This window comes from Nuphar pumila, chromosome 3, assembly GCF_984573655.1.
Source record: "Nuphar pumila chromosome 3, dmNupPumi1.hap1.1, whole genome shotgun sequence".
Classification (NCBI taxonomy): domain Eukaryota; kingdom Viridiplantae; phylum Streptophyta; class Magnoliopsida; order Nymphaeales; family Nymphaeaceae; genus Nuphar; species Nuphar pumila.
This window is the reverse complement of record NC_143251.1, coordinates 93,075,065-93,147,153: the sequence shown is the minus strand read 5'-3', so window position 1 is coordinate 93,147,153 and position 72,089 is coordinate 93,075,065. Positions and strand designations below refer to the sequence as shown.

General features: G+C 38.1%; 2 protein-coding genes across 2 annotated transcripts; one reads left to right on the top strand and one right to left on the bottom strand.

Moving 5' to 3' along the window:
• Window positions 1–4,502: 4,502 nt before the first annotated feature.
• On the top strand, window positions 4,503–6,215 carry LOC149843140 (pentatricopeptide repeat-containing protein At2g20540-like; the record flags this gene model as incomplete). The annotated part of the gene is made up of 1 exon (XM_090000841.1): window positions 4,503–6,215. A coding segment is annotated over one exon (1,572 nt), but the record flags the coding sequence as incomplete, so codon positions are not given.
• Window positions 6,216–23,578: 17,363 nt separating this feature from the next.
• LOC149843139 (uncharacterized) lies at window positions 23,579–40,978 on the bottom strand. The gene is made up of 5 exons (XM_090001714.1): window positions 39,630–40,978; window positions 36,572–37,372; window positions 24,737–24,890; window positions 23,991–24,636; window positions 23,579–23,915 (listed from the first exon to the last, which is right to left on the bottom strand). The coding sequence occupies exons 1-2, from the start codon at window positions 40,763–40,765 to the stop codon at window positions 37,081–37,083; spliced, it is 1,428 nt and encodes a 475-aa protein (XP_089857840.1). The 5' UTR covers window positions 40,766–40,978; the 3' UTR covers window positions 23,579–23,915; window positions 23,991–24,636; window positions 24,737–24,890; window positions 36,572–37,080.
• Window positions 40,979–72,089: the final 31,111 nt, after the last annotated feature.

Sequence of the window (72,089 nt, the reverse complement as noted above, 5' to 3'; positions counted from 1 at the left end):
TTTTAGCTAACATGCTTAATGTTGTCAACTTGCCTTCTGAGTTAACAAAAGAATAGTCTTTTGCTGATTTTATGAACAAACTCTGGAAGAAAGAGATTTTTTCTAGTCTCTTGCCTATTTTTTGAAAGGTTCGTAAGTTTAAAATTTTGGGGCGTTACAGTAGATGTCAATGGGAGGTGGCTGTGGAACGGAGTCTGGAAAGTCAATGATGGGTATGAGAAGAACACTGGTGGTATCAAGGGAAGAAGCCAGATGGTCGTGAAAAGGGAAAACAATTTAATAGAATTTGACATCTCGGCTAACAAAGATCTTTTGAGATTCGAGGTCATAGACTTTATAACCAACTTGGCCGTATGGATAGCCAACGAAGATGCATTTGTGGGCCTGTGTCAAATTTATGGTTGTGATGGAGATTAGAAACATAACAGAGACAACCGAATATACGAAAATGGGCATAGTTGGATGGTTTTCTTGTATAAAACCTCATAAGGAATGTGGCCCATTAAAGGTTTGGAAGAGAGAAGATTAATGAGGTATGTTGCTGTAAAGACACATTCTCCCCCAAAACTTGGGAGGTAAATTAGATTGGAAACGGAGGGCTCAGGTGATATTCAAATGCTTGTGTTCGACAACCCCATTTTGCTTCGGGGTGGCGACACAACTGTGCTGATGTCGGATGCCGTGATCATTAAGAAAGGTTTGCATATCATTAGAAAAGAACTCGGTTCCATTATTGGATTGAATGCTTAAGCGGTTGGTTCAGAATTGATTGTAGATTAACGCAAAAAAACTTTTGATAATATTGAATGTTTCAGACTTATATCTCATGAGATACACCCATGTACATCTATTGAAATCATCTATGATTGTCAAAAAAAATGGGCCCCAAACATAAAGGGAGTTTGATAAGAACCTCATATATCACAATGAATTAACTTGAAGGGCTTAGAGGAATATATTGTCCCGTGGGGGGAAAGGTAACCGGGATTGTTTAGCTTTATGACAAACAGAACAAGGATCATGATAAAGCTTGTCATTAACTTTATTAGAATTAATAAGGACTTAAATATGTGAATTTGATAAATGTCCAAGACAAAGATGCCAGAGAGAAGGAGACGCAGTGCTTAAAGCATGGTTGTGACTGTCCTCAAGGATATAAAGGTTCACTTGCAGCCTACCTGCTCCAATAATCTTCTTTGAGTGCGGGTCCTAAAAAACACAATGATCAACGTTAAACATAACAATGCATTGCAAATCATGAATTATTTGCTAATGAAAATAAGATTAAATTTAAAGTTCGGGACATAAAGAACATTGTGTAAGGTGATGGTGGGTGTTAGGGAAACACTGCCTTTGTGGGTGGCATGGGTAGATGTCCCATCAGGGAGACCAATGGGTGGAAAGGAGATAGGTTTGGGGGAAGAGAGGGTCGATATGGAGTTGGTGATATGATCGGTGGCCCCAGAGTCTATAATCCAACTATGGAAAGCAAACAGACACAGGCAATGCAGAAATATTACCTGAAAGGTTGGTCATGGATAGATTTAGTTGGTTACCTAGATTGACAATGATCATGATTTTATCATATTGTTCTTGAGAGAGGTTAAGAGGAGTTGAAGTTGAAGCTGGTTTTTCAAGTTCTGTAGTAGAAACGCAGGTGTTGGCCTGGTTGTTGAATCGAATATTGGGAGGACCCCTTGGTCGGTTAGGAAAGCCATGAAGGTAGTAGCACTTTGATTTGAAGTGTCCAAGGTGACCACAATGATCGCACTTTGGTTGTGGGTGCGGCTGCCCCGTTCTTGGTGTATTGGCGTTGACAAAAGGGTTATTTTGATCAATTGTTGCAGCGTCTGGTTCATGTGAAGGCGCAAGGCGAAGATCATGTTGCCGCTTCTCTTGAATGATCAATGAGTATGTTTTGGATATACTCGGTAGAGGTGCCATGAATGAGCTGAGCTTGACTCGGTAAAGCTGGGTTCATCCCATAAATGAGCTAAGCTTGAACTAAACTATGAGTCTCGGTAGAGCAAACCAGCTGAGCTTGATCGACCTACCGAGCTTGATAAGTCTCAGCCAATTATATTTTATATAATATAATATATATATATATATATATATATATATATATATACCCCCTGCCCCCCCCCCCCCCTCGCACTGCCTCAAGCCCCCCACACCGCCTCAACTTCCTTCCCTCTCTCCTACATCTCTCCTATCTCTCGTCTCCCATCTCTCTCTCTGTCTCCCGTCTCTCTGAGCTTCTCTCTCTCTCTCTCTCTCTCTCTCTCTCTCTCTCTCTCTCTCTCTACCCCTTTCACCGATTCTTGTTTCAGAGCAAAATCGAAGATGGGTATCGATGGGGAGGAGCTGCAGACCTTCGGTGGAGCTCACGTGGGCGACGATCTTGTGGTGTTGATGGGCCATCTTTAGTATGCGTGCAAGAGAATCGTAGTGTTGGCTGCTTCCCCGTGAATGCGTCAAGGGAAGTAGAAGAAGCAAAGCAAGAATGAAGGAGAATGATGCTTATGGTGAAATGGAGGCGAATATACCCTAGACATCATCTCAGTACTCTACTCTCTACCAATTGAATTGGTTGAGGTACATTGTCGTTTTGGTTGTTACTGTCTCTTGATTTATTGGTTTTTATTTTATTTTTTATTGTTTTGGATTATGAATGTTATAATTCTGGTTTGGTGATTATTTGTCTATGAATGAATGATGGTTTCCTTTTGTTTGGTATCTTGTTTGTTGTAGTTGCTTCTCTCCTTGCAATGGTGGATGTTTTGCTTAATTGGCAATTGAATCTCTCTCTCTCTCTCTTGTGTACGGACTGAGCCTAGAGCGAGTCAGGGACAGCTCAGTCGATTGTGCTCAGATGTGCAAAACACTGAGTGACCCAGGCTCGACCCGGTTAAGGCTCAGCTTGGTTCAGGCTCGGGCCAAACTCGAGCCGAGTGTATGCCTGAGCAAGAAGAGCCTGGCTCAAACCGAGCTGAGCTTGGCCCGAGCTTGACACGAGTTGAGCCTGAACACCAGTGGTTCAGGCTCGGGCCAATCTCGAGCCAAGCCTGGGCACCATTTTACGTAAGTGAGCCGAGCTTAAACATGCCAAGCTCAGCTCGTGTGCATCCCTAGTGGTAGCCCATCTAAGTTATTGTTCAACTGTGGGGCCAGTAGGGTCCGGGGCCAGTGGAAGGTGGAGGCCACCCACCATCATCCTTCCACCAGTCACCCCACTCATCTTTAGCGTCTGTCTGCATTGGTCATGTGTAGATTTAACCAAATCTAAATCCATTTACAGCTATGAACAAGTACCGTATTCATTAGATCCTGATTCAAATCCCAATTTGGAACCACATGCAAGGCGTCATGTCTATGGGATCCACTCATCCATTGTGATTTTTTGTTTTATGACTTACTTTATATTTGATGATCCGATGCCTAGGAAAATGGAGTTGGACTGATCTTGAAATGGATCAGATCCAGAACTTTAAACCAACATAGAGAGTAGAGTAGGAACATTGGAGACCTCTGTTTTATTTTGTTGGCTAGGCCAAGGGAAACGCCTAAACCAAAAACAAAAAAGAGGAAAGATAGAAAGAAGCACAACATATACTAGGTTCTGCACACTTGACCTACATCCAAGATAATGGCATTCTCTTGCTTAGGTTGTAGTTGCCTTCTTTTTACGTTCTATAGAACCATCACCACTGTTACATATAGGGGTGTCAACGGGTTTGGTTTACTCAGATCCGATTCATACCCAAACCCTATAGCATCTGGGTATGGTGATAAATAAGAAGACCCAATTAAGACCCGAGTCTGGACTCAAAAGTCAGATTAATACATGGAGCCGAGTATAGTTTGCAAAATTTTATACAGACCTGGGCCCAACCTGAGTTTTGATTAAAACCAGCAAATTTTCAATGTAAAACTGACAAACATATTATTTTACCGGGTATGACCAGGGTCTGGTTCATGTAGTTTTTATCGGTCAGGGTATAGTTTCTCTTATGGTGAGTCTGATTAGTATGTCTGAGCCGATACCATACCTGAAAATCAGAGCCTAAGTCTTGTTTTCCATGGGTCTGAACCAAACCCAACCCGTTGACACCCCTAGTTGTAGATAAGATTTTATTTACTATCTTCCCTCCTTTTATCCCAAATTGTTTCCTTCTTCTGATAAAATTTTGTAGTGTGCAATGAGTTGGCGGAGAATCCCGAGATACCCATTCACGAAAGCAGTTCATGAGACTATATTTCTTTCAGGCATTCTATCAAACATTTGGTGTGCAACGTCTGTTCTCCCGCATTTCAATACGCATCCACTAGGGTGTTGTTCATAACAAGGTCAAACTCATTCCCCATCTTCAGCAATACCGTCTGTATTTGCATCCCCTGAGCTAGCAACCTCGACCTTGCACAAGACCTCAGAAGCATCACAGATCTCTTGTACTCTTCGGCCATCGCTGCTCATGAGAAACAGTTTCATCCCTTTGGTCAGAGAATTGGAAAATCAGATTGCACCCATATTACAGAACTGCAGAGACATTAAGCAACTGAAGCAGACTCATGCCCATATTGTCAAGTTGGGCCTTTCTCAAAGCAACTTCTTGATGACCAAAATGTTGGATTTCTGTGACATCAATGGCAACACAGACTATGCACTACTGATTTTCAAGCAAGTGCTAAGGCCAAACATCTTCTTGTATAATGCCATGATCAGAGTTTACAGCAACATCCAATTTTACAATCAAGCTGTTTCAGTCTACAAGCAAATGCTGGCAGATCCACAAAACGAAACACCAATTTTCCCAGATAGATTCAGCTTCCCTTTTGTACTCAAGGCCTCTGCTGGTCTTCTAGACCTTCATCTGGGCCATCAGATTCACACTCATATCTGCAAATTGGGTCTTGATACGCATTCTTATGCCAAAAACGCTCTCTTAGACATGCATGCAAAATGCGACAACCTAGCAGATGCACAGCATGTGTTTGTTGAAATGTCTGAGAGAGATACTGTCTCCTGGAACACCCTCTTATATGGGTATGCCAGAATTGGTGAGATGCGCAGGGCCAAAGAAGTGTTTGATATAATGCCCGAGAGAACAATTGTCTCTTGGACTGTGATGATATCTGGCTATGTTAGAAGCAACCGTTACCGCGATGCATTGCAGGAGTTTCAACATATGCAACTTGCTGAATTGAAACCTGACGAGACCAGCATTGTTTCTGTACTACCAGCTTGTGCACAGTTAGGTGCTCTAGATCTAGGAAAGTGGATCCATGTCTATGCCGATAGGCACAACCTTCTCCACAATATATGCATATGTAATGCGTTGATTGAGATGCATGTAAAATGTGGGAGCGTGGATGAAGCGTGCCAATTGTTTGGTAAAATGCCTGAAAGAGATGTCATCTCATGGAGCACCATGATTAGCGGCCTTGCACATCATAGCCGAAGTCAAGAAGCCATCAAACTTTTCCAAGAAATGAAGAAAGCTGGGGTGAAACCAAACAGTATCACCTTCCTTGGTGTTCTGTCTGCCTGCGTACATGGTGGACTTCTTTATGATGGACTCCAATACTTCGAGTCCATCATTAAAGATCACCACATTAATCCTAGTGTTGAACACTATGGATGTGTGGTTGACCTTCTTGGACGCAAGGGTCGGCTTGATTATGCTCTTGAATTCATAAAGGATATGCCAATAGAACCAGATGCAGCCATATGGGGCTCTTTGCTCAGTGCTTGCAGGATTCACTCAAATGTAAGAATTGCTATAACGGCAATGGAACACCTTATTCAACTTGAACCAGAAGACATGGGGAACCATGTATTGCTATCCAATATTTATGCAGCTGAGTGTCGATGGAATGATGTTTCGCCAATGAGAAAATTGATGAAGATCAAGCAGGTGAAGAAAACACCAGGTTGCAGCCTGATTGAGGTAAACAATTTGGTTCAGGAGTTTGTAGCAGCTGAAGGCTCATATCCACAGTCAGAAGAGATTTACACCATGCTAGATCTATTAGACGAGGAAATAAGGCTAGCAGAAAATATTGTTACATGAATATTTACATCAGACTTGTCATGATCATTCTCACAAAAGGAACACTTTCTCTTGACAGTTGGTGGTGACCATTTATCTGCTCAGGAATTTGTGCTGATAAAATTCTTCAAAGGACAAGCGCTTGGCTGCAAAGATAGAACATCAGAATCCAAAATTGTTTTCTCTTATTTTTTAAAAATAAAAACATATTATAGGTGTTACGGTAAAGTAGATCTAGATCCAATATCCAAGATCCAGATGCCACTTCTAGAGCCCTACTGTAGGTCCCAGGTTGATGACATGGCAGCTGACATGACTTCTCTAATGGGTAACAAGTCAAAGATCCAGAGTTCAGGAAAAGAGAAGGAGAAGCAAGACACATGTCAAGCGTAGGAAGCAAGCAAAGGCGTAGCTGGGGCCCAGTCCTGCCTCCCGAAACAGTTAATTTTTTTTTTTTAAAGCCCAGTCCTAGCCCAGCCCTGATTCCATATGAAATAGATTTTTATCCATTTTTTAAGCTCAGCCCAGACCTAGCCCAGCCCTGACTGCAACAAATAGTTTGATTCGTCCATATGAAATAGAATTTTATTAATAATTGTAGCCATTTTTTATTTTATCTCAAAAAAAAATTCAAGGGCAACCCCCGATTATCACACAAATTTTTCATTTTTGCTACACCCTTGTTCCCCCCCCTCCCCCCCTCACATGAATCCTAGCTACACCACTGGAAGCAAGCCAATTAAAAAGTGAAGTCCACCTAGAGGGGCGTGCTATGTTGGAGAGTCCTAAGGAATGTCTCTTAGTTTTAGATGCTGATTAGAGTTAATTAATTATGAAAGAAACCTTAATTAATTTATTTTGTGAGGAGTCCTATTAGAGAAGGAATCCTATCAGAGGAATGACTCTTGGGTCTTTGTTCAGTCTTTATTTTTCAGTAAGATTCTTTATGCCTTAGGATAGGATGATTGAATAGGGACTCTATCCTAGGTCTCCCATCTATAAATAGAGGTTTGAGGTTCTTCTTCATGGATTGATTAATGAATTACAATTCTCAGAACTCTCTCTCTGTCGTTCTTCTCTCTTTTCTCTTTGTACTCTCTCATGACCTCTCTGGTCATCCCTGGTTTTCAGCGTACCAGACCTCTTAGGGTTGGACATCCCGTCCCTCTCAGGATCCAGAGTTCCCTTAGTATCTCGGACCGTGCATTTTTGCTATCTCAGGAAGGCGATTGGCGTCTCCTCGTTATAGGTCATGTGTCTGAGTTTTAGAACATGGAAAACTCATCACATTTTGCTACTGACCTCCAAGGTACCTCTACAATCCTTCCTTAGCCTTATAATAACTTTCGTTGATTTTTTTGACTTTGAAACCCAAAATCGCATCTTGTTGGGTACCTGAAATACCTAAATTTCATAAACTGATAACCCCTGATTGTCAGCACTTCTTCTCGTGTTTAGAACATATCTCAGACCCCTACACACGACCTTAAGAGACTATAGAACCCTTGGAGCAGGTCCTTTCAGTCTTGAACTGAAACCGTACCTGAAATGCTTATCAAGTCCAAATCGCACTTACCCGATTTAGTCGTTTAACCATATTTTTACTATTTTACCCAATCTGCAACCATAAAAAACCTTAGACCTCTTTCCCACCGTGCCCAGTAGGATTCTTCATGCCTGACATGCGTATCACATGTTTCACGATTAAAGAATCTCAGGGTCGATCCTCTTGAGTCTCTTAGGCTCAAATTACAGTTATCATCTATTGAAAATCTGAGCCTACCTTCTTTCGAACCACCTACTTAAAAAATTCTGGAGGGTCTAACATAATGGTATCAAAGCGAACTTGTCCAAATGAATTTTCCTCCCTCCAACATTGATAAGATGAAAGAAATCTGTAAGCATGCAAAATAGGCTCGGGCGATTGCCGAACATACACAAGTCAATCTTTTTTTGATGTGGCAAGCAAGCATAGATCAAGGCAACTACTTGGAGCATATAGAGTGGTCAATTGCAGACCGCACAAATCACATCGAGACCCTCCCACTCAACACACCAAGGCAATAAGGCCACCAGGGCTTCGTCTTTGCCAGTGGGTGCATAGAAGGACCGAGCGACTCGATTCTCAGGGAGTTGCTTCATAACTTTGCGTGGGACATAGGTAATAAACCTCAATTCGAAGTACATTCTTTTGTTGGTGAGAACGTGCATGAGTGAGTTTTCAAACTCAATCACTTTTTGACATGTCACAATGTGCCCCCGAGGCACGCATTGCTGAAGTGGTTTCTCACCTTGAAGGTGGTGCACTTCGATGTTATAAATGGTTAAACCTCATACACAGGAAGCCCACTTGGGAGGAGTTTGTCGAGTGCATTATGGAGAGATTTGGGCCCATGGTATTGGTAAATCACCATGTAGAGATAAAAAATCTCAAGCAACAGGGCAACTTGAATGAGTATCAAGCCGAATTCGAGAATCTATGCACACTTTTGCCTCAAGTCGATGATGAGAGCTTACTCGGGTCTTATGTCAGTGGGATGCATGAGGATCTTCATATTGAGGTCCTAGTTGTAGTTGTGAGGAGTACAAATGAGGCCTATAGGTGGCCAAGCTTCATGACGTGAAGCAAAATAGACTATAAGTCATGCGAAGGCCGAACCAGCCTATTGATGACCATGACCATTTCTCGAGTGGCCAAACCAAGGGGGTGACATCAACCCCTAAAGTGGATTTCATCTCACGAGTACAATGAGTGATGCATGAAGAAGGGGTTGTGCTTCAATTGCAATGAGAAGTGGTTGAGCGTTCCTTGCTCGACCTTGGGGCAATTGTGAATATCTTGCCGGGTTTCTTTTATGACAAGTTCGGACTAAAGGAGATGAAGCCAACACCTATGACTCTACAGCTGGTAGACAGATCGATCAAGGTCCTGTGAGGGATTCTTGAATATGTTCTGGTCAAGAAATTTCTCATTCCAAAGCCTTTAAATCCCATACGTAGAGGAGAGGAAGGGCGTCTTCCCCCTTTTGCCTAAGCCCTCTCTTCTTTCCCTTCTCTTCCATTCGGAGTCCCCCTTCTTCCTCTTCCCTCCTTCTCTTTTTCTCCTCCTTTCTTCTTCTTTTCCCCTTCTTCTTCATCTCTGGTGGAGCACACGATCCGGCAATGGCACAAGGGTGGGAGATTGCCTTCTTCTTCTCAACCCCTCTCTATGGTAAGTGAATTCCTCCCTTTCTTCCTCTTCTTCTTCTTCTTCTTCTTCTTCTTCTCTTCATCTTCTCCTTTCTATGTGCATTTTAGATTAGTTTATTTTGTTTTCAGAAAAATGAAAAAAAATATAAATCGAATTTTGATTTCTGCATTTCTTCTTTATTCCCGAAACTGTGCAGCCTCAATTCATGTGCATCATTTTTAATTTCTTTGATTTCAATGTATAGATCTCTTATAAATTTCTTGCTTAGGATGTTTTGTTTTTAATTGCATTTTGATTTGTGCATTAGCCGAGTTTGTAGATGTTCTTCTGTGCATTTGATCATCAGCATCTCATCCTATGTATCGTGTGATTCATTTGTACCTGCATCTCCTCATTAGCATCCATCATTTAGCATCTCCTCCTCAGCATTTTGCATATTGTGTTTGATCCAGCATAAGCATTTTGCATATTGTTTTTGATCCAGCATAAGCATTCTCATATAAGATGCAGACATCGATTCGTGTATGATCTGCTACACAGTCATCTGTTCTACATTTGTATTGTCCTCATCATCAGCATCGTGTGCTTCGAGCATCTCAATTAATCCCAATTCACAGCATTCAAAACAGCATTTGTTCGGCACACACCTGCCAGATTCATCAGTATATTCATTCATTGTAAGTGTGTGTTGAGTGAAGAGTGTGTGTGTTGTGTGTTGTAAGAGCGTGAGTGTTGTGAATGTGTTGTTAGTATTGAGTTTGAGTGAGATTGTTGTGTGTGTGATGTGTAAAGTGTGAATAAAAGATAGTGTAAGTGTTGTTATAGTGTAGAGTATGCTATAAGTGAATGTGAGTGTGAATGTAGTTGTGAGTGATAGTGTAGAGTGTAAGGGAGTTTGAGTGAGAGTATTAAGTGGTACTATGAGTGGTTTGTTATTGTGAGTGTACTGTGAATGAATATAAGTGAGAGTGTTTACAACATATGTGTGCTGTCGTTGAGGGTGTATATTGTGTAATAGTGATAGTGTTATGCACTGTGTTGTGAGTGTGTGTTGTCATTAAAAGTGAATGTTGTTGTGAGTGTGAGTATTAGGAGTGAATGAATGTTGAGAGTGTGTTGTGGGTTGTGTGTGTGTTTGATTTTCTGTGTGTGTTTTAAATTGTTTAGCATTCAAATCATTTGTTGTACTTAGCATTAACATAGTATATTTCGCAATTGCATTGGTTGTTTTTCATATAGCATTAGCTGTATTTAGTTGGTTACATATAGTATAGTTGCTTTACATAGTTTTATCATATTTTAGATCTTAAGTCATTTTCAGATTTACATTGTTCTTAGCATATATGTTAGTTTTTCCTTTGTACTGCTTGTGCTTTTGAATTGTGCAGGAAAGCCGAAGTGGAGCGAAAGCAAGCAAGTGAATGGTACTTGTTGCACACGCATTCAACACGTAACATGGAGAAACAAGCATAGAAGATTTTTGTTTTTTTTAGATTAGGAGTTTAATTTCCAATTAATTCTTGGGTTGTAATAAAACCATTTTAAACCCTCTGCGTAGGGTATTCATTTTTTGTAATAGTTAAGTAGATTTATTTTCTCGTACTTTTTTATTTTGGCAATAAAGCATAGTTTAGTTGTGTGCTTTGAATACAAGTATCCCCCGTTCCTTGAGTTTGGTTCGGTCTCTACCACTAGTGGGAACCGGTTTATATTTTGTGTCTGGTTTTCACATTACTTTTCATTTAAAAATCTTTTCAAAAATATTTCATAAAATAAAAGGACATCATTCTATTACCAAGACCTAGGTCATCACTGAAATTGTGATAATTGCGTTGTTATTCTGATAAAGGAAGTAAACAACTAAAATGTGCCTTGTTACTCAGGCGAGGTCGTCAACCATGATGAAGATGCCAAAAGTAATATCATAGGGATTCACATGAAGAAAATAATTTCATTGATGAAAAATCTCCCACCACTCTAGGTAATCAGAGGACATGTTGGGTCCTGGAAAGATGAAAAGAGTAACAAAAGAGCCCCAACTGTATTTGTTGAATGATATGCTTTGGACCACTGAGTGGACTTCAGGTTGAATTCTGGCATGATGCCTGGTAGAAGACGAGTATCAACATGTCTCTGCCGCTGCGAGAGAACTGTCTGACACACCTCTCTGGCTGGTAGTTGACACAAAAGAATGGTCCAAGGAACTTGTAATGCTTGCCACGTGCATAGGTGTAACGAGAAGGTGACTCCTTCCGATTGAAATAGTCCCAAACAATTTTCTCTTTATGCAAACTTTCAATCAAGGCTCGATACTCAGGAGTGGGTTATGGTTTTATGTCATTGTATCTGAAAGAGCTGGCTTTCATTGGCATATGCTGGAGAAACCAGGATTGCAAGGCATGCATGCACCCTTCCACCAAGATTGTGTCTTCGAGAGTGAAGCGGGTCAGACCACGATAAAGGAAGGCTAGGGGCGGCCATGGCGATATAGAGGTGGCTGGTCTACTGACTTCCCCACCTTCGTAGAAGCTAAACAGTTTTGACATCGACATAATTGTGTTCATTCTGAAAGAAAACTAACCCCATTGTGCATAGAAACATAGCATGTTGGATTCTTTCTCTAGCTGCTCTAGGCAAAGTGTTGACTTCCTCGTATGCTCCATACTAGCGGTAGAGTTCGAACAAATTGACAAACTAACTCTCATACACTTCGATGAGTGGCCAAGATCTACGCCCTATCAATCGAGCTAGAGCATCTCGGGGATCAAGTCTCTTTGTGTTGATTAGAAATTGTTGCTATATAGGATCGTCTGACTGACCAGCTAGCTCAGGTAATCTCATGATGTCTGAAAACTCATCCAGAAGTAGTGTCATTTCTCCCCATGAAAACCAGAAGGTACAGGTGCACGAATTTCATCACTCTGTCAGGGCTTGGATGATATTGTCATTGATAACCTGTTTGTCCACTGCTGATGTCAGTTCTAATCTACAGTCCTCCAGATGGTCCGAAAACATACAAGAGAAGGTGGTGAACCAAGAATAGTACCACTGAGAAAGGAAAGGACTGGTATTCAGGATCCGATGCTCTGAAAGACCTTTCCTTATCTCATATGAGATATGGCCTTCGGGAAAGACAATATCGCTTTGGTTGGATGCCATTGAGATACACTGAGGAAGAGGAAAAAACAAAGAGAATTAGAATGTTGACAGAACACAAGAATTATTGAAGAAAAATAGTAGGCAGGACCAGGTTGATTGAAGAATCGAGATCCAAAATGACAAGGAAGAAAAAAAAAGGTATACTCCTGGAGTTTTGTAAAATAGAGGAATTTTGAAAAGATCACTAGGGTTTGAGAAAAATTATTCTTAAAATATAAGAAAATATAAGTAAAAATCACAACTTTACATTCATATCACAACAAAGCTATACAAATAAAGATGTGCATACAACACTCCCTAAAGGCTAACTCTATCATGCAAATTTTGAAAAGGCTTGTAGGACTCTACCCTAATTCTAAGGGTTCAGATCATCTGTGTCTAATCAAGATATGCCGATATACTCGAGTCGAAGCTCGATGTACGTGGCATAAAATATCTCCAGGGTTCTAAGGGTATGGTTTTCTAACATCCTTGAGTGCCTCCCGATATACTTTGGACTATGGCCCTCAGTACGTGGCAGGGGGGTTATTTGCTCAAATAAGTGGCCCAGTTGTGAGGCTTTGTCCTGAACTATAGTTCAAGGAGAAATCCCAGCAACATGGTGGCCGGAACAACATAGGTAAGGATGTTTTTAAAAATATGGTTCAAGCATGCAAGAAATTAGAGGGCTCTAATGCAATGTTGCCTAAGATAGAGATTTAAAATAAGAGAGCATACACTTGCATTCAAGCCTAGATTGAGGAGGGTTGTATTTGACCTAAGTCTAAGTGAGCATGAATAGACCTCCTCAATCAGTCCTACCAAACCATGTCTAAGCCTATATACATCAAATGTCAGCTGGGTCAGAGTCTAAGCTCCTAGGTTTACAAACAAATGTTGACATTTTGGAATAATAACTTAGACAATTAAGCAAGACAAGGCATAAGTTCAATCGATTTAGAGACAGGTCCCATCACGGTCGCCAAAACTGTGATCATTGCAAAATTTTTAAAACTCTTGCAAGTCAATTGACCTTTTGAAAAAAGATTTTTTAAAAACTCACCTCTGTTTTAAAAAATGAAAAAAAAAATAGAAAATGGGATCCGTTGTCAGTACAAGGTTCAACTATTCCTGACACCTTTCTTAGGGGTAATCAAACCAAGGATTGAACTATATGCCTTGCTTTGCTTAAATGTCTAAGTAATTATTTTAAGTCCTAGAATGCATAAAGAAAATCAATCATGTGACTTCAAGAAAAAATTCAAGGAAAATCATGATACATGCTTAGAATGGCCTTGAAATTGCTCTGAAAATATTTTGAGATTTATTTTGAAATTGCTTTGAAATGGTTTTGGAAATTGTTTTGAAATTATTTGAAAAGAGATATTTTGGAAAATCATGATGCCTGCTTGGAATCACTTTGAAAAATGTTTTGAAAAAGCGATATTTTGAGAAAATTGATTTTGAAGAGGGAAAATCTAGATGATTTTGAGAAAATCGATTCTGAAGAAGGAAAATCCAGATGATTATTTTGAAAATGAAATTGTTTTGAAATTGAAATTGCTTTGAAATTGTCTTGAAATTGAAATAGCTTTGAAATTGAAATCAAAATTGAAATTGAAATTGAAATTGAAATTGCTTTGAAATTGTTTTGAAAATGCTTTGAAATTGTCTTGAAATTGAAATTGCTTTGAAATTGTTTTGAAAGAGATATTTTGGAAAAATTAAAATTTTGAAAATGCTTTGGAATTGTTTTGAAAATGCTTTAAAAAAAAGAATACTTTGAGAAAATCAATTTTAAAGGGGGGAAATCCATATGATTTTGAGAAAATCAATTTTTGAAGAATATCTTTTTGTTTTTGAAAAGTTTGAGAAAAGAGACCTTTATAAATTTCCTTTGTTTTTTTTTAAATTGATTTTGAAATTGAGAAAGAAAAAACCTTTGTAAATTTTCTTTGTTTTGAAATTTGTTTTTGTGCTTTTATAAAATTTAATAAAGATAAATTTGCCACATATCCGTGACTATGGCCACAAATATATTTTAAATACATTTTATTAAATTTTAAATATCTTGAAAACCTTTTCGAAATATGCAATGATTTTGAAAATGGCCTAAGAGTGTAGGCCTTTTTTTTAATTTAAAAGAAATTAATAGATTTGAATTCCATTCATGTTCTAACTATGGTCATAAATATGAACTCCACTAAGTTTATCAACTTCTTAGAAGAAGGTGCATGGGTCATTCGTGTTTCACCATAATTGAGATTTGAAAAATACATATAACAAACCATAGCAGTTAATATTGAGAAAATAAACTATATGCAAATGCAATCTATCTAATGCAGAAAGAAAAATTTTCACTATTTCTGATATTTGATTACAATTTACATTGAATAATGAAATAAAAAAATAAAAGCGAAAATAAATAAAAATAGCATCTTGAGCTTTTCTGCAAAATTAGCAAACATGTTAGTAAAAAAATGTAGGCTTTTCGGGATCTATCCAACAATATCCAAAAATTGAAGGATATTTTCCAAAATAAGTTTTTTCCATGCTTTTCATAAAAACAAAACCTTAAATAAAATGAAGAATGAAAGCATGATTTGATAAACTATCAAAATAAATCTGTTTTGATAATAAATTTCAGAATTAGGGGCAAAATGACCAAAATACTACCAAAATTAAGACTATGGCCTTAAAATTAGGGTTTTTCTAAAAGAAATTTTCAAATATACCTCACATGGAGGTTCAAAAATTTATAAAATTGATTAGAGAGCATGTTGATATGATCAAAATATAATCAAGGTTTTTAGATCATGAAAATAATGCTCAAAATTGAGAAATTAAATAAGAAAATAACTAATTTGCCCCTACTTTAGCAAAATTATGACTTTTAGAAAACTGGTTTTGAAAAATCCAATGAATGAGGTGCCAAATGATCATGGAAATTTCTAAAAAATGGTATGGAGACTCCTAACAACCTTAGGGACAATCTAGAATTGAAAAGTTTGAGAAATATTTGAAGAAAAACCTGAATTAGGGTCTTCTATCGGACTTTAAAAAATTGAAACAGGAATTTGCGAAATTGAAATTTATGGGAAAACCTGTCAAAGTTTTTTGGGTGAAAGAAGGTCTAAAAGAACTCAATTTAAACCCAAATTGAGTATGTAGACACAAAACAAATAAGACAAACATCTTTCTTTTAAAGAATGTGAAAATCATTTCTAAATCTTGAGATATTAATGAAACATTAGGAAATTAAATTTTAGAAATAGGAGTCTGAGATAAATAGACAGGCTTCTGTAATTTGGTTTTTTCAGAGGCTAAAAGAACTCAAAAATTCTCAAATTTGTGAGAAACGTTGATTGAAAAGATCAGGAAACCACTTCAATTTATATAAATTGAAAATCGATTTTGGTTTGGACACAGTGACTTTGCAAAGTCGTGGTTTTGTCTCAAAAAATGAGCCTGTTATAGAACATGGTGTTCTGTAACTAGGCATGATTTTCAAAAGAAAATAAAATAGAAAATTATCATGGAAATTTCTAAAAATTGGCAAGGATAAACTAGACATGCAAATGAAGGAAACCTATTTGACAAATCATAAAAATGATCTCCGGTCAGGGAGATATGATTCTGGTAAGATGCCCTAAGCCTGAGCATCATCTTAACGGTGCAGGATACAAGGTTTTGATATCTAGCTAAAATAAAATATTAAATGATCATGAAAATTTTTAAAAATAGGCAATAATAAACTAGACATGCAAATGAAAAAAACCCTTTTTACATATTTTAAAAATGATATGCGATTAGGGAGATATGATTTCCGCAAAATGAACTAAGGTCTGAGCAGCATCATAACGGTACAGGAGACATGGTTTTGACATTTGACTAAAATAAAATATGAAATGACCATGAAAAATTCTAAAAATTGGTAGAAATAAACTAGATTCGATCACAAAGATAACATTTTTTATGGATCGGAAAGATCATCTTTGGTTAGGGAGATATCACTCTAGCAAGTTGCTCCTGATTCTGCACTTCATTATAACGATGCAGAAAATAGGTTCTGATCCTTGATTTTTAAAATGGGTCATCAGATGCTTAAAAATCATGAAAATTTCATAGATTCATGGAGACATATGTATGAATCTCTCATAAAAATTAGATTAAAAAGATGAATATAAACCTCCAAAATGATAATACTAATATGAGGCCATAATCAAAATTCATTCAGAATTGTAAAAGAGAATGAAAGAACTCAATCTAATTATGCATAAGATCAAAAAGGAAATGCAGATGCAATGCTTTTTTATTTTTGCATGGATGAAAAGAGTAACCTAAATCTAAAATGCATATACTAAAGAAACAACAAAATGAAAACAAAATAATGAAAGGCATGGAAGCAACTTTGCTATAGCCAATTGAAGAGGAAGTTTGGTTTATAAGAAACCAAGTTCCTCTTTCATATGGCTAAGATGAAAATGAAAATACAGCAATATAATAAATTAAAGCAGCAAAAGAAAGTGAAATGAAAGAGAGGAGAAGAGGTTACCTGTGTAGAGATAGCCTTCACTTCCCTCTTGCTGCAACAAAGAAGAAGAAGGAGAACTATAGGGGCGCGACAACTACAGTGGAAAGAAGAAGGAAGGGAGAGAGAGAGAGAGAGAGAGAGAGAGAGAGAGAGAGATGGAGGCTAGATGGGAATAGGCATCACCCCCTAGGCCTATTTATAGGCTAGAGTAAGGAATTAGGGTTGGGATTTTTTAGAAAATCCCAACTCTAACCCTTTCAGGAAAAAGACAAAAAAAGGGGGGGGGGGGCAATTTTCTTTTTTGATTTTTTTTCTTTTTAACCTAATTGAAGTTTTTTTGCTTTTTTCTAATTTGAAACTAATTAAAAGCTCTAATTAAAACCCCTAATGTGGCGCCGCCTAGGTGGGCCCCACATTGGTTTTTAAAAGCAATTAAAAGGTTTAAAATGAGGTTTTTAAAAACAAAGTTAAAAACAAAAAAATAAAAGGTGAAAAACAAAATTCTAAAACAAGAATAACATGAAAGGGATGATTCAAAAGTGACGCCATCTAGATGGGTCTTTTGGATTCGGATTGGATCTAAGATCCATTTTGAAATTTGAGTTTGATAAAAATCCAAATAAAAAATCCAATCCGAATCTAGATCTGACACATTGAAAAAGATATTTTTCTGAAAAAGTATTTCAAAACATCCAATGTAAAGCACTGAGTTTTGGATTTAAAAGATCTGTTTTGAACCCAAGTTTAGGAAGAACTAGAAATAACTGACATTCTAACTCCTCTGAACCTAAAATGAGCTTGGCTGGGTCTAACTGACAAGGGTTTAGGGTGACTTAGGGGTAAAATGGTAATTTTACTAACAAAAATGGAAGGAAATGATACCTAAACTGGGATAGACCTAGGGGTAAGACTCTTGCACTGCACTATAGGGTTGGCATCTGTGAAAAAAAAGTGCCTAGAATGGACCTAAAAAATTTAAGGTGTTTACATTCGATTAATTTAATCTTAAATAATCTGACTAAATTTAATTAATCTAACCTAAATTCTAATGAAATTAAATGATATTACTGAAAATCTAATAAACTTACAAACAAAATTTAACGTGAACTATAACAGAAATTAAGGATTATCTAAATTCGGCTTAGAATTAAATTCCTAATTAAGCAACAATAATTAACAAATAAAATGATTGTTTTCTAACTAAATGCTGAAATTAACTTTCTGAAATTAAAATAACAAATAACTAATGAATAAAGAAAATAAAATCAGTCTATTCTAATGGTCAGAAATAAAAAAATTTAATTATTCTAATCTATCGATTAATCTAATCTATTAACTAGATAAAAACTAACTAACAACAATTAAAAATTAATCAAACTAACTACTATGCTGAGCAAGAAATAAAAACAAGATTAATCAGTAAATAATTAACCTACTAAACGCAATAAAAATAAAAGATTTAATCTAAATACTCGACATTAAGAGAATAAAACAAAAGAATTCAAGAACAATAATCGGCTAGAATAAAAATTTCTAATTGATTAAATATAACTGATTACTAAAATAAAACTCTAATTCAGATTACACTAAACTAAATTAAATCTAAATTAAACTAAGTCTAATGCAATAATAATGAAAAGAAAACTAACTACAACTAGATTAATCAGAAAGTTAATACTATGCGTGAAACAAAAAAATAAAATCGATAAAACCTAATTACATCTAATTCTATTTAACAAAATACGTGAATCTAAAACTCCAAAACAAAATCTAATCAGATCTGAGACTAATTAAATTAAACTAAGTAATGAAAATAAAAATAAATGACTGACCAAGATACAGACACGACTCACTCAAACAAGCTCTAGCCGGTTGGCCTATTCGGCTAGGGTTTTGGTCAAAAATGACTCAAGACTCGAACAAAACACCGTCAAGAAAATGACCAGATCCTAGAATATGATTCTACATGACAAATAACATAAAATATCTTAAACTCAAACCTAAATTCAAAGAAAAAAGGACCAAGACTCGATTTCTTTTAAAAAATATATAAAAATAAAAACCAAAAAGTAGAGAGGGGGAGGAAGGCGAACCTCATGGGCTACCAGACGATTTTGGGGATAGAAAAGAGTGAACTTTTACTGAATCGTCGAAGAGGGAGAATTGGTGGAGAAGAAAAGAGATCGGTCGGTTGTTGGGAGAGAGTTTCTCAATCACCGGTCATGAAGGTAGATAGTGGTTCACACCAAATCTGAGTTGAAGCTTCCAACCATGGGTATTTGCAGCAAATACGAAATCTAAAACAATAAAAAGAAAACAAAAACCACGATGGAAAGGAAGAAGAAAAGAAATCATAGAAGGGGGAAAAGAGAGAAAAAGAAGAAGAGGAAAAAGGGAAGAAAGTGGCTGGAGAGGGTGGCATGAAACCCTAGGCAAAGATGTGTTCTCAGGTCTGGACGTTTCTTTTTAAAGAAAATTTTATTACTAATTCAAAAACAAGTCTAAATATATAACTATTTCTAAAAACTACCTTGAATTTTCTAAAATTGCTATAAACACCCTATGTGCCATTTTAAAGAGGGATTTTTCAAAAAAATTCTTTTTGGATCTATGGACCTTGGTTTAGATGGAGCGTGGATCAGATCTAAGGTCCATTAGGTATGGTTTTGGATCGGGTTTGGATCTAATTTGCATCGGTACAGATCTGGTTTTCTCAAAAAGGCTCTAATTTTCTCGTTTTAACTCATATTCTAATGAAATTTAAACTGAAACTCCTTCGTACCTACAATATCATAAACACAAGCATTTAAGCTATAAAAGTACATATAATTACACCAATTTATGATAAAATGATATGCATTTCATGCATTATCAAATGGCTTGATTAGATTATATATTTTATATATATTAGATAAATAAGATGTGCATGTCAATGTTAATTTTCTTTTGATACATGTGGATAGTGAGAGTTTTTTGTTCACCAGTAAAAATGATGTGTATTTGTCATAGATCTATACAAGTGATGAATGTTTTTCACTAATATGATATAACTGTTATTTATAAGTCAATGTATGCTATATTGATTTAGTACATACTATGTGCAATATTGGTACAAAATGTTCAAAGGTCATAAAAGAGTCATAAGAGACCCAGTTGAACAATTTATACATATAAGTTTATATGAGATAAGACAACATTGTTAATCGGTAATGTATGAGCAGAAACATATTGAAAAATCACCATGATGGTAATCTAGATAAGAGTATATGTTTGTTTTGCTTTATTAAGATTTTTAATGCATAAGTTTGATGCATTATTTACATCAAGAGTTGTGATAAAAGGATGATTGAAAAGTTTTATATATCTATGTGAAATAGACATGATTACGGTAAAATGCTAGCAAAATACCTCATGATCGCACGAAAAAATGATAGCATATGTGAATAAGTCTTAATCCTTAATATGCATGTTAACATGAACACTCATATATCTTGAAGATAGTTATTCTCAAGATATTATGATCACACCTCATCCAACGCTTATAGATACAGGCCCCAAGTGAAAAAAACAGTAAAAATCATACAATCAAAGAAAGATTATGTGATTTAAAGCCAGTGCTCTTGATGATTTTTTTGTGTAACTGCGCACACCCTTAGATTCTGGTTCACCCTCCTTTTGTAGATCTAAAATTAGCAAAATCACAAGTCTACTATGTCATTTATAAATCCACGTCTATGCATCTATAGCTTGGCTTTCAATTCAGTGGGTCAATTGGATATATATATGCAACAATGACATGAAATTTAGAGTGTTTCTGTGTGACGTGAGCCAGACACGTTATGATGACATGTATAGACATTATTTTATTATTTTAGCAAAATTTATAATATTTCTTTACAATACATTTTATATATTAAAATACTAAAAAAATAGTTTTTATTGCTTAAAAAATTAAAAAATCCATGTCACCGTATCTTAACTTTCAAAAAATTCTTGAATTCTCATGCCCAACTTGAGTTGCATGCCAAAGTTGTAGCGACATAGGCTCTAACAATGGTTGGCATGAGTAGTCTTGTAAGATCAATTCGGTGCGTCAACCTGTGTGATCGGAAATAGACTTATCTTTAAAAAAAAGGAAAATTCTTTTGACCCAAGTTATATTTTTAATTATGTTACTGTCGTGCAAGTAGGTTTCTCAAGAGCTTCATGAACTTGGTCAAATGGTTCTCTCTCTCTCTCTCTCTCTCTCTCTCTCTCTCTATATATATATATATATATATATATATATATATATATTAACCCGTAACATCGCGTTACTCATCGATCACGTCATCGGATGTGCCTGGCTAGTCCATTTTGCACAAAAGATGCACATTACGGTGGTCGCGGCCACCGCTAAATGTGTTTTTTTTTTTTTGCAAAACAATGGCGCTCCGCTGCTGATCTTTGTGTGATCAGTGGTGGCCAGTAACAGACGATTTACTCGTCCACTGTTACGGGTTTTCATATATATATATATATAATGAGACCAGTGATTCTTGTACCCAAAAAAGTTAGGTCGCTCATTAGGACCTCTCTAGAATCTTGGTTTCAAGTGTTTTCCTTTATTTGAAGTGGTAGATGTGTTCCACGTTAAAATTTGATGATAAAATATTTTTGTTTTTTTAATAAAATCAATTCAATATAAAGCATGTTTTTTAATAAATAAGCAATGATAAACACATTTACTAGTTATGATCAAGGGAAAAGCACCTGATCGAAAGTATGATTTTCAAGAAGTCTTAATAAATGACCTAACTTTTTGAGTTTAAGATGAGTCTCTCTCTCTCTCTCTCTCTCTCTCTCTCTCTCTCTCTCTCTGAGAGGGAAGCTTATTTTTTGTCACAATCAACAGTATCATACCATCTAGTCAGAAGGTAAACTCGTAGAACCCTATAAACATATTTACAATGATTTCTTTACTAAGAATCATCATTTGAATCTAATTTTGATTCAATATAAATTTTGATCTCTTTAGTATGAAATTTGGTGCATTGCAGGACATTTTTCTTTTAAAAAACTTGTACAAGCATCAAAAGCTCTTAACTTGATATATGCACTGCACTTAAAATGAAAATCATTCTCAGGAAAAGAATGGCCCGGTTAAGTGACCCGGTTCTCAGTGAGGGTTTTCCTTCTTATAATGAACAACATATTATCTATATTGTCAAATCCAAAACGTATTATGCAAATATGTAACAAATAAACCATTAGGGCTACTTGATAATAGAGTGCTCTGGATAGTCACAGACACGAGTACATCACATTCATGATGCACTCGTGTGTAAAAATGCTTTCATGCACGCATGTGAATACAGCCCACAGGAAAAGAATAGGCCGTTTAATTTGGTTCGGATCAACATGTTGGATTCTGACTTTAATGTTGTTGCCTCGAAATTTGATCCAAGTCAACTCCTTTGTTTTCTTTTACAGATGATTTCAGCCTTAAAAGTCAAATCAAAGATCCTGCTCATTATTGTGTTCCAAAAACACTAATCTAATGTCCTTTCAACCATAAAGTTTTTTTTTTTTCATAAGGATTGGGAAACCACCCGTGAAGGAATGTAAACCCGGGCACACCCCTCGACCCCAGGGAGCCACCAGCTTCGGCTTACTGCAAGGGAGATAAGTCCTGCGGGAATCGAACCCCCATTGGCCGTCTGACAGCTGAGACTCATTCCAACTGTGCTAACACCTCAAGTCTTTTCAACCACAGTTGATACCCCTATCTGACCAAGCAGAAAGATAGCCTTCCTGAGTCCGTCCATGAGAACTCTTTTCTTTCTGAAAGGCAAACCAGGGTTAGGCAGACCCCTGCCAGTTAGACAACTATACCATTCGTTTTTGAACCTGCAACGTCCCAACACAAGGTGACGTGCACTAGCTGCTCCTACCAGACAAGCGGAGCTCCCGTTGGTGAGTCCGTGAGAACTTGCACAAGCCATTTTGGTTTCATTGCATGGACCACATGGAACCAAAAACAAACACCTCTGTGTATAATGCTAATCACCATTGTTCACCAACTTGAGGAACACCTTACTCTTGGGAGTACAGCTACATTTAGCAGATTAGAGAAGAACCACACATCCAAGTCACTAACGAACTCGTTTGTGTGGACATTGGTCTGGCTCAGCTATTGGCCCGACCCAGGCCTGAGCCACTCTTGTCGGGTTCAGGTTAAAGTTTTATAAAGATCTCTTCTGTACATATATTTATGATTAATGGAAGAGGGCCTGACCCCCCAAAACACAAAAAAAAAATGAACGGCTGAAAAAAAAGCAAAAATGATGGTACTTGGGTTGCCATTCATCTCATGGATGATGGCATCCAAGGAATACCGTCAGGAGTGAGGCTTCTAAGTTCTAACCCGACCTGGCCTCTTTTAAGTACCTCGATATGAAGTGGTAGCGTGAACGATAGATAACTTGTTAAAAGAACAATATTCTAGAAACGTAATCACCTTGGAACTTGGACCAGCTTAGCGAAAAACCCCAAGTGAACTCGAGCACTAGGCTATAATTTTTTTTTAAGAATAAAATAGAAAAAAGAGGAACATAATAATAGCTCGAGAATCACAATCCGAAAATGTCAGCCGATGAATCAGCATGTTATGGCTAATAATAAACAAAAGATGAACACATATTTTTTCCCAAAGCATCCAACAAACAAAGATCTAATGAAAATAATCCATCAACTGAAGTAATATTCTTTGCAGAACAGTACAACTGATATTGATGAGCATGTTATTCCAAAAAAGGATTTTGGCAAGCTGCTCTCTAAGCAGTTTTCGAATCAACAGCTGAAATGGCATCTACGGATGCAACTTATTGTGACTGGCATGAACCAACATGCTGGCAGAGCCTCTCCAACTTGGGTGTCAAACCAGCCAAACTTGATGCTGATCCCATTTTACGCACACCATGGTTGCAAGCCTATCAACACACCAGATCATCTGGTTTCACTGCAGAAAAAAAAAAGATGATGGAAAAGTAGAAGCCAAAGTTCCAAACAAGTTGTAAGCTGATTCCAACCATACCAGTGAACTCAGTTTGAGTTCCCAACATCCTCCTCCACAGTTAGGCAACAAGTTGTGCAGGGGAAGGCTTAGAGATAATCATAGCACAAACAAGTCACTGAAATCTAACCTGTAAGTTGGCCAATTTTGAATGGTAAACAAACACAGAATGAGACCCAATGTCATTCATGGATCTCTTAACCTCGTCGCTTGAATCGATAGAAATGCAACCCCACCAATTGAGCTGAAAACCCATGGATGACTAGATGAATTACAGAACCAAAATGATCGCTCAAGTTCAACTTTTCAGAAGGGCCGGGCTTCCCAGGTACAATCTACAGCAATATAGAGGACCTATATTCACCTTGACTCTCACTAATTGTGCTTGGATCTGATGTTGCCTAAATGTGCAGCACCATCCACCCTCCAAGACCACTGACAATTTGTTTCCAGCAAACTGCCATGCTCGAACAAAATTGAACATAGAGCATATGGAGAGATGAACCAACTCGGGCAAAGAGAATTCAGTGAATGACCATATGATCATGCAAGCAGTCGGCTGTCAGTTGCCCTCTATTAATTTGGGATCAACCCAACTCAAGATGACCAAGCAACTTCACTTCTGGTACAGAAAATGAGTTGCACATAAGTTCAGAATCAACATGACCTGCATTATTGAATGTATCAACAAAAGGGTTGGCAAACAAAAATATCCAGTCCCAACGAAGGCTCGAAAATCTACAAACAAGAATGAAATGATCTTCCACCTTGTGAAAACCTTTTGAGTTCAATTTCTCTCTCCAGATTGCAATAGGACATTGAGTTGGCAATCTTAAATTCAACAAAGTCCTCTTCACGGTCATATCTTAAATTCAACAAAGTCCTCTTCACGGTCATTCATTCACTTCCGATGTCTCTCAACTACAGTTGACAAGCAAACAAGTAGTTACAAATTCTGTACAACAGTGAAAACTGTGCCGTCTACAAATGATAAGAAACCAAACCAATCTAGTGAAAGAAACTGAAAGTACTATTACATGACACAGAAGCATAGTTCACCATGGCACCTAGGTGGGCCTTTTAAAAGCAGTGTGATGTCCTCTTCCAATCCTGGATGTCTAACTTTAGACTCTGACGTTTCTATACATGACAACTATTAATAATCAGGAAGGTTCGGAAGCACCACGTCACTCCCATGCAGTATATACTATATAGCATATCTACATACAGTAGACAAGACATCAAAAACAAAACAATAAAAAAACAGAAAGTGTTATATCAACACAGAAAATGGTATGTTTGAGTTGCTGGTGTTGGTATTGGTCATACCGCACTTTAGGAATTATATCAGGCTGTCCAACATCATGCAGAGAGGTGCAACTGAAGAATTGGATCAGTCTTCAGACTCGGGTCCAAAACAAATTGCTTGAGTCGGATGAACCCATGCCCATTGAAGAAGTTACTAAATGCATGACATCAAAGCAAACATACAAAGGTACATGTATGCGCCATGCACAAGAATGAAGATTACATAAATTACACCAATTGAGGCCAGGGGGAGGGGCCGCTAAGAGCCACAAGATATTATAACCTAAGGTCTACAGCATCTTAAACTTGGGTGGATTGAAGATGAAGAGCAGCTAAATCCAAAGTTTTCAAAAAAAATATTCTAGCCAGGTTATGTTACATGGATACCCCATTTTATACCTGTATTATGTAGCATTTGTTATGACTTAGTGGAAACTCCATCAAAGATCAAGGTTTTAAAACCCAGTGACTCGGGACTCGACTCGTTCTTTATTGACTCGTGACTCGGCGGGTCAACTTGGTGACTCGAACCGGGTTTTGTTAACTTTTGATTTTAAAAGAAAGACGATATATAAATTGTCATTTAAACATATAAAAGTTTGTAGAATGAATTAATTACTAGTTTAATTGATTAATAAGTAAAATAACATCAAGTAAAACCGCTCTTAATTCGAATCTCACATTTACTAAAGAAACTACACAAGCAGGAACAAGTCTTTCAAATTCTCTTACAAATAATCTTTAGCCGTTGGTGGCAATATCTGCAAATTGAATACTTATTCCCAGATAAATGAAAAGCCAAAATGAATATTTATTTATGACAATTAAGAATCATAATCACATTACTTAGCAAAAAGCTTGTCAATAAAATCTGCAAAGTGGATTGTTTGTATTATAAGTGGTACCATCGTGAGATCGACGACTTAGAGAAGAAAACTATGACAGGAAACATAGAGTGAGGGAACTTAGATAGTTTTGGCATTTATTACAGATGATTTGAAAATCAGAGATGGTGACAAAAGATGAATGCTTCCAAAACGTCACTTGCATTGTGACTGAATTTGTCAGCAACTTACTGTTAAAGATCAATCAGAAGCCAATTTGTTGAGGACTACCTCATTTTTGAGAAATCATTTTTTGGTGTGGAATCATGATGTATCCTTACCTAGTGGAGCTAAACAAGGAATGTTTGTAGAGCAGGTAGTTAAGGAAGCTGATTGGTGTCTCGAGGATTCAGAATCAATGTGGAATAAGATAGCGGGTGGCATGAGAAAAGTGGCTAAGGAGGTATTGGGTGAGTCTAAAGGCGGTGCACCACTAGGTAAGGATACATCATGGTGGAACGAGGATGTCAAATTAGTTATTAAGGTTAAAAGAGAGTGTTATAGAAATCTAAGTAAGAGTCGTGATAATGAGAATTTGGAGAAGTATATGATAGCAAAGAAGGAAGCTAAAAAAGTAATTCGAAACGCGAGGGCTAAGGTATATAAGGAGGTTTATGACAAGTTGGATACCAAAGAAGGCGAGAAGGATATTTATAGGCTTGCAAAGATGAGAGATAGGAAATCGAGGGATTTGGGTATGGTTAGATGTATCAAAGATGAAACGCAAAGGGTTTTAGTCAAAGATGAGGAGATTAAGGAGAGATAGAAAGATTATTTTGATAAGCTATTTAATGATAGTCATGCTCAAGATCTTGGAGACTTCTCCATTCCTTTTAATGAGATAAATCGTGACTTCATGCGCAAGATTCAAAAGAAATAAATTGCAGAGGCTTTGAAGAAAATGAAATCAAGAAGGGCAGTTGGCCCAGATGGTATACCTATCGAGGCTTGGAAATGCTTGGGAGAGAAAGGTTTAGAATGGTTGACAAATCTTTTTAACTTGATTTGGCGAACAAATAAGATGCCTAATGAGTGGAGGAAGAGTACTTTGGTGCCTTTATATAAGAATAAGGGTGATATACAAGATTGCACAAACTATCGTGGTATAAAACTCATGAGTCATACTATGAAACTTTGGGAGAGGGTGATTGAGTCTAGGTTGAGGAAGGTTGTCACGATATCGGAGAATCAATTTGGTTTTATGCCTGGAAGATCAACTCTGGAAGCTATACATCTTCTTAGACAACTTATTGAAAGATATAGAGAGAGAAACAAAGATTTGCATATGGTTTTTATTGATTTAGAGAAGGCGTACGATAGAGTACCTAGGGACGTTCTCTGGTGGACAATGATGAAGAAAGGTGTTTCTCTCAAGTACATTAGTATAATTAAAGATATGTATGAAGGAGTAATAACCAATGTCCGCACTTGTGGAGGGGTGACAACCAATTTTTCGATAACGGTTGGGTTACATCAAGGATCTGCTTTAAGCCCTTTCCTATTTGCGATAGTGATGGATGAGCTTACGAGATCAATTCAAGAAAATGTACCGTGGTGTATGTTGTTTGCTGATGATATTGTTTTGATTGATGAGTCTAGAGCTGGGGTTAATGCTAAGTTAGAATTATGGAGACAGACATTGGAAGCTAGAGGTTTTAAGTTGAGTAAGAGTAAGACTGAATATATGGAATGTCGGTTTAGTAAGCAACGAAGTAGTGATGGGAGTGTAGTGAAGCTTGGTGAGCAAGAAATACCGGTGAATGATTATTTCAAATATTTGGGATCCATCATTCAAAAGTATGGAGAAATTGATGGAGATGTAAATCATAGGATAAAGGTTGGGTGGATGAAATGGAAAAGTGCAACTGGAGTGTTGTGCGATCGTAGAATGCCATTGCGGTTGAAGGGAAAGTTTTATAGGACGACTATTAGACCCGCTTTACTATATGGTACGGAATGTTGGGCTGCCAAGAGACATCATATTCAAAAAATGAGTGTAGCTGAGATGCGGATGCTTAGATGGATGTGTGGAAATACAATAAAAGATAAGATTCGGAACGAGGAGATACGTAAGAAGGTAGGTGTTGTACCCATTGAAAATAAGATGCGCGAGAATCGTTTACGGTGGTTTGGACATATTCGGCGAAGGCCTAATGATGCTCCCGTTAGAAGGTTGGAGAAATGGGATAATATATTAGTTAAAAGCTATGTCACATGGGTGCGGGTGCGGGTGCGTGTGCGACACGGGTGCGGCGCAATTCCAAAAAATTTGGACACGGGGACTCGGCTATATATATATATATATATATATATATATATATATATATATATATATATATATATATATATATATATATATATAACAATAAATTAACACATAAAGATTGTAAATTTTAAAGCAAAAAAAAAGCAATTCTTAACAACACAAACTTACCAAAATATAACACATAAAGAAGCTTGTGAGTGTGATAAACAACAAAACTTATCATAAATCTGCATCATCGTCTGAATTAGAAGGAAGAACAGGATCGAGGTAGTCCATGTTGAGAGTATGTAAATTATGTTCTCCCTCCAAGTCAAAATCTTCTGGATTTACATCCCAATTCTTGGATGGTCCACAACTGCATCAAAAAATCACTATATTAGTATCTAACTTAAAACTTTGAATACAAATATGAAATATTTAAATACAAACTTTGAATACAAAGAAAAAAAAGTACCTATACTCTTCTTTGGTGCGGGGAGAAATTAATCGTAGATTTGAGTGAACATATACCAAATCCTCTGCTCTTTTACTAGTGAGTTTGTTTCTTTTAATGTTGTGAATTTGAGCATATGTACTCCAATTTCTTTCACAACAAGATGATGTAGCAGGTTGGGATAACAACTTCATTGCAAGACGTTGCAGATTTGGTGTCTCTGATCCATATGTTGCCCACCAATTAAGGGGATCTTCCTCGTCCCTTGCCACAAGTGCTGCTAAAGAATCAAATCTTCCAGTAGAAAACTTGCCAAACTCACTATTTACAACCTTAAACATGTGAGGATCATTAAAAACTCTTCCCAAATATATCATTCTATTTCTTGATATCTCAGGATCTTCATTTGGAGAAACACGACCAACACCTGCTGTCAACCATTTTTTTGCATAGTATTTTGGATTGAGAGAGTGTGCCATGCAATGCAAAGGTGTATTGCTTTTATCCCATCTTCTCACTAAAACTGAATGTACATGATTGTAAAATTCTGAATCATCAAGTGCAATATCTTTCTTCTCATGTTTAAAAATGATACTTTGAACTTTTTCAATCATATTGTCCCACATTTCATAAATTCTATGAAGCATGGGTACATCTCTGTCAACTTCTCTCAGCATTTCCCAAATAGGCTCTGTAAATTCAACAAAATATGTAATTTTATCCCACCAAAAATCATCACAGATGCATTTTTTGATAGCTTGAGCCTTGACATCATCTTCAGTACGATAAAAATCCCAATCTTGATCAGCCACCATCATCATCAGTGCATTCTTGAGTTGCTTAATTCTTTTTATCATAACAATTAGAGAAGCAAAACGAGTTTCAGCAACTTTCAGTAACTTGAGATCAGAATGCCTATTAAATATAGAAAGGGCATGATGATGGTTTACAACAAAATTTCTAATATTTCGAACATCATGCTCTATTTCCTCAATCCATAAGCACATTTCATGTGCATGTGCATCATCTTTTGATGGATTGCATATACTCTTAAGTGCCAAATTTAAACTGTGTGCTGCACAAGGAGTCCAAAAAATATGTGAATATGTATCTTCACTTGCCAAATTCATTCCTGCACGACTGCAAACTGGAGCATTGTCAGTAATGATTTGCACCACACTTTCTTCACCCACTTCTTTTATCACTTCAACAAATAATCTCTTTAAATATTCAGCATCTTTATACTCTCCAGATGCATCAACAGTCTTCAAAAAGATTGGCCCATTTAGTGAGTAAGCAATGAAGTTTATCAGTGGTCGCCTTTGTATATCAGTCCACCCATAAGAAACAATCGACACTCCATGTCGTTTCCATGCAAATTTTTTGGTCTCTAGCAAGTCTTCAATTCTATTTTTTTCCTCTGCAAGAATGACTGTTCTTAGTTTTTCTGAACTAGGAGGCACATAACCACTCAAATTGCAATTAGCCAAAGATGTAATCATATCTTTCCAGTATGGACTTCTAGCTACATTAAAAGGAATTGAGCTTGAGTAAAAGAATCGACCAATATTTTTATCAATTTCTGCTCTTGCCATGTTTTTGAATGACGCTTGTATTGTTTTATTGCTTTCCATCTTTCTTTTCTTTAAAAGCTCTTCTTGTGTATCACTAGCAGTAGGAAAAGACAAATTAATCGAATAGTTTTTCATCTCTGCAATTTTCTTCTTTTCAGCTTCCTCTTGTTCTTTTTTTAATTGCTTTAACATGTCTTTGTCAACCCCAGAACATGCCCTAATTCCTTGACCGCGAATATGCAAAAGATGTGCTTTCACACGCGTATAAGAACCTGTGAAAACAGTCTTACATAGATTACAATGAAACTGCACATTCCCACCACCACCACTACTAGCTTTTATCCCTTTTGTCACAAGCCTCCAAAGTGGTTGAGAAACATCTAATTCAGGGTTAGAACTTGAACCAAATGTATTGACACTACCGCTAGAACTCGCCATTATATCTGAAAAGTGAAAACTGAAAAGAAAATAATTAAATAAGTAAATAAAATAAAGTTAATAAAACAGGGAATATTGGAGGGGCCGAGCCCCTCTTCTGCGAGCAGAGGGTGCAGGGAGGGGGGCCAAGCCCCTCCCCTGCGAGCAGAGGGTGCAGGGAGGGGAGCCGAGCCCCTCTTCTGCGAGCAGAGGGTGCAGGGAGGGGGGCCGAGCCCCTCCTCTGCGAGCAGAGGGTGCAGGGAGGGGGGCCGAGCCCCTCCCCTGCGAGCAGAGGGTGCAGGGAGGGGGGCCGAGCCCCTCCCTTGCGAGCAGAGGGTGCAGGGAGGGGGGCCGAGCCCCTCCTCTGCGAGCAGAGGGTGCAGGGAGGGGGGCCGAGCCCCTCTTCTGCGAGCAGAGGGTGCAGGGAGGGGCCGAGCCCCTCCCCTGCGAGCCGAGGGTGCAGGGAGGGGGGCCGAGCCCCTCCCCTACGAGCAGAGGGTGCAGGGAGGGGGGCCGAGCCCCTCTTCTGCGTGCAAAGGGTGCAGGGAGGGGGGCCGAGCCCCTCCCCTACGAGCAGAGGGTGCAGGGAGGGGGGTCGAGCCCCTCTTCTGCGTGCAAAGGGTGCAAGGAGGGAGGCTACGAGCAGAGGGTGCAGGAGGGTCGACATACCTGACGGAGGGGGAGACGGTGGCTGCCTGTCGCCGGAGTTCGGATCGCCGGCGTGGTTGCAGGAGAAAGCTGCAGGGGCTGAGGGGGGAGAGGCAAAATCGAGAGGGTAAGCCCCTCTCCCTGTCGATAAACCCCTTTTAGGGTTCGGCTGCCAAAAAAATTGGATCTAGGTCGGGTTTGGACCCGACCCGGATCCAAAACAAAATTTAAAACTCGAACTGGACAATTTTGGACTCGGTCAAAGTTGAACGAGTCCAAAATGTGGACGGACTCGGCCCGGACTCGTTGACCGAGTCCGACTCGGCGTTGACCGAGTCCGGGCCGAGTCCAAAGCCGCACCCGAGTCCGCACCCGAGTCCGTGCGTGTCGACGCGGGTGCGGCAACCCTTTAGCCGAGTCCGTGTGACATAGGTTAAAAGAGGTCGGGGTAGGCCTAGGAAGACTTGGATGGAGATGATAGGAAAGGATATGAATGCTTTGAACCTCACCGAGGATATGGCATTGGATAGAAATGATTGGAGGAAAAGGATTCATGTGGAAGACCCAAAATGAATTTCTTTTTTGGTTCATATCGCTGACCCCAATTGTTTTGGGATGAAGGCGTAGTTGTTGTTGTTGTTGTTGTTGTATTTTTTGGTGTGGAATCACATATAAAACACATTTTCCCTGCAATCAGGTGTTCTATCTTTTATGGTGAATGTAACCGAACATGACCTTTTTTTTTACATGCTTTATTAGAACAAAGGTATTGCACTCTAATCATTGTGTAGCAGCATGGCAGTTGGAAAAAAATTGCCCATAGACTGTTACTAATTTTGTGATTTTATATTAAGTTGGTAAGCCTATTGTTATTATGCTATTTGTTCTTTGAAAAATGAACACAGGTTGTTAAATGTTATCAATGTACAGTAAGGTGGCTGACATTTACTAAACAAACTACACAAGCAGGAACAAGTCTTTCAAATTTTCTTAAAGATGAAAGTACCCAGAACTCGCCCGAGTCAGGCCGATTCAAGCCGAGTCAAGCTGAGTCAGCAGCCGAGTCTTCGCAAACCGAGTTTGCCTTGCCGGGTTGACTCGCTGGAGGGCCGAGCCGAGTCACCGAGTTGACTCGGCGAGTTTTAAAACCTTGTCAAAGATAACTAAATCCATGTTATATAGCACTCAGGACCTCGAAAACAAATAAACTTACAAGCATACATCAATATTGTTTTAAACAGGTGGACATTTGGCAGATCTCTGTTACGGACCGTTTCCTACTCCGAAGAGGCAGGACCCACCCAGCTGAGACTGCCCGAGGGAGTTTCCCTTTCTCCCAGGACTCCCAGAGAAACCCACCCAACATGGAATCTTGCCCATGCTGGGATGCCCCCCCCCCCTTAGACTCTTATCTACGATGGGATTGTGTCTATGTATTTTACTGTTTTGTCCTCCTATAAATCTATATATAGATGTATCCTGCTTAGTTTATTTTCAATGAAGTTTGTTTAGAGATTTCTCTAAGCTTCGTTCTTGGTTCTTATTATCTGAGGAAACAAATTTATCCCTCGCCTCTCTCTTTCACACCCGTCATTGACCGAGAGGGAATGCCTTTTTTCCCTCCCTTGCCATCGACCCCCATCCACCTCATGCTTCCCTATATAGCCGACCAAGAGAGACGTCTCTCTCTCTCTCCACCAACGTTGCACGCCCCTCCTACTCGTGGTTCACGCCTCTCTTCAAAGTCGTGCCTCACGTCCAGCGCGCCGAAATTTGTAGGATCATTCTCTGCGAGAATTTAGATCATAACAGTGGCATCAACATCGTTTCCAAGAGTCGTGTCGTCCAACCGTTGCTGTGGGACGACACAACAAGGGCCCAAGCCCTTCACGGCTCTGCACAACAGATCCAACCGCAACCAACGGTGATTTGCCCCACCGGATCTCTCTTCTGATCATTCCAAGGAGAATGGCATCAGATTCTTTGATTCACGTACTTCTAAATTATTTTTTGAATCGATAGAATCTAACCTCTAATGACCCAGATCCGACTTTCGAAAGTCAAGCCAAATTTGTGCATGTTCTTGGGAAGGATCGGTACATGCCTTCATCCAAGTCCGGTTTTCAAAAATCCGTTTTGTGGTTTGATAGCCCTAAAAATCCCTAAAAAATCACTCCAGTTAGCCCTATTTGTTCTAAACCAAACCCAATTCACTGATCAGAAAAATCAAATCCTGGCCTATAGATATCGTCATTTTACAGAAACCTGTCAGATCTAATGACTGGATCTTGATGACCTAGCATTTTTAAATTACAAAAAATTTTCTAGGCTTGATTCTAGATCCATAAATCCTTAAACTTTTACCCTAGGAATGTACATCTGTTGGCTTTCAAACCCAATTTACAGATCCCAAAAATTCATTTGGATCGCTGAAATCTGGTTCGATCTTTGAAACATGTCAGAACCCAGAAAACCGAACTGAACCTATAACACCCTAGCTTATCCGAGAAATAAATTAGTTTCGACCTTTTAAAGACCCTGAAAAAATCCCAAAAAAAATATTTTTACATACCTAATACCCTAAACTAGATGACCAAACCTAGATTCAACCTTAAACCCTAGACTACGCCTCTGCACTATCTGAACCTCCCACAGTAATGTAACATAGCACTGTAGTAAAGTACCCAATTCAGCACAATAGAATCGTGATTCCCACCAATCTGTGAGGAAATTTGCGGCACAGTTTATTGCATTGGATTCAAAACTAAATTTCCTAGCCAATCGTGTGGGCCGCAGCCTCAAATTTGGCATGTATTGACTGCAAAACACAAAATACTTAAAATCGAACTTTCGAGCATGGAGGTTAAAAGCCTCCAACTAATTAATTACATAAAGGAGTGTCATGAACAGAGTTACCGGAAGCGCCTAGGCAAAAGGGGAAGCGCGCTTCGGAAGCTCGAAACGTCGCGCTTCCGAAGCGTGAGGGGAAGCGTCCCCCATTTTTGGGAAGCGTGCTTGCCTTTTATGGGAAGCGCTTCCCCAACGTTTCCCCCACGCTTCCCCCTCGCTTCCCCATTTTTTCCATTTTTTCGCTTCCCCCTCGCTTCCGGTTCGCTTCCTAGGTCGCTTTCGGTTCGCTTCCTAAGTCGCTTCCGAGACGGTTCGAAATTTTCTTCTAAGTGGTCCCACGCTTCCCCGCTTCCTAAATTTTTGAAAGTGCCTCGCTTCCCGCTCCCGCTTCCTGTATCGCTTCTTGCTCTCGCTTCCTCGTTTGGTAACTCTGGTCATGAATACTTCAAGGAGCATGAAAGGTGCAAGATAACAATGTTGTGTGACAGCGCGAATTTGCTGAGCGAATGAAAAGAATGGATCAGGACTGGATCATTTATTTTGCAGATCTCATGTCATTCTTTGAGGGACCATGTAAAGATTGTTAGAAAATGAATCTAGTTCTCCATGATGTGAATCTTGCATCTTTCTTCGAAGAATAAATGGTTGAAGCACAATCCCCCAAAGCCTATTGTGGGTGCACCAAAATGCAGCAAGAGCTCGATTCAATTGTGGGCAGAATAAGTGTTGATCTGACCTTGCCGATTGTTGCCTCTATCGAGCATCCAGACCAGTTAGTGAAGAAAATCACCCAAACATTCGACTCAGAAAGCCCATCTCTTATATTGTTCATGCATACCACCGCTCGTAAGCAGGTTGTGACAGCCGCATCTCAGTGTTTTTATAAAGCAACCACACAGCCAACACGCCCTCGTGTTGGGGTAGCATCTTGCGCTCACGCACTCCTACATTGCCGCTATGCCATGTGCTCATGCATCTCTTGTCACCCTACTGTAGTGTTGGGTTAACACTGCAGCACATCGCTGGTGAGGCCACCACAACAACCCGATGCACGCGATGTGTTCAAGCCGACATTTCTTACAATTGACATGCAATTACTTGTGGACCATATGAGTGTGCAGCTAATGGAAACCATTTGAACAAATTCAAATTAAAAATTAAGACCCTGCTTTAAAAATCTAAGATCAAATGCCTCTGATAAAACCTGCAAAAACTAAAATAATAAAACACAATAAGGAGACATGAAAGTTATCTTGAAATCCTTAACCAAAAAAAGAAAAATATATTCAAGTGCTTGAAATAAACTGGCTTTGTACACAACTATTTATTAAAATACCAAAAGAAGACTAATGTAAAGGATTTCACTAAATACCCATCACAAAAATATCAAATTAGGCAGTTAAAACTGAGGCCTACAAAATTGTCCTCATTCAGCTCTAATGGCACACAGAAAAGAACAATGGTATATATACCATAGCTCAAATAACAATGACTACATCATAGAGCTTAATGATCAAGTAAAAAGCAGAGTTACAGAAGCTTCTTAGATAGGTGGGAAGCCCACTTCCCGGAAACTCGCTTTGGAAACACTATACTCCTCGCTTCCGAAACTTGATGGGAATCTCGATTCTCACACGCTTCTACTATGCTTTCCACACACTTCATCTATTCTTCTTATAAGTTTTCTCACTCTATTTTTCATGTTTTCATGGGTTTCCTCTCACGCTTCTCACTCACTTCCATGAGTTTTCTCTAAATTGACAGTCATCATTTTTAGATTTTGTTAAAAATTTAAATCTTACACTAAAAAATCATGAAATTTAATAATAGTCACTTTTATTTTAGTTTTTATTTGTGTTCCATTTCTATTCTCATTCAATTCTTACATTATTATTTTTTATTTCTTGCTTCCCGCTTCCTATACATTTTAAAATGCATTGCTTATTGCTTCCGCTTCCCGTATCGTTTCCCGCTTCAGCTTCCTAGTCTGACAACCTTGGTAAAGAAACAATAAAAGCAAACAGCAGGGAGAAGAAAATAAATTTTGCAACAGAAACTAATATACAAAGTCTAATCAGATCTCAGATAAAAGACTTCTGATTTTAAAGAGCCTACAAGTTAGCAAGGTCAAGAGAATGATAATTCATAGAAGAGGAAAACAAGGTGAAATGTGATTTTTTCCACTGTGATACTTGAGGAACTTAATAACAATGAAAGCTAACCTTTTAAGGCAACATAATAAGAAAGGATACCGCATTTGAACTTGGGCAGTTCATTTGATTAAGGAACTCACTGCCTGGCTCGAGGGTGCCATGTCCATCAAATGCTCCAACATGAATCATATAGCACCCATACACTTGTCGGTTTTAAGAGCCAAGTCTCAGACTGTAATATCATGCATAACTGTGTCAGCACCATAAACCAATATCTTTATTCCATCACAGAGAATGGACAGCTCAAAGAATAAGAGAACTGTACTCAGGTTGCAGGCACATTTTCCACCAAATTGATCAGGTAAGAACCATATGGTAGCAAAAGACTTCACTATCAGTGTTTTCCTTAAATGTGACCAGAATCTTAAGCCTGATATCCTTATTCTGAATGCAACTTCCATATTACAGCCTGCTTAGTTATTTTGAGTCTGCACCACAGTCCAAGCTTACGCACATTTTCCAACCAGTTCTTCCATACGAATCATAATTCACAACTTAAGGTTCATCAGGTAAAAGTCTCACTCCATGATTTCATCCTTAATAGAGTTCAGCGCTTTAAGAGCTGAATCTCTATTCTGGATGCGATTTCCAGTATCTGTGCCTCTTCTTCTGGCCTGAATGTAGCGCACATACTCAGCAACTATAACATGAAACTTTGGAGCAGGTTTGTTTGAAGAGAATGTATTGAGACCCGCCTTCCTCAGTGACCGAGCAACATGCTTTTGAGCTTTTAGGAAGTGGATAACACAGAGAGAAGGCACAGTTGCTCTCAGAACTGGTTTCCCACAAGTTATAGGACCAGTCTGCCCACTGAAAAAATCAAACAGAAAAGAAATCAAGAACAAACAAATACTAAATTCTATTTCCAGTTCTCAACAGAGTAAAAACAAACAGTGATACACACATCCACCTGAGCATTTCAAAAAGCCAGAGAAGGTAATTCTTTTAATTTACCCTGATCATTTCAAAAAGCAAATGACCTGCAAATCAATGACATTTCTCCCATTCATCTGTGGGCAATCTACCTACAAATACCAGCAAAACCTTGCACAATTGGGAAAAGAGGTAAGCCTCTCAAGGATCCTTTAGGTTTACAGCCAGCAGACCTGCAAGCCAGTGTCATTCAGGGATGTGTCCATGCAGGTTTTGAGACTGGAACTATAAGTCAGTCAGCCCTGGAAACCAAAATCCAGACAAGGCCCTTTTTCTCTTATGTTTCATTCCTCTGAAACAAACAGTTCCAGGGAGGCCTGGCAGCAGGTTTCATTGACACAAATTGACAAACATATATAAAGCTATTACCATTCCAGACACCACCTATGTCCAGGTTGTTGACCAATAACAAGTCAATACAGGATTTCAACATTGCCATTCTCTCCAGTGCTTGATGGACAGTTCAACCATTAATCCATGTCTTCCTCACTAACAGAAAATGAAGAAACGAGAAACCCCTAAAAAACAGGTTACAGACAATCTTTAGTGCCATTCCTTTCAGATCAACTCACACTAACAAGACCTGATTTGTGTACAAACCTAAGGTTGTACCACACACAATCTAAAGATATCATTCAAATAAGATAACTGAATCAGTAACAAGCCAGAAAAGGATTTCACTGTTTCTTTTCCCAGGGTCATCTTTCAGGTAACATTTTAGTGCAATGGACATCTAAGGCTCAATCTTTGGTCCAAGCTACCTCACTAACAATAAAGATAGAAACACATTCCCACTAGTTCACAAACACATGGGTTTGTATCAAGTTGGGAATAGTAACTAATCCAAGCATTGTGAAAAAAAATCATATAAGCAAAAAATCTCAATCAATCAAATCTTGATGTGGGATGTTTTTATTTGATGAATCTCTTTGTCTATATCCATGTGTGAAAAATGCTAAAAACAAGAAAGAGTTCACAGTACACTTCCCTTGTGACGCATGAAGGGCAATGAGAAGAATTATAAAATAGGTTGCAAAATAAACCTAGATCTTGGACGGATGAGGATACATAAAGAAAGGGATTTGGACCCTTGGTAAACAAAAGCCTACATAGCATTTCCAATGCTACGTCTTGAACCACTCAGCCATCTACCTTACATAACCTTGCTAATTATGATGCAAGAACCAAGTGAATAGCAAGTCACTCCTATTATTGAGTACAGATTCGATCGATTAGTTTCTAGGTTTTGTGGCAGATTTAATTGTTCACATTACAACATGGGAAAATCCTCAAGTACAGTTTCCAGACTATTCTTTGGGGCTTTTCCTTTCAGACCAGATCACTAGCAACTGATTCTAACATGGACCCAAGGTTGTATGACGACCAATTTAAAGGCACTTTCATCATTGAAAGAATGCATCAGGCACAAAAATTCATGGACATTTTTATTCATTTTGGGCAGGATCCAAGAAGTATCCAAAGTATTTCCATATAGAACCTCTGATAAGGCACGCCCTTGGTTTAACCTAAATCCTTTTAATCAATTATTCATGCGATGACATTAGTTTATCCCAACAAACACACCAACACCAAAGATAAAATTTAACTGCTAAGCATTTGAACAGAAAGTGGGACTCCCTTTTATGGAATCATACTTTAAAATTGTGCACATTCTATAAGAGTTATGCTCCATAAGAATTACAAATGCCTGACCATCCTAACACGCCCTCTGTACTCATTTTGTTGTGCCGTGCAGATTGTTGAAATCGTGCAATTTTACCAAATACAAATCAGTTAACCGTTCCATAAATTTGAAGAATCTTATCTCATTCCTTGGGGGTGAAACATCATCATTATGGCTGTGTACATCTTTTATGCAAGACTATTCTCCTACCAATATGGTGTTACACAAATTATTTGCATAACTAGCCTGCACAAACTAATACAAATTAATGCAACTGAATAGATAATCCCCAACTATGTATGCAAGATATCCCATATAAGAACCTAAATGAATACATCAGTAACAACATCTCTTATCATGTCAAAATAGCAAAATGCCATAACAGAGAAAGAAACCAAATCTAAATCACAGAAAGAAGAACGGAAAAGAAGAAGCAAAATAGGGGATAACCTCTTGATGACATAGGTGCAAGCTTTGTACAGTTGCTGCTTGCTATCAGAAAGAATATGATAATGACAGAAACTGCTAAGCGCCATTGGCTTCATCTTACACCCTGCAAATCCACACCGGTTATCGGCTGTTTTGCCACTAGTCTTGGCTGGACAAGATTCCCCATTTTCACCAGCTTTCGCTGGAACAGCAGAATCCTCCTGACCTGTTTTCACGGGAAAACTCCCCTCCCGAACTGCAAGTCCATTTTCACCATACTTCGTCGATAACCCACATCCATCTTGAGCGACTTTTCCAGGAAAACCACTCCCAACAAATCCATATCCATTTTCTGAGGATTTCTCCCCAAGCCCACATCCATCCTTCCCCCTTCTCATAGGAAAACCGCTCTCCGCAAAACCAAAGTCGTTCTCTTCGGCCTTCACCACAAGCCCACGTCCACCCTGACTCCCCTTCACCGGAAAACCGCTCTCCGGGTACCCGACCCCATTTTCCCCACTCCCCCCAAGAAACTCACACCCATCCTGCCCCATCTTCGCCCGAAAGCCGCATTCTGGGTATCCAAACTGGTTCTCCTCGCTCTTCACCGAAAATCCACATCCATCCTGACTCATTTTTGCAGGAAACACGCTCTCCGGGAATCCAAAGCCATTCTCTCCTGTCTCCCCCAGAAACCCACCGTCCATACTCGACGGAATACCGCTCCCGGGGAAACAGAAACCGTTCTCTCCACTCCTATCCTGAAACCCACTGCCATCTTGCCCCAATCTATCAACAAACCCCAACCCACCTTCCCCTTCCCCTTCCCCTCCCCCATCCAAAAACCCGCACCCATATTCCTCCATCCTCGCTGGGAAACCACTTGCTGGAGCCCCATAGTCACCGTTCTCGTGCCCTGCATGAAACCCGCTTCCGCCGCCGTCCGGCCGCTCTTCTTCTTCCTTCAACCCACTCATTCCAAACTTCCAATAGTACTCTCTGTACCTGAACCTCACATCCTCCATTAAGGCCCAATACTGTTTCCTGTAAATCCTGGACAGGCATTTCATTCTGTTAGACCTCCTCCTAATGACTTCCTCCAACGAGAGAGCGCAAGAATCCCTGAGACGCGCCTCCTCCTCCCCTACTTCCCCCATTATGGCAAGTGGGTGGCCCTCAAATTGGGGAGAAACGTCCTCCAGAAGGCGTTCTGGTTCGATTTGAATGGTGGGGTTTGCGGATTCTGAGCTAGGGTTTATGGGTTCCCTCTTGGGGGGGTTTTGCTTGCTCCCCGAACCCATCATCCTGTAGCAAATCTGAGAGAGAGAGAGAGAGAGTTCTAAATCAGTCACCCGCCCCTCCTGTAGCAATAGAGAGAGAGAGAGAGAGAGAGCAAATCTTGAGAGAGAGGCTCTAATTTATTTAGAAGAGAGAGAGAGAGTTTCCCTCTCTCTTCCCTTCCAGAGAAGGAAAGGAAAAACAAAGAGTGGGAAGGGCTGCCTGAGTTTCCGAATCTGTGTCACTCTCTCTCCTTTTGAAACATTGAATGTTGAATAATAAAATATTAAAAACAAAAAAAAAATTATTTTGGAAAACTGGGGCGGTTTATAAAAGAATCCTGAACTTATGTGGGAAATTAGGAGCTTGACATTTGGCTTGAAATTTTCAACGCCACTATCCACGATCACGCATATGCCCCTCGTTTTCTTTTTAAACGGCCAAGATATTCCATATACCGATACCAGTCGGTTAATTTTTTTTATGACGAAGTTTCCCGTCGAAGACGAAGCAGGTAATTTTCCGGTGATGTCATGGGGCCCACCAATAAAAGGCACCCGAGCACATTCGTTGACAGTCGACGAAAGGGTCAGCACCTTCCCTCCATGCCCAGTGACTTGAGTGAGTGTAATTTAAGTTTATTAAAATGTAATTTTTTTATGTGCTTAGATGATAAAATATATATATATATATATATATATATTAAATGACAGCTGCTTGTCACTTTTCTAATCTATTGCCAGCTTATTCAGCTTTGGAAGGGTTTTTCCTTCTTTTTTTTTCTAATTTCACCTTAGATATGCTATCTACATGTTGGATAATATAGGAATCAACTCTTGGATTGTTCTATTCAGACATGCAGGTAGGTTTTTATAAAATTTTAAATTTGATGGTATATAATTTTTAAAATTATTTAATATTTAAAATTTATATTTTTTATCAAAAAAACATGATCCAAGTATCCTTTCCTAGCAAATTGTCTGAATACATATGTGCTTTGTTAAAAACAACCTGACTATTTACTGGTGGTAGGCAACCTATTCAATATATATATACCCTTGTTTAAGTCCATATAAGAGACATAAGCACCATCGGCCAGGAAAGTGCATTATTCTCGTGGGATATGCTTTACAACATCATGGGTATCTTTGCCTCAACATGAATTTAGGAAAATTTTACACTTCACAACATGCCATTTTTGGCAAAAATTCTTTTCCTTTTCAAACACCAAACCAAAGTTCCCAATCTGCCGTGAAACCTAGTTCCCCAATTGTTGCTATAACCCACCTAGATCTGAAGTGATCAATGAACTTGATCAAGTTTCTAGCAGCGAGCCTTCCTCCACCAACCTTGAGCTATCAAATGAAAGAAATGGCCTGAGACTAGTCCTACTCAAGATCGATGTCATACCCTAACCTAGCCAACCAATTGTTTGGACCCATCATATGGTTACACGGTTCAAAGATGGAACCTTAAAACACAAAATTTTGCAAACCACTACATATCCCATACCTATAGCCTTGTTGACTTATCTTCTCCAAGACCAATAACCTATAAACTTCAAGAAAGCCTACCATGATCCCAATTGGCTTAAAGTTATGCAAATGGATTACAATGTTCTTGTAAAGAATCAAACCTGGACCCCGGTTTCTGCTCAGGAAGCTCCACACATTGTGGGTTGCAAGTGTATCTAGAAAATAAAAAGGCTAGGCATGCAGCTGGATACTTGGAACGGTACAAGACCCATCTCGTGTCTAAGGGCTACAACTAGTTAGAGGGTTTGGATTATTTTGAAACCTTTAGCTCGGTTATTAAATCTACAATTATAAGGTTGATTTTATCTATTGTTCTTATTAATGGATGGCCTATTAAGCTGTTAGATGTCCAGAATGTTTTTTTACAGGGTTTTTTTATCTAAAAATGTCTATATGGAGCAACTGTCGGGATTTCAAAATCTAAAGTTTCCCAACCATGTATGCAAATTTCAACAGGCCTTGTACAGATTGAAACAAGCTCCGGAATCCTAGTTTGCTCGATTGAGTACTTTCCTCCAATCTTCTGGTTTTGTGGGTGCTAGAACCGACACATCCTTGTTTATATACAAAAATAAAAGTCATGTTATGTATGTGCTTACCTATGTTGACGATATAATTGTCACAGGGAGTTCACTAGTTCTTCAAAATCTCATAAGTCAGCTTGGTTCAGAATTTGCTATTAAAATCTTAGGAGATTTATATTTCTTTTTGGCTTGTCATGAACTCGTTCGCAATCGGTTCGTATAGTTGGAAAGCAGAGCCACATTGAATAAGGAAACTCCCTTAAATCTTATCTTATTTTATTTTCATGTGAATTAGATATAAATTTTATGAATCTTAGCTAATTTGGATTCTTAATGCAATAGGAAAATAATTAAACAATTTAATTGGTTTGATTAAACTAAAAAAATATGAAAATTAGGAAAATAGGTGGGGACAACCCCCATTGGATTGACTTGAATTTGATAGAGTCCTTTCCATATTGGACTCCTAGATCCAAGAGGGGCCCACCTAAGGGGCGTCCCACCCTATGGGTCCAATTACTAAATTCAGACTCAAATAGAAATTAAATTCAATCTCAATTTGAAATCCAAATCTAAATTGAAATAAAATCTCAAATTGAAATTCAAACCCATATTAAAATTCAAACCAAATTTGAGAGATGAATTTCATCTTTATTTCTCAAAAAATTATGAAAAAATCTCAGGTGTTACAAGAAAATGGGTTATATCAGGCAAAGTAGTGCCAATGCTTGTTCATCTCCTATTTTTAGGAGTGCTTCTGTGGCTGTATCTCAACACTCGTTTGTCTGTTTCTAGCATGCCATATACCGTCAAAAAATTATTTTAATTTTTTATCTTTTCTTTTTTTGTGTTTTCCCAAATTCATGCATTTCCTATGTTAAAAAGCATTAGCAAAGTCTGCTACTGATTCTTCAACTTAGAACATAATTCGGTAAAACTCCTTTTCATATCAAATCTTGTTTTCTTTTGGGTCCCACAGCCCTGGTTCCTAAGACCCGTGCTTGCATCCTGATTTTGAGTGTTGTTTGTAGTGTTTGGACCCAGGCAGATCTTTTAGATAAAGTTTATATCCAAATCCAATATTCGATCTATTTTCATTTTCTTGCGAGAAAAGAATTTCTTATAAAATCATAGTATTTTCTTTTCTATTTTCCTAGGTAGATTGCTTGTTTGCTTTCTTAATCTAGTTTTAGAAAAATTAACCGAGAAATCCTTGTTGAAAAATTGCATGTCACTTAGAATTTCTTAGAAAAATATGAACATCCAACAAGTTAGAAAAATACTTTGGTTTCAGCCAATATTTGTTTTGTGTATGCTCTTCGATTTTTATCCTCATTTCTTAGGACTTTGATTGTATAACCTCTATTTTATTGTGCAGATATTCAAAAACCCCTTACCTATCCTATATTTTGGATCTATGAATCCCCCACTAATAAGAGAAGTCGTCAACTTGGATATATTGGTGGTGGACCAAGGAGATTAGTAACCCCCTCACAGTACCAGAAACCTCAATTCATGTATATCGCAAAAGGTCCGGTATGAAAAAAAAACCATCCTATTAGAACCCATTTGGAGCAGACCTCACAGATTCATAGAGCTTTCAAGGAGAACTAAGAAACTTAATTTTCAAAATTTTGATCTGGGTGTTGTGTGATTTTGTTTGGACTCTTGTTTGTGTTTAGATCCCAGACCATGATTCAGAAGAAGGATTTCAATATGAATCCTCTTAAGAACCCAATATCATTTGATCAGGGGAAGGGTTTCGAGAACCCTGACCCAAACATGCAAACTGAATCCATATTCCAAGATCTATCTAGAAACCCTAGAAAGAAACCTAAGGGAACCAAGGAGCTCTGAGCTTTGTTGGGTGGTGACTCACAACCAGGAGCAATGGTGATCTTCTCACTTGGAGATGATTCTTTTGGCCAATACAATGGGAAAAAACAGAACTAGAAGAAGAAGAGGATGGGGAAGAGATCCAATATGCAAAAATGGATAAAGGAAAAGGTGTAGCAAAGGAGTTTTTGGAAAGATCCATTTTGGTGGAAAACTCTAATGCAACTTTGAAGATCTTGATACAAGAAATTCAGCCAAAAATCTTAGAGAATAAGGCAAAATTGTGAAGTTATAAGCGGAATCAGAAGCAGAAGTGTAAGGCTCAATAGAGGCTAGTTCAGAAGATCCTATCAATCTGAATTCTAAAGTCAGTAAGTCTAGTAGTCAATACCTAAGTTGGGAGGAAGGTTTACCTAAATGAAGACTAGGTATTATCTATCTTTAGTTAGGCTTGTCTAAATTTGGGTATTAGCTCATTGTTATTTGCAATTCTCTTTTAAATTCCATCTTGTAAATTATGTTGGCTTGGCCTATATAAGGGCTAGCTTCCATAGTGAAAGAAATGAAAAAATGAAATAGAACTTTTTTCACAAATTCATTTTCTTCCCTTGGGCATGTCTCACTCTCTCCCTTTCTCTCACCTACTCTTGGTCCCTAGGCCCTCACTTACTTTCCTCTTGGCCCTAGTCTACTCTAAGGTTCCTCTACCTTGAGCCAATTCTAACCTCTAGTAGGTTGACCCACTCATTGGGACAATGCAGCAACCAAGTCCTTAGTACGTGTGGTAAATTCAATCAACTGATAGACTCACACCCTCCTCGTCATCTCTGTTAGTCTACAGTTTTTTTCTCTTTAGTATAACTCTGGCCAATTAGCCCAGCCTTGTCCTAAGCCTAATCCTACCTTAGCCTTGTCTCCAAATCGTTAAACTTTGCACCTAGCTTAGATCCTATTATGTTGTTAACTACAAAAATAGACCAAAACTTGAAGACCTCATATCTCCCTACCTCAAACTCATTTAAGGCTGAAATTTTAACTGTAGCTTTCCTGACCTATCCTATATCCCTAAAAAATCATGATTTTACCCAACCTTAGTAGGGAGAAATAGATTTTCTACTAGAACCTGTGAGGCCCAAAACCCAGTCCAGCTAGTCTTGCCCCATGTTGCATCTCTCCTGATTCCAAGCTCATTTCTCCCCAACCAAAACTAGTTAGGCTCGAATTTTTTGTAAGAACCTTTCCCAAGCTGTCCCTAGTGTCCCCACTAATTTTTAGATTTTTTCCATGTTCAATTTGGGAGAAATGAATTTTCCCTGAAACTTGTTTATCTCAAACATAACCTGTTTTGAGGCTTGTCCTTATTCTAACCCCTTGTTCCCTAGATCAGTTCTCCTAGCCTAAAATGATTTTGACCCTACCCTTTGGATAGAGTCTTCATCGACCTCTATAGAAGACCTCCACCAAGTTTCATGACTTTTAGTGCACCTGTTTGGGTGTACTGAATTTACTACAAAAATTGGTCGGTCTCCTAAAAAGAACCAGTCTAAAACCAGTCCTTGTTTAACCTACACAACTTAAACCACACCTAGGTTCAAACCCCGTCTCACCTCGAGCCCACTGGAGTGCAACAATTGATATCAGAGCAAACCCAAGCCACCTAAGCAAGGTCAAGACCAAACACCGAAGATGAATTTCAAATTTATTTGCAAATTCGGTGGAAGGTCTAACACCAAAACCAGTGGTGTTTGCATGAAGGATGTCAGAGCTAGTCTATAACAAATCTTAAGCAGGTTGCAGCAACTCCAAGTGGACGTACAAGCCACTCATCAACTGCTATGACCCATTGAAATTGATTATGGGTTGCTCGAAAAGAAGCTTGACAAGCTGGAGAAGAAGATCGTGCAAGAACCTATTCGTGAGGAGTGCATGAGAATGGACTAAGTTCTCGTAAATGAGAATTTGGATCCCAATCTTTTTGAATCTATTGATGCACCCCGTACAGTCAGTGTGTGCCCTCTCCACTTGCAGCCAACAGAAGTGTTTGCAACCATCCTTTCTGCAGAATTCATAACTCTACAGAAGGAAGCAAAGGTTATGAACTCCAACGTTGTTGCGGCTTGTGCACACCGCGACAAGGTGCACCCTAGTTCAGAAGGGTGATGAGTTGGAGGTCCAGAGCAAGGATTGCATTGAGGGAGTTGACCTCACAGCTGACACATGCCAACTACACCTATTGTGCCCCATATCTGATGGAAGCCAATGGACTACAACAAGCCACCAACCGAGCCCCATCAAACCAGGGCAATGCAAGGAGTCCTCAGCGGGTTTGACAAGGCTGAGGTCGAACCCTAATTGCAACTTAGGAGGAGTCACCAAGGCAAGGAAACAAACAAATTTTTGTTGGTGATAGATGCAAAGGCAAGAAGGTTCGAACATCCTCTATTGGTACATAGAATGAATGTCTGTTGTGAGCTATAGACTATGAAAGAACCCTATGGAACCCGACTTCCATATTTCCAAAATAAAGTGGAGAACAAGGCAATATTAGTTGAGATGCATGTCGTGAATCAAAATTGTATGTATGATCGCTGAAGAGGCCGACAATAGATGATCCACGATGAAGGTGGATTTGTCAGTTGGAGGCTCGCCTGAGCAGACCGCTTGTGTATGTCTAAGACTTGCAAGTGCCATGGGTGCAATGGGCTTAAAGAAAGTATGCTGAATTTTTGTTCTTATCTTCATGTTCTTTACTTTCCTTGTTGCTAGGTATGGTAGTGTAACACCTCGCTAACTGGAACCAATCTCATCCCGAACCTTGAAGGCACCTCAATCCAATACCCAACTTGATTCCCTTAACCTAGCCAAGTAAGAACCCACCTATACCTAAGTGTGTCCAAACCTGAAACCTGTAGCAACACAAAACCTTGTCAGACTTTAAAAAATTCCTTATCTCAAAACATGATGAATCTATATCTAAAATTCAAACTCTAGATTCTTCAGTGTGTCCTTTACCTACTCCCAAAATTTTTGGATTTATTGAGTTCCCAGTTATGAGAACTCAATTTTTTAATCCAGCTTGATGCTACCCAAACCTAGCTTGTTCTTGCGTAGTCATGAAAATTTTGGTAACTTCAAAAAATCATAGCTCCCTCTTCCCAATTCAAATTTTGACTAAACTTAGTTTGGGATGTCTTGAATCACCTACCAAAAATTTAGAATTTTTCACTAGACCATTTGGGAGAACTGGATTTTTTAGTGAAACCTATCCATAACTAAACCCAGTCTGTCCTGCAGAAGTTCTAAAAATTTTGGTGACTTTCAAAAATCATAACTCTCAAGTCCGTTGTCCCTTGGCTAATAAATTTATGCCATACCTTCCTTAAAGTGTCAAGAACCATTCTCTAAAATTTTAAAATTTTCTCATACATCATTTGAGAGAAATAATTTTTCTACCAAATCCTGCCCTAAATCAAGCCCAATTTGTTTTGAACCTATCTTAAATTTTTGCATAACATTTAAAATTCATATCCTCTTAACCTCATGGCCTTTAACCTTGAGATTTTGACTTAATCTCTCCCAACATGTCTATAACCATATTATCAAATTTCATGATTTTACGTTGTACCATTCAGGAGAACCATATTTTTTGTCAAAGCCTGCCTGAACCAGAATGTCTCACCTAAACCAGCCTATCCCATTATCTGACTTCCCTAACCCAAGTCTATGTCCTTAACCAAAAACCTATAACCCTTACTTGAGTCAGCCTATGTCCAGTCAGTTGGGTGTGGAGGTGCTATATTAATGGGTAGACGAAGATTCATGAGTGATTTGATATATCAGCTTGGAAGAAGTGGCTGAGATTCTATCTCCATCCTTGGGTGTCATCTGTGAAGTGTTGGTAACAACATTGGTAGATCGTCTTGAGAGCTGCAACTTTTGGATAATCTTGGCAGCTATCTTCCATGAGCGCCCCAACTAGATACTTGTCGTGAATGTTGTCGCATCTACTCAGTACCATGCCATGGCCATAAGCCAAGTGTTACATTCATAATGGCTTCTTCAGCCGATCAAACTACAAACTCAGTTGCAACAACTTATGGCAAAAGAGAGGCAGCACTACAAAATGATGGAATCAAAGTAGTATGCAAGAAAGGTGTCTTCTTGAAATGTTTCATTGTCTAAGGGACTAGAAAATTTTCAAGGAGGAGGGATTGATATGTTCCCATTTTGGGACCCGTATCCACCAAGGCACCCTAATGGATCATATCCACCAACCCAAGGTCCAAACACTTAAAACAAGATTCATTTCATGAAACAAATCAAATGGATTGGATCCCTCGAGCCAAGGTCCAATCGTCGAAGCCCAATCCATGTAGGGGCATTCTTGGTATTTTAAAAATTCATGGGTCCACCATGGAGAATGCCCTAGCCCTCTTGAAGGGTCCTAGATGGACATGTGATGGTGTTTAATAAGGTCCTTAGATGTTACCTAAGTTGGGAGGAAGGTTTACCTAAATGAAGACTAGGTGTTATCTATCTTGAGTTAGGTTTATCTAAATTTAGGTATTAGCTAAATGGGTTTTATCTTTTGCTCTTGTTATTTGCAATTCTCTTTTAAATTTCATCTTTGTAGGAGATACTCTAACAAAAACAAGATCTCCCACAACAAAAGTGAGTTCTCTAGATCATTGGTTCACATAGCGCTTTTGCCATCTCTGAGTTGTATGCAGCCTATCTCAAATCATCTGCACCTACTGTGTGTAGTGTTGCAGTGCAATCAGTCCACTCACCAACCTCTTCTCATTACATAGGTAATCAATAGCATCTTCTGTAAAGAGCCTTGAAAGTTGCCATCCCAGTGCTAGCATGGTAGTTATTGTTATATGCAAATTCGGTCGGTACCATGTGCATATCTCAATCACCTTTCCAGTCCAAAACATAAGCTCACAACATGTTCTCAAGGTTCTGAATTGTCCTCTCTGACTGACCGTCTATTTGGGAATGAAAGATTATACTAAACTTTAGCTTCGTACCCAAAGCCTTCTCTAGTCGTCCCCAAAATCGTGAAGTAAAGCAAGAATCTCGGTTGAAGATGATCGAGACTGGTACTTCGTGCAACCGAACATTCTCTCTAATGTATAGATCTGATACTCTCAAGTAACTCACTAATCCGAATGGGTAGGAAATGTGCTTATTTTGTGAGTCTGTCTACAATCACCCAAATCATATCATGTTATCATCGGGTCCTAGGTAAACCCACCATGAAATCTATCATGTTATCCTCTCATTTTTACCGCAGGGTCTCAATCTGTTATATCAACCCACCAGGTCTCTGATGCTCGATCTTGATCTGCTAGCAAGTTAATCACTTTGAGAAATATTTGGGGGATGCAAGTTAATATATAATGTTATATTGAGCTCTGCAATACCATAAAAATACCCAAAAATCTATTCAACATCGCTTACCTTGCAACTTCTTATTTCATGTCGTTCCACCAATACCTTCATTGTAGGTCCTTGAACATCTTTGTGTTTCCAAGGTGTATGGTGTAACTTATGAGCCTCGTCCAGAAGCTTCTCCCTTAGTCTAGGGTTGGCGAGTATCAAAAGTCGCTCCTTCATCCATATATTGTCATCCTCTTTAAGTAGAAAAGAAGTATTATCCTGTTGTGTGAGTGTCTTTAGCTTCTCGTATTGAGGGTTCTTCCTCTATTTCTCGACTATCCTCATGAGAATCTTTGGCTGAATAGTCAAGCTGGATAGTCGGATCACACCACTATCATCTATGAATAGCTTCCAATCAACAAAATCTTGTACTAGCCTCCATCCTATGCCTAGTAGACTGGCCAACGTGCCACCAGCCTTGCGGTTAAGAGCATCTACAACTAAGTTAATCTTTTTTGGATTTAGGAAATGATGAACTCATAGTCCTTGATATACTCTAACCATCTTCTTTGCCATATGTTGAGATCCTTATGGGAGAACAGGTACTTTAAACTTTTATGGTTAGTAAATATCTCAAACTATTTTTCATATAAATAGTGCCTCCAAATCATTAATGCAAAGACTATTGCATCCAACTCCAGGTCATGACTAGAGTAATTTCTCTCATGAGTCTTCAACTGTCTAGATACGTAAGCTATAAGCTTCCCGTATTGCATCAAGACACATCTCAGATCTGCACCTGAGGTATCAGTATATACCATAAAACCACCATGACCAGATGGCAAAGTCAAAACAGGTGTTATTGTCAGCATCTCCTTCAACATCTGAAAGATTTATTCATACTTATTGAACTTGACTTCTTTCCTTAAAAGCTTAGTCATCGACCAAGCAATATATAAAAAATCTTGAATAAACCATCAATAGTAGCCTACAAGTTCGAGGAAACTCCTGATATCTCTAACATTTTTCGATTAATCAAGTTAAGCACAACCTCCACCTATTTGAATATTCAATATTTACTTATTAAAAATCCAACTAGAATAAGAATTTTATCATTAATACTCAGAAAAATTTATGAGTTGAAGTATCTACCATAGCAGGGTCCACATATACTCCATTTCTCGAGATCATGTGACCAAAAAACATAACCTTCTCGAGTCAAAATTCATACTTAGACAACTTAACATAAATTTGATGTTCTCTAAGAGTACTCAAAATCGTCCTCAAGTGATCTCAATGTTGCTCTGTGCTTTCAGAATATACTAGGATATCATCAATAAACACTATCACGAAGGAGTCAAGGCCGAAATACCTGATTCATCAGGTTCATTAATGCCGCAGGTGAATTAATGAGTTCGAAAGACATCACCATGAACTCATAATGCCCATACCTCATCCTGAACGCCATCTTTAAGATGTCCTCATCCTTGATCTGAAGTTGATAATACTCAAATCAGAGTTTGATCTTCGAGAACACCTTGGCTTTTTGTAGCTAATCAAATAGGTTCTCGATACGGGATAAGGGATACTTGTTCTTGATGGTTGCTTGGTTGAGCATCCTATAGTCTATGCACAACCTCATTGAACGGTCCTTCTTCACGAATAACATGGTGCTTCCCAGGGTGAAACACTCGATCGGATAAATCCTTGTTCCATATGTAATGCCTAAAAAATTTAACCCTTTTTAAAACACATAAAATTTACAACTTTTCTCTTATTAAAATCGACAGCAGAAACATCTTCAACTAGGGTTTAAAACCTTAGGCGGGTTATATTCCAAACAATAATGACAACAAGACTTAATCCAAGTAGTAATGTGTATCTAAATTCAGTTCTTGAGAAAGAAAAATGATTGGCTCTCAATGTTACCACAACATCCTACATTCGTTCCAGTAATCTATTCAATACCTATGTTTTTATAGGGGTCATAACAACCCTCTACTAGGAATACAATGACAAAACATGCATACATAGATACATGCATACATGAACCATATTTTTTTCATGCATTCAATATAACTGAATCATTAACAGCACATAACACATTACCCAATAATTGTAACACCATTCTAAATCATATGCATGTCATAATAGAGAAATTTCAACATCCTACATGTCATGGATAGCTTGCAATTCTTTTATCTACCTTTTTTCTTTAAATGATGCATATCTTGATTCAGTACATGCATATTCACTTTCGTTTTTCTTTCACAATACTTTATGGGTACGACACAGACACATCCTGAATTAGAGGCATGACAAAGGATATATTCAACCAATTGCTGTCTTATTACCCTAGCCTTACACAACCTCTTCGGTCCTGAGTGAGGGGCAAGACTATCGAGAGAGAAACCCCAACACCCTTAAACCTGATATATCAGTCTTTTAGATAAGTTTCACTATCATCTTGGGACATAAGTGGTAGCTATCCTCTCTCTCTGTGTGACTGGGGAAGCAACCTTCCATGCTTTACAATATCCCACAGAGCCAATGGTATTGTCTACTCTCTCATTATAGGCCCAAGTGAATGTACATACATATCACTTAGTATTCGATACATGCTTAAAATTTAATTTCTCTTTTATAATTTCAATAGGCTTCATTGGACACTCGCACGTATAATTTCAAATTAACCCATCATAACCATTACACTTAGTCTGTTTATCCTCATAGAGATTTACCATATCTTGGAAATAAGTTTCTCACCAGATCCTCTGGTCTTAGATCTGTGCACCCTCATAGAGATTGTCCTAGCTGGATTACCTGGTCTTAGGACTATATACCTTGATAGAGATTATCCTAGATGGATTACCTGGTCTTGGGTCTGTATACCCTCACAGAGATTGTCCTATATGGATTACCTGGTCTTGGATTCACATATCCTCACAGAGATTGTCCTATTAGAAACAGTTTCTCAATGATTTACTTGATTTTGAAAATTTTACATGTTTAAACATGATTATTGTAAGGTTCTCAGTTGCCCATTTGAAGTGCTATCACTTTTTAATTCAGTTGACCATACAAAAGGTCATGAGCACCCATTTGGGCTTGAATCACACATCTTTTCGATACAATATCCATGGACATGCCATGCATGCCATATTATCATGCCTAAGCACAAGCAACACTTTCATAAGCATGATTCATCAATATTCATTCGTATATTATCCATTCGCATGCTATCAATCTCGTGCATACACATTTATGATATCATGCAAGGCATATAATCAACGTTAGACATTGTATATTTCAATATTGTGCAGTAGAGTCTCATGCATTTGCATATTTTAAGTTCTATCAATAGACATAACATGACTACATTCATTTCTTGTGCATTACAATGCAAAATAGTCTCTCTTTGGACTACTAGGCACTTAACAACGCATCACCAATGAAGTTATAATGAAAATAGGTATCATGTCTTGTTCTTGAGGTGATTCATTTTGAATCCCCAGCTTGACAACCTTTATCTAAGTTCAAAACATCAAGAACTCATACCCAAATACCCAAGAGTCGACTCTTTGGGGATCAGGGCTCAACTCATCTGAGTAAAAAACAAAACAACATAAACATGCCAATTTTCACAGCAGGGATCGACTCTTTAAACTTGGTGGGTCAACTCATGCCCAGTTAACAAGGGTTCAAGTTGACTCTCTGAACTCAGAGGGTCGACTCATTGTGTTCCGAAGTCAAGACCAACAAAAGCAAGACTAGGGGGTTGACTCTTCATTTCTGGGGGTCAACCCATCTTCTACATGAGTAGATTATCTATAAACAGAGGGTCAACTCTGCTTAAAAGCAGAGGATTCTGCCTTCTGACACAAGGGTCAACTCTTGAATTTTGAGGGTCGACTCTGCTATTGTTAGGGGCCTATACCCAGGTCAGCATGAGGTTTGACTATGCTAAAACAGAGGGTTGACTCTTGGACCTTCAACACGGGGGTTGTACATAGCATGGGGTTGACTCTTCTTTTAGATACAGGTTTCTTGTAACACGAGTTTTGCCAAGTTTCGCACACTAAAACTCCATGAAAATGGACGTATGGGTTGCGCAAACCATCACGATAGTATTAAGTAATGAAACAATAGTTCATTTAAAAAGGAAACACAACACAATTCATTTAAAATAAATATGTATCAGTTTCTAAAAATATATATATTTACAATACAGAAATAGATTCTTTTCATAATGTTTTTTCATAAGTAAACTATGTACAAACCATAAAGCATGAAGAGTCTAACGCTCATACAGTCTATACCTATGCATACAAGTTCGGTCAAGGTAAACCTACCTCGATTAATGCTTGGTTCTTTTCATTCTCAACACGAAGAACACCACCAAGCTTGATAGAGCTTCACACAAAGGTTGTGGTGGTTGCAGTTCGAAGGAGAAGAATAAACCACAAAGGCGAGAGGTCATGGCTGGTGCAGCAGGCCTCCGACTGATCTCTAAACCAAGAGAAAGAGAGTACGAGGGTGACCTCTTGTTGTTGGTTCCTAACAGAGAAGAGAGGCTGAGAGAGCGAGCTTTACAACTACCGTGAACATAGAACCAGAGAGAGTGAGTGAAGGGTTTGGGGACTTCAAACCCACAAAATGACAGAGGGAGATGGATCTGAAATGAGAGGGCAACTACCCCCTTTTATAGGCAGAGAGAAGGGGCTGAACCAGAAGAGGGGTAGTGGTGGTGTGAATGCAAACCGAGTTTGCGTGTGGCAGGGGTAGGGTGGCATACTAGGTAGGGGCTGATAGGAGAGAGAGTATGATCGATGGTGAAGGGACTCGTATGGGTTGGGGTGGATCAGATCCATTCTAACCCATATGGTCCAACCAACCTATACAAACACACATAGGGGTCAACTCTTATGGGCAGGGAGTCAATCATCATGGTCCCTTATGCCCTACAACACCAAAACACCAAAGGGGGTCGACTCTCTTTATAGAGGGTTGACCCTTAGGGGTCATTTTCAAACAAGGGGTCGCCTCCCCTTTTAGAGGGTCGACCTTTTTTGGTCAAATGTCCCCTAAAACTTGTCAAGAGTGCTTCAAACTCACGAAACAAAGACCATTTTCTTTAAAATTTTGATACATGCAACCGTATACTTGAAATCATAAAATATGCCTCAAATTTTCTATTATATCTTATTTAACTATTTATAAAAATTTACATGTATTACACCATCAACTCCTGTAACTATTTATTTAACTTCTTGAGCTTCATTGGTGCCATACAGAAGGGTGCTTTGGAAGTTGGTGTGGTTTCAGGCAACAAGGCAATGATGAACTCTACTTCACGGTGTGGAGGGAGTTCATGTAGCTCCCCTAAGAAAAAGTTTGGAAACTCACAGACTATCTCAAGCTCTTCCATCGGCTGGGTAGTAGGCTCTTTTGTGATTACACTGACTGGAAAAGCAGTGCAACCTTTCCGCAAGTACTTATGAGCCTTCAACGCAAAGATGATTCTGTCATTCAGGATGGGTCTAGAGATTCTGAACTTCATATTTGGACAACCTGGTCGAGACAACACCATTTTTTTTCGATACAAAATATGAGCATAGTGCTCATACAACCAATCCATACCCAATATAACGTCATATTCAATCATGTCAGACAAGAGAAGATTAGGAGGTAAATTCTGCCTATCTAATATAATGTCCACATTGGGTATATAGGTCACACATAAAGAATTATAACCCACTGGGTTATATACATCTAAAACATGGTTTAGAGGCTCAATGTTTAACCCCAATTGTTTAGCAAACACAACAAATATAAATGACTGTGTGGCACCACAATCAAATAAGACAAGTTCATCTTGACTAGTTGCTGACACCATACCTTGTACCAAGTCGCCTCGCTACAACTGGTCAACTGTGGTGGCATAAACACACCCTGCCACCCTATTGTTGTCATGGTTGTTGCTGCTGTTAAGGCTGAGCTCCTCCAGTTGTCCACTTCTGCTTGTCAGATGCCTTCTTATGACAATTCTTGGCATAATGACCCATCTTGCCATAATCGTAGCAAGAACCCATATCACGAGAACACTCATGTCTACTGTGGACACAGTCACACTTCAGATACTGCTGAGATGACTTCTACTACTAGCCAATTTCATTGTGCTTCTTCTGCTTCTTGGCAGGACAAATTTCTTCTTAATCAACACACTACCTTGATTATTGATCTGTTATATGGATCAATTATGATGGGCCTTCTGAGCCTCAGCCCAGTCATCGTCAAGCAAAGTGGCCATCTCAATGGCCTCGTCAAGAGACTTAGGACCTCGAGTATATACCTTGGTCCTCAGGGTTGGTCTCAGTCCATAAGTGAACTTTATAGCCGGTTCCTCCTCCATCGTGTAGACGTTAGGGCAGTAACTTTCTAAGGCACAAAATCTCATGATGTATTCAACTAGCACAGATCCACCCTACTAATGGTCTTGAAACTTATGCATCTTCTTCACCCTCTCATGCCTCGAGAAGTAGGTAACATAAAAGGCCTCCACGAATTCTTCCCAAGACATGTATTCATTTTGGAACTTGTCCTCATGGATTATGTCACATCACTTTTCAGCGTGGTCCTTCAACCTATAAGTCCCGATGAGCGCGGGAACACGAGTGACATGAACAAGCATGGGTTCCAATAGGCAATGTGAGATACGAAAGATCTGGGCTCCTAGGTTGGACCAAGGTAAGTGCATACTAGGCTAGTCGGCTGGCTAGGTGGGTCAACTAGGCTAAGCTCAGTTCGACAAAGTAAGGGTGCTAGGAGTGTTGAAATTCAGATCTCTCCTCCTAAAATAGGGAGAAGCCCCCCTTATTTATAGAGTTTTAGGTGGATCCGGATACATTTTTTATGTATCTGAGATCCAAAGGTAGATCTAGGGCTGAAATTTGAAGCAATTTGAATTAAGGACTAAGATTCGATCTTAGGGAGGAGATTAGGGGATATGATCTTAATTTAATGGGGTATTTATGAGGCTAGGGGGATTTTAAGCAAGCTGATACGCAAGGGATAAGGGTTCATGCACCAAATTTTGAAACTATAGGAACTCAGAAACACCTGCTGACAAGAAATCTAATAACGATAATCGGTCCAGTAATAATGACAATCAATTATGTTGTTGTAACTGTGATGGTGACACTCGTCTGGGATGACATCGTGACCAAAAATGGCTGCTTTAAAGTCGAGTAATGATGACAGTGAAATAACGATAATTCAAAGGTAATAACGACAATCCATGAGAATAGAAAGTGTTGTTATTACTCTGAAACAAGTTTTGGCCATAACTTTTGATTCTAGTGTCAATTTAAGTTGATTTTTTATACATTGAAAAACTTAAAACCTTCTCTTTAACTTTTCTTTTGGTAAAAAACCTTAAAGAGGTAGTTTTATAGGTCAAAATCAAATTAAAGCAAGTTTTTAATAGACAAAATGAGAATTTTTTATGTTTAAAATATCTCGGTACAAAATTGGGTGTCTACAACAATCCAAATGACATGCAAAGGGGCGGTAGAGGGGGATCATCCTATACAGTAGTGGAGGACAAATATACCCTCAACATCTCAAACACTTGAGTAACTTTTGCATATTTTGCTTCCTCTTTTTTCAAATTTACTATTCTAACCCTATTCTAACACTTTCCTTCTTGTAGGAGAGATAGATATACAAGGCGAATATCAGAAGCCTCAAGGAGATGGTGTCCAGATATAGGCAGAAGATTCTAGCATGGGACCAAGAAATTGAGGCCCTACGGGCTTTTGTGGCAAGTTCTTAAGTTCAGGTTAGTGAAAATCTGCAAGCTACCTTGGAGGAGGGTCAAAAGCTTCAAAGTTCGGTCTATGAGGACAGGCAGGTGTCATCGAGGACCGAGATCGAGTAGCTTTGGTCTCAAGTCGCCTAAGAAGTAAACCTGCACTTTATATTTCTTGATTTTGGAATTTAGGTCTTTAGCACTTAGGATAATGATAGAGATCATACCTTTACTTGCTTATAAACCCACTTCATTTATGTACAAAAATTTTGAACATATTTTAGAGATACTGACAATTTGAAAACATTTTTCAGAAGATAAAGCATGAGTAGTAGAGGGACATGCTCAAGGGTGTGGCCAAGGGGATGGAGCTTACCAAGAATTTGTATGCCCAATCGGAGGTGGTGGTATCCCTTCAACAGGAGAAGCAGGAGGCTTTTAGGGCTTGGACTGGTACTCCTGGTTCAAGTACCTCCAGGGCGATTGGCGGGATACCACCCTGCCAGCGAAAGGGGGAGCAAAGCAGCCAAAGTACTTCTTTATAAAAGGCATAACAGCTTGAGGGCCTACTCACTATGCTATAATTGTCGACAAGCATGATGATTTCACTTGCAACGATTCAGGGAAGGAGGGTCAAAGCGACTCACAGAGGAGGGGATCCCCTTAGACTATGACTCAATGCATGATGTATAGACATTTGACATATTGTGATGTATAAATTTTGATGACATGCACATGCATTGATTTTTTATATGATATTCTCGTGATCTTTCTGTGTCTGACTCTAATGAATGCATGAGAGAATGAATGTTTGTGACTTATGACATGTGGGTGAGAGGGAAATATAACACAATCAGGCGACATAGTCCTATATGAGTGACTTTTCAAAAAGGCTTGTCATGACTATCTCAAAGATCTTTGCAAAATATGTACCCCGTGTGTTCTCAAGTATGCCCCCAGTTATATTGCATGGATGCATTTTCTACTCAAATTGACTTCAAAACTTGGTCACCTTGACATCTTCCTTTTAGGATCACCCCACACTAATGAAAATTGGCTAGGCTTCCTTACCATCATCGTATTGGGTTCTTAAAGGGAAACTTGCAGTGACTAGTCATAGAAACTCAGAGTTAAGTATCCATAGTACTAGATTGCCATATCGGTTCTCGCAAAGGTTAAAACTATATAAGTTGCCAAACAGAGAAATCACTTAGAGATTTTTCATGCCCCTAGGAAAAGAGAAAATGATGGAGATTAGTCCAAGTTCATCCAAGGTTCGGTCGCCCATCGTGGCTTTTTCTGTCCATTAATCTCCCCTTTCTAGAATTGGGTCAACTTCATTCGGGCTTCTAAACTTTGAGGATCTTCTTCCTTTTACAATGAATGGCATCCCAAACACCATATTTGAACTGTGTTTTCAACCATTCATTTTGTAAACTCTAGATGTCATTCATCTAGGGAACCAACATCTTTGGGAAAAAAAATATGGGACCCATCTAAGAGATGTGGAGTCCAGCCATGATATTTTGAATGTCAGTTTATCACATGGAAGAATGACATCAGGGTGATATCTAACGGATTACCGTTAGAGGTCGCTCTGACCTTATACACACTCATTGGTATTGGAGGCTTTTCATGTTTGTGTCTTACAAGACTCTTGATTGACAAGTTTAGATTTTGAGATTGATGTGGGTTGGGGGGACTTTGAATCATTGTGCTATATTTAGGGCTAGTAAATGGACCGAAAGAACTGAACATGGCATGTTTGAGCTCAGCTCGTTTACTAGTGGATTCAGCTTGTGGCTTGGCTCATGTTTGTACCAATCGTCACACTATGTGTCTAACGTGTCCAACCGTGGATCCTAATTTTTTAAAAGCTAAAAATAGAGGTTTAACCAACAAAAGGGAAGAAACCATTATGATCCCTAATGACAAAACCTAGTTTCCATCATTCTCCCATCTACCATGCAATCTCCATCGAACAACCACTAGATGAGAGGAACTTTATAGCTGCTTCAATACTTACTCCCTCACCCAATGAATGGATTTGAAGACAATCTGCTTAGAATTAATACTAAAAAAGATGTCATTCATAGTCCTCCAAATAGCCCAAACCATAGTTTAGAAAGCAAGTAATCATGCCTAACAACATTGTCCTGAAATTTACTCATCCCCCATTGATTGAACAACTCCAGCAAATTCCATGTTATATTGATCATGCGTCCAAAAAAGGGCACCACCCTCCTCCACACCCGTTTAGTAACTGTGCACTGAACAAAAATGTGGTCAGTCAGTTCTTGATTCTTTTTGGACATTCAGAACATTCTAGGCATTGGAAACCCCATTCTCCTCAGTCGATCCTAAGTTAACAGTTTATTTGATATCACCAAGTGAGTTGTGATAGCAGCCCTAGGAAAGGCCCCCCCTTCACCCAACAATGCCACTACAATTTACCTTACTTCCATGATTCTTAATAAGTTGCCACACTGCTGCCGATGAGAATTGGGAAGAAGCTTCCCACTAGATTTCATCAGACTTACCTGGAACCAACTGCACCTCATGATACAAAGAAACTAAGACTTCCAAGGGTAACTTTAAGCAGACTCATTTTATGATCCATCCGGTTACCTTGCATGCTAAACATTCTTGCAACCGACCTCTTAATCAGTTGCTACCTTGTAAGGAGATTCACCAGTGGACCTTGATTTATCCATGGGTCATGCCAAAATTTAGTCTTTTCTCTATTTCCATAGGATTCTTTGCCTGACTACTTGAGCACCTATTTTAATACTCCTCCATACATGCGATCCATGATCCTACGTATCCTTGACCCAAAGGGAGTCTTTAGAGAGGCACTTAGCCTGCAACAATAACATGAAGGGGCCAAGCTTTTTGATAATAATATCCCATACAAATTTAACTAAACAAACTTGGTTTACTTCTCAGGGAGATCTTATTCCCAAGCCACCTTTCTATGTAGGTTTGCATACTTGTCCCATTTGAGCAAATGAATATGACACCTTTTATGAGTCAAACCACAAAAAGGCCCTTCAAAGAAAGTATAACTAACATCCAATATAGGGGGAAAGATGACAGAATCACCTTAGCAGGCATAGCCAATTCCAGCAGCTTAACTTAGATCAAAACTTATCAACAAGCTCAATGCAATGGCTCGACTTCAAAGGTCCTACAAATAAAGGAGCGCCTAAATATTTGATTGGGGGCGTAGCAATTTGCCAGGAGCAACATCTTTGAATCATTTGGACATGATGAAGGCTCATGTTAGAAAGGGATAAGCTAAGCTTTTAAAGGATATACCCTTATACATGACTTCCTTTCAAACTCCATTACTGATAAGAAAACCTCAATTGATTGTCGGGTGTCTTGAAGAAAAAACCAAACATCGTCAGCAAAAAAGGAGTGGGACCAGCAAAAATCCCTTACCTTGATGGGCACTAGTTTGCCTTCTTGTTCTACTTTGAAAATACGTCTACTAAGTCTCTTTGTGGCCATAAGGAATAGATAAGAAGAGATAGGGTGTCCTTTCCTAAGACCTCTCTAATTAGAAAATTGATCCCCAGCCTCTCCATTGATTATGACAACAAACTTGCAATAGAAACACATTCTATAATGATCTCAATCCACTCTTTATGGAAACCAAAACAATTGAAGGGTACTATTGAGAAATATCCAGTCCACCCTATCATAGGCTTTAGAAAAGTCGATTCTGAAGAGCAAAGATGGTTTAGAGTTGTACCTTTGGGAATCCACCATCTCATGAGCCATCGATATACTTTCCTGAATTGTTCTCCCCTTCAAAAAAACTCTTTAATTTTGTGAAATGATACATTGAAGGATGCTTCTCATCCTATTAACTATGTTTTTAGATATCACCTTATAAATGAAATTACATAAACTAATAGGATGAAAATGACTCAAAGTTGCAGCCCATTCTTGTTTAGAAATGATCATAATATGTGTATGTGGATCCCCAAAATATTTGAAAACAAAAAGAAGGATTTTCTTGAGAAAAAAAATTAGAAAATGGGTCTGAAAACCATATCCGAATTTAAGAGTTGTGGGGTCAGGTATGCAAGATTGCATGCCTTATCTCCTCCATTGAGCAGGGGTCAGCCGCTCCATGAGCACAAAATCTTTGTTTTTTGGACTACGACTTGCGAGTATATGTACTTCACACGCAAATCTTAAAAAAAGCGAGCTCTATTGAGTGAGCCCCCAAGACTCAGGAAAAAGACGAAACAAGCAAAATATACCAATGTTAGAAAAATCAATATTTATAAAAATATGATAAATAAAATAAATATAAAAAATGAACTGAATCTCACCTCGGGCTTAGATAGCCCTTTCTATGTTGTTGACGAGTGTAGTAGACTTCGGCTATGTGTGGACCTCAAAAAGGGGTGAGATAAGGGATATGGGTCCTAGGCTACATTAGGTAGGCTAGGTCTAGTCGTACCGGGATTTTGACAGAATAGGGCTATAGCTAGGGACATGAACTCCATATCTGAGAATAAGTGTGACCTATTTGTAATTTTTTTTGGTGGATCCGAACAAGTTTCTCGCATATCTAGGATCTGACCCAGAATGAGATGGATGACTCCTATTGGATAGTTTTTTAATAAAAGGTTGTGATTGATTCAAGGTGGGTTGCCTTAGATATAAGGGTCGAGTTTTATAAAGAGGTTTTGGACTTGTAATATTCTATTCCAAGTTTTGAAGGAGGGTAGGATAATTTTTGGAAGATTTTGTACTAAATGACATATAAAAAAAGGCAGATGATGACAAGCAGAGTTTGTCATTAGAAAAGTGCTAACAACATATAGTGTTGACAACACAGAAAAAATGCTAACGATAAACCCAAATTGCTCATGTGTCATTAGCATTTTTTAGACAATTGCTAACGACATATCATGTGTCGGCAACACTTTCGAGTAAAACAAGCTCGACAAGATAATTTGTTTTGGCCATAACTTCATATTTGGATGTCTATTTGAGGTGATTTTTGATGTGTTGGAAAGCTAACATCCTCTATTTTAATTCATTTTTAAGTATAAAACCAAATTTGATCATTTTAGTAGTAAAAAATGCACTCAAAGTAGTCCTTACCTGAAAATAGTTTTTTACTGAACAAGTCACCTTGTTTTGGTCATAACTTTCTACTCTAATATCATATTGACCTTATTTTTGTCTTGTTAAAAAAATAATATCCACTAATTTAATTGATATTTTGCATAAAAATCTCGAGGATGCCATTTTAGAGGCAAAAAATAAAGTTAAAGTTGGCAAAACTTTAAAATAAGTTGAAAACATTGGATTTTTTATGTGACTCCGGACATGAAATGACTCCATCAAAATTGAGGTATCTACAGATGCCCCTCTTTGTTGTTGAGTGTGTGAATCTTGGTCAATAACAAAGAAGTAGACACACACATTTTTGCAAAAGACAATGAATTTATTTGCAAAAGACAATGAATGTTTGCAAAATACAAAGACAAACAAGTTTTTGGGCAAAAAGAATTGAGATAAGACATACATTTGAAATAAATTTTTTAAATTCATATGTGCTTTTTGGAGAGAAAGGTTGATAAGACTGGTTTATGTGCTTGTTAAATGGGTTTTAAATTGTTCTATCAATTCGTGGGATAATCTATGGACCTAATGTTCATCTATCTACAGGATGATCCTAAGATTGAATTGAGTAGGCTTATATAATGGGACAATTGGGTTCCTAAAGACTATCTAAGCTGCAAGAAAACTTTTTAGTAACATGTAGAAAAATGCATATGACATGACATGATTATGCATGGTTAAATGTTCTGATATGACCCATTTTGATCAAGGTGATCATGAAGCAAGTTCTTAAGATGATTTTTCTGACTCTTAAAAATCAACTTTATGAGAGAACAATGTGAAAGATACTTGACCTTAGCTTGCTTGAAGTTGATATTGTCATCCTTGACGAAAAATGATTATGTTGTACGAATGCATTTCTAGACATTCCTCACTTTCTGGCATAATAATCAGCCGATCAAGGTGGGAGGGTCTTACTGATGACCAACCATCGATCTGAAAATAAAGCATAAACCTTGTTTCACATGAGGGTCTCCACAATGTAATGAGTAGTTGTTCAAAGTGGGAGGTCTTGCCGATAACCAACCATCGGTCTCAAGATAAAATGCAATAAAACAAAGACATTTTTAAAAGATTGACTCAAAATAACACTTCTTTTAAAAGCTATGACAATCATGCATTGTGAAAAAACTCAATTTGAATAAAATTGATAAAGATTACAATTTTTTTTTCAAAAAAATCTTTTGTAAAGTCAATTTGTAGACCTTTGTAGGTCAAATGAGACAATATGAATGAATGACTGAAATATAAATGTTATTGATAAGACAATCAAATCATGATTTTAAAGAACTTCATGACCAACAAATGACAAAATAAAGATGTCATTTATAACTAAAAAGTATGCATTATATAATGCTAAGTGCCATGGTGGGACTTATGAAATGCAATGTGCATGATTACCGAAGTAAAAAAATGATGCTCTAAGTTTTTTTTCAAAAGAAAAAGGAATTATCCTTTGCTAAAAAAATTGAAAGTGAATGTTGAGAATAAAAATTTTCATCACATGAGATGCTTGACTTGAAAGGTATTGTAGACATGAGAAGAGTGAGTGAAAAATGATTGTGCGCAACTTTCATTACTCAACAATAATTTAATTATTTGTTAATGTGAATCTGACTTCATTTTGAGTTTTTGCTTCTAATTGAAGTCATCATAAAATAAACAAGCTCACTATTTTTCACTAGGATAAATTATGTGTTTGACCTTTAAATGTCAAAGCAACTAGTCATATAAGTGCATGTTTAAGCTCATGCTTCAATAGTTGTCAATCTAATCTCACAAAGATTAAGACTCTAGAAACTTCCAAATGATCAAGACTCCTTGGCCATCGAGGCCTTAAAATGGAAGCTCAAAGTGCATAAAAGCCTGAGACTTTCCATTTCAATATGCTTTAACCCCCTCACTCTAAGGCTTGCATCAAACTGATCCATATTGAATATTTTCAAGTGAAAATCATTCTCTAAAGACTTTAAAAGAAACAAATAGAACATGAGTTATTGAACTTTGAAAAAGAAAGTGAATGGTAATGATGATGGTAAGTGATAAAATTATAATATATATTTTTTAAGGTAAATAGACTTTTTTTTAAACTTTGGATATCACAAGGCTCAAAAGGGGTGTCAATGATGGTTGGGCACAACATTCTTGATTGTGAGGCTCAAAGAAAAGCAAGTAGGTTAAGGAATCCTAGGCACCTCTTACTTGAGATCTAAGATTATAGAGGAAGCACTGAAATTTTTGGAGTTTTCTCATTTTTTTATAATGCCTCTCTTTTTTCTTTTGTCCTTTTTTTTTGCATTTTGATATTTTTTATGAGAACCTTTTTATTTTTTGATGATCATCTTCATAAAATAAGAAAATGCCCCAGAATAAGGCATGGTTTTTCTTTGTACAATAAGATAACCAACTTAGTCATTTTCAAGGATGTTGAAAACAAGACTTAGGAGTACAATATACCAGTGCATATGATGAATAAGTCTATAAGACTGACCAAAGGAGGGGAAAATAATTAAAGACAAAATAGAAGGTAGTCTTGTCATCCTTCAACTTGAAGAGTCATCAGTCTTAAATCATAAAATATGAGTCTATACATGCCCCTATATGATTGATCATTTTCTATTTTCAGGCCTCACAAAAAGATTTATCATTTTATTTCACTGCAAGCTCAATCATTTTATGTTGTCTTCTCATAAAGGGTTCTACCTTCAAGTTTCCTTCACAATAATGGAAAAGAAATCGGCCATTGCTAATGATATAAGATGTGTTATAAAGTGCATGTGAACTTTTCATAAATATAACAACTTCTGGGAAAAGCTCATTCAAATGACAACAATTTTATAACACAAGAGGCAACCATTTTGAAAATTTTATTTATTTTTTATTTGAATTTTTTTGAATTTTTTAAATGACTATTTACAAAAGACAATCAAAACAAATCACTCACATTCTCAAAAGATGTGAGAATGATGAATGTGTGACTCTAGACTGTAAGAGGTTGAAAGCAAACCTCATCCAAATGGTGTAGTTTTACCTCTTGTGACTCTCTGGCCTAGCATGGAGAATGGGGTGTGCTTTGGATTTGCCACAACAATAGACTGTAAATGTTGTGACATTTTTCTCTTGAAGTGTAATATAACCTATATTCTTATTATGTCATCCTCCTTTCCAACCACGATATTTAAAAGATTAGGATTTGGACTTTTGCTCCAATTTTGCCCCATATGTGACTATATAAAATGACAGATGATGTTGATCTTCCACATTATTGAACATTTTTGCTGACTTTTTGGCTCTCTTGACCCAACATAGGTTTGCTTTGTATAGTAAAAATTGCAGGTGACTCTCCCATTTTCATCATTAGAGGCAGAAACTCAGATTGAATATGTGAGGATCTTGGTTCTTCCCTGGATGCCACCCATGGTCCAAGCTGAGAACAAAAAGTTGATGAACATAAGCATGGGAATGGCAAAACTGCATCTTTTCTCAATAAATTTTGAGTTGTCTTGAAAAATATCATCAATAAAACTTTTTTTTTTGCTCCAAAAAGGTGTGATGATCTTTAGCTTTTGAATTATCCATGACATAATCTGGTCAATTCATCTAAGCATGATTGTTTGTTTCTACCAAGTTGGAGGAGTCAAAGCCTTTCATTGTATCAATATATTCAAGGTTTTCCTCTTCAATGGGATTCTTAAACACCTTTTCTTCCTCAAAAATGGGAGTGTCAGGGGTCGACTCAAGCACAATATAAGCTTTTTTCTGGAGCCATGACAAGACTTTGCGCTTTTAGAGATTTTGCAGGGCCTTCTTCTTTCTCCTTTATAATGACAACCTCATTGGATGACTCATGCACATCTTTTTCGGAATTGACTAGAAGCATTCTCTTCTTTCTTCTTGACTTGAGTCTCACACTGGTGGACCTGAGTGCAAAAAGACTTTGATGATTCAGATGACAATAAGACTCATTTCTTATCAGCAAAGTCAATGTAGATTTTGAGAATTATGACAAAATTTTTAAGTATTGGTTCAGCTTTGCTAACCATGTTTTCATCATTTTGAATGCAACTTGATTCCTCCTGAGCTTATTCATTTTTTAAGATCAATTTTCCTTTGTCAATATGGTCCTAAATTATGTGCTTAAGAGGAATGCATTCTTCAGTGTTATGGCCAAGAGCCAAAATTTCATTGGGTCCCTTCCTTTCATCTGGGGATGATTTAACACTTTGGAAAATTCAAAATCATCATTTTGTAGAAAAATATTCAAGACTTGAGTTTGAGTTTGTTGGATCTCAGTGAACTCTGTCTTTGAATTATCTATGATTTTGGGTTTATCTCTGGTTTTGTTTCGGAGACCTGGACTTTTTCTTTGCTTTTCAAGGAGCAGTCACACTAACATAGCTCTTTGGTGATTCTTTCTTTTCATATTTATCTTTTCTAGATCCAATATTAACCAAAATATCATTATATATGTCTCTTTTAAGATTTTTTTTCATCCAAGTGGCAACATCAATCAGATCCATAAAAGTCTCACACCTCTGAGTAGCCAAGAGACATTTTAGAGGTTGATTAAAGTTGTTCATAATCAGGGTGATGGCATGTGACTATATGATAGTGTGTTTCATGTGGTGGTATACTAATCTCCACCTATTTATGAAGTCTTGAGCATCCTTATCTTTCTTCTGCTTGATCATAGAGTGTTGACTGATCATTGCTGGAGCGTCTATCTTAAACTAGAATCGCTCAATGAATAGGTTCATGAGGGTCTAAAATTGTCTTATCTGATAAACATCTAGGGTAGAGAATAGGGCAAAGTCTCCCCCTCTAGACTTCATGAAAACCATCGAATTAGAGCATAATTATTATTCAAAGAATCTGAGAAAGTATCTAGGAATAGGGCGACATGAATTTGAGGATTCTCTGTCCCATTGAATTTGACAAACTTTTGGGAGGTGAAACCCAAAGGTTCATTGTATTGACTCAGGACAAAGTCATGGATCTCTTAAGGTCTCTTTTCACCTTTGGTTCTTTTTACTTGGAAACTCACATTTCTTAGTTCTTCCTCCTGATTCTAGACTCGCTCTTTGTAGTCATTAGAGTAGAACGACATGGTCCTAATCATCAAGATCACTGTCTCTGGGATACTAATAAATTGGACCTTTCTAACAAGCATGCACTGACTCTTCTATTTATGGACTTGTTTATAGCTCTTTAACTTGGCTTTATTTTTCAAAAATTTTTGTTTTATTTCTTGCATCAATATTCTTAGGGTGGCATTGGAATTTTCTACTTCTTCCAAAATGGACCCTTCTGAGAGTTCTTGAATTATCCCTTTGCCCTTGTCTGGTTCTTTATATTGGGCATCATCTTTGTCTTCCTCTTCTCTATCTGATTCCTTCACAAAGGATTGATTGAAGGAATCCCCTCTAGATAGAAGGGATGTCTCCACTTCCTAAAGTGAGCTTTTAACCAACAAGGCACACAACTCTTGGATGCCTCTAGACTTCTTTCTGATATTCCTAGGTGGGTCTTGGGTCATAGACTCAGGTTGCACATGCATGTCAGGTTTCTTGAGGCCCTGCCCCAGCTCAGATGTTATCAGGCTCTTGGGAGGATCCATAGAATCCTTCTTATGAACCATGGTCTAATGGGTAATGAAATCATGGGATTCCAAAACCCAAAAATGCAAATCTAATCCAAAACTTGAGTTTTTGCTAGAATTTTTTGAAATCCAATATTTGGGGCAGACTTTGTAACTAATTTTGGACTAAAAAAATAGCAGATTCTAAAAAAACTAAAAATGAATAGAATAATAGATGAAAAGGTATTTCCAATGATACTTGATTTGCTGGAAAATGACAAATGGGCATTGAGATGCAGTCCTAACAACATTCCTAAAATAGAAGAAAAACAGGCACTAGAGTGCCTATTTCAACTGTTCTAAACTATTTTTGGCCACCTGTGCCAAAAATAAAAAAACAACAAAAAGAGAAGAAACAAATTGGGAAGTAAACTTTCTAACGCCACCAAGATCATCTTAATTTGATGAGCGGTTAGAGAGAAATGACCTCAGGAATATAGTTTGTTTGTTTGTTACTCTTTGTAGGACAAATTTTTGTTTTGATCTTTGGAACCCATAAATTAGGACCTGGAGGAGTTTTCGATTCCAACTCAAAACAAAAAAACATCTAGATATGTGTCTCATCTTTCCAATGACTGTAAAAATAATGATTTTCGATGTTAAAGTGTTGAGATAAGGCCCCATAAACTTAAAAGGCTCTATAGAAAATAGTCAGGAAATTGACAGTTTCTTTGTTTCCATGAATTTTTAGAGACCTTAGAGTTAGAATTTGAACTCACACCAAGTGGTAGAGCCAAATATCTATTTTTCAATGAGTGCTAGAACATTAAAAAATGACCTATGAACAAAGAGATATGACTTTGTCATCAGGACAAGGTCAGACAGGATAGAAAATAAAAAACAAGATTTTTGGATCTAGGGTGGATCCAATATTTGAAAAATGAAAAATAAACCGCAACGCTGATTTTCCAAAAATGTTGATTTCAGAGTCTAGATGAACAATTACACAGTGATCATCATTCTATGGGTCCCCAAGATTTTTTTAAAACAAAAAGGAGGGTTTTCATGAGAAAAAAAAATAGAAAATGGGTTAAAAAACTGGATCTGAATTTAAGAGTTGTGATGTTCACTCTGTAAGCACCTTTCCTCCTCCGTTGAGCAAGGCTGCACCAGGAGCTCAAAATTTTATTTTTAGGGTTGCATCTTGCGAGTGGACGTACCTCGTACTTGGATCCTAAAAAATTGAGTTTGGTGGCCCGAGCCACAAAGACTCAGAAAAAAGATGGAACAAGCAAAATATATCAATGTTAGAGAATTTAATACTTATAAAAACATAATAAATAAACTAAATAAATATAAAATCTAAACTAAATCACATCTTGGGCATAGATAGCCCTTTCTACGTTGTTGATGAGTATGGTAGAGCACAAACAACACTTCAACTATACACGAGATCAGAAAATGGGTGAGATAAGGGATCTGGGTCCTAGGCTAGGTTAGGTAAGCTATGTCTAGTTGTGCTAAAATTTTGACTTAATAGGGATAAGCTAGAGACATGAACTCTAGATTCGGGGGAATAGGAGGTGCCCCCTCTTCATAGTTTTTCTAGTGGATCCAGACATATTTTTTGCATATCTGAGATCCATCTTCTTAGATCAAACCTAGATTGAGATGGATGGCTCCTATTGGGCAATTTTTAAATGAAGGGATGTGATTGATCCAAGATGGGTTGCCTTAGATATAAGGGTGAAGTTTTGTAAAGAGGTTTTGAACTTAAAATATTCTGTTTTGAGTTTGGAAGGAAGGTGTGATAAGTTTTAAGCAGTTTTCTCCCAATGGGGCACAAAAAAAATGGGTGACGACAAAAAGTGCTAACAAAAAATAGGGTTTATCATCGAAAAAGTGCTAATAACACATTAAAAAAATCCTAACGACAATCCCAAATTGTTTGTGACATCAACATTTTATGGACAACTACTAATGACACATCATGTAAAACAGACCCGACAAGTTAACTTGTTTTAGCTGTAACTTGATATCTAGATGTCTGTTTAAGGTGATTTTTATGAGTTGGAAAGATATCGTCCTCTCTAATTTAATTAATTTTTTAAGTAAAGAACCATATTCAATCATTTTGGTTGTCAAAAATGCACTCAAAGTGGGTCCTACCTAAAAAAACAAGATTTTTACTAAATAAGTTATCTTGTTTTGGTCATATTGCACTCTAATGTGGTATTGACATGATTTTTGGCTTGTTGAAAATCTAAGGTCCTCTAGTTTAATTGATCATTTAGAAAAAAAATAAAAATTCTATTTTAAAGGCCAAAATGAAGTTAAATTTAGAAGAACTTTGAAATGGTCCCAAAGCACTGGACTTTGGTACGTGACTCCTAACATGAAATGACTGAGTCAAATTTGGGGTGTCTACAATGTACAATTTGCATGATGCAATATTTTATGTCTAGAAAAGAACACAACTTCAATAACAACTGAGATTTCTCCTGCTTGGCCAATTAAAATAGTCATGATTTGGTCTGTGACCAACACAACTTCCACGGATATCTTGCTTTGGTCCCATACTCTTAGAATCCTATTATGCTTCGAACAAGCAAAATTGCCAACTATATTATAGCCATTAAACTCCTTACTGAGTTTTGGCAAAAAATCCTCAGATATTTTCATTTCTAGCAAGAATGCCATATTGATTAGACCCCTCAAAAGAGTCTGCTTGATTTGTCTATGGATCCAACCTCTTCCCAGGCCTCTTATATTGCAGGAGGCAATTTTCATGGAATTAGGAGGGGGGGGGGGCAAATTGATTCTGAAATAAGAGGTTGAATGCCACACTCTAAGAACACCATCTCCATGTGCAGACTTGCATGCCAACCTCTCTGTTTTAAGGTTGTCTTGCTCTCGACACCTCTTTTCTAGATTATAGCCATTACTCTCTTGCTCTCCAAATTACTGCCATCCTAAAGGGCTCCCGTAAGGGTCTTACCCATCCTCTGACCTGACCTCTGCATCTACCAATTGAAGCTGGGCTTCCAAATTCTCCTTTCCCTCTCCTATTTGAAATAAGTTTTGGATAGATATAAGGAAATAAGGTAAAATAATTCTCTTCTGTGTCTCGAGGATTCTCCTTCCAATGCACCAACGCAGCCTAAAAAGTGAACCTTGATAGACACTTGGAAAATACGCCTGGTTGGAGATCCAACTGGCAACTTTATGGCATCCTATTGGATATCTTCCTCCCTCCCAAAGAGAGATTTCATCCAATGAGAACCGGGTAGGATCCCGGAGCTAATATCTTTTGTGGTTTCCATCATGACTTGCTAACCCTTCAGCTGACATTCAGACTCTATCCTGCCACCTTGCTTTTCTTGC

Excerpts from the sequence above, each read along its gene's own strand:
- LOC149843139 (XM_090001714.1), bottom strand. The coding sequence starts at position 40,765 with ATGGGGGAAGTAGGGGAGGAGGAGGCGCGTCTCAGGGATTCTTGCGCT. Across the intron at positions 37,373-39,629 it reads TGCACCTATGTCATCAAGAG|TGGGCAGACTGGTCCTATAA; the intron begins GTTATCCCCTAT and ends TGATTTTTTCAG.